Source organism: Varroa jacobsoni, unplaced genomic scaffold (genome assembly GCF_002532875.2).
Source record: "Varroa jacobsoni isolate VJ856 unplaced genomic scaffold, vjacob_1.0 scaffold_670, whole genome shotgun sequence".
In the NCBI taxonomy this organism is placed as follows: domain Eukaryota; kingdom Metazoa; phylum Arthropoda; class Arachnida; order Mesostigmata; family Varroidae; genus Varroa; species Varroa jacobsoni.
In genome coordinates, this window is record NW_019213572.1 from 292,530 (window position 1) to 364,618 (window position 72,089).

General features: G+C 38.5%; 3 protein-coding genes across 7 annotated transcripts in view; 1 reads left to right on the forward strand and 2 right to left on the reverse strand.

The window, feature by feature from the left end:
* The window catches only part of LOC111262508 (uncharacterized), a 34,738-nt gene extending 16,956 nt beyond the window's left edge, over positions 1-17,782 (reverse strand). The window contains exon 1 of the mRNA XM_022836813.2: positions 17,578-17,782. Coding sequence (XP_022692548.1) covers positions 17,578-17,616 — 39 coding nt within the window. The 5' untranslated portion in view covers positions 17,617-17,782. The remainder of the gene's footprint in view (positions 1-17,577) is intronic.
* A 15,752-nt stretch (positions 17,783-33,534) lies between these two features.
* Positions 33,535-58,804, reverse strand: LOC111262509 (ketosamine-3-kinase). Its single transcript, XM_022836814.2, has 9 exons — positions 58,454-58,804; positions 54,437-54,562; positions 54,028-54,076; positions 46,226-46,308; positions 43,822-43,951; positions 43,061-43,185; positions 38,078-38,224; positions 34,419-34,553; positions 33,535-33,874 (listed from the first exon to the last, which is right to left on the reverse strand). Exons 2-9 carry the CDS (start codon positions 54,545-54,547, stop codon positions 33,752-33,754), a joined length of 903 nt encoding a protein of 300 aa, XP_022692549.1. The 5' UTR covers positions 54,548-54,562; positions 58,454-58,804; the 3' UTR covers positions 33,535-33,751.
* A 12,725-nt stretch (positions 58,805-71,529) lies between these two features.
* LOC111262504 (transmembrane protein 121B) overlaps positions 71,530-72,089 on the forward strand; it is a 58,293-nt gene continuing 57,733 nt past the window's right edge. For 2 of the 5 annotated variants that reach the window (XM_086969170.1, XM_086969171.1), the window contains exon 1: positions 71,532-72,089. This exon is cut by the window's right edge and continues 944 nt beyond it. The gene's annotated coding sequence lies outside the window, so the exon portion shown is untranslated. The other 3 variants (XM_022836810.2, XM_022836809.2, XM_086969172.1) reach the window with 3 other exon arrangements.

The following is a 72,089-nucleotide window of genomic DNA, read 5'->3' on the forward strand; positions in this document are numbered from 1 at the left end:
TATAAATAATAGCGTAAAAATTCGCATTTAATATAACTTACAGTATATTAAATAATCATACAGAGACATTTCTATATTACGTAAGCGTTATTATCATGAAATTTATATTTTTATTTATTTAGATTTTTCGTTTTATTGCACAGCTTGCTTGTGCTGTTTATATATCCGCGATACAGTGAACGCCAGATTCTGTACTCATATACAAAACTGAATTGTTAAATAATCTATCACCTTGTTTCTTTTCAGTATAACATAGCCAACTACAGATGTGCAGATTGTGTAAGACAATTTCTTTGATACCCGAAGTCTCCTTTCCATGAGGTGGTCTCGACTTTAGCCTCGCGCATTTTTCTAATTTGCCTTTATCGTTGATGGTATCGTTTTATCTGAGAATACAGAGCAAAGTGTAATAACTCGCGCAAAACTTCAACTACGTTGCCAAGCATTATGTTAGAAAATCACGTTATGCTTTGAAACATTTTCGATAGCTGCGCCAGGCGTCCATTCTATGGTACGTTTTGGTACCGCTGAGGAGGACTTGTCAGGCTAGGGCGACACCTAGTGGCGAACGCCTAATGCCGATACCAAGCGTAGAAACACTAGATGGGAAAAATCTGGGGAACTGGAATAGTACCTATAGAATTTTCCGCTTTCGCTCTTACGAAGATTCGCTATTAGGCCAGGATTCAAAGTTCTGTTTTTTCAAAACCATTTCATTTATCCATTATATTTGTGTAGTTTTCGTACATGCAAAGTTTTGTCAACAATAATGCTGGCATCTCTTAAGATATTTGTTTTCTGATAGTTTACTTCATGGTAAACTACAATGTAGGTACTTATTAATTTTACGGCGTCGTTAAAATGAGGTATTCATTTCCTTGAACGCCTATGCCGTTGAGTTTCACCAAACCAGATAATAGTAGTATCCATAAACAATAAACTTAGTCATAATGCATCTATTTATCTGCTTCCCATTGCTGCCATTCAAAGCAAGTGTCGTGAAGAACGGCAGGTCCAGTTCTCTTCTTTTTGGTATTTGGCTGTCGGTAAATGTGTGACAAGCTAATGATATTTGTAACTTCTCCCACGGACAACGGTGAATCCGACAGCAAATGTCGGTTTCGTGTCGTCATAGGAAGTCAAAGACCGACCTTACGGTGTTTGACGCGCTTAAAGTTCCTTAGATCTTGGGTGGTAAGGCTTTTCCAAATGATTTAAATTCCATAAATAGCTGCATTTGCAATTTTCTAACTAGAGAGCGGTTTCCACTGATAGTTAAGAAGTTGCCACAGTTATCGTCTTTCTATGTTTTTTTTTTTTTTTTTTTAACGAAACTAATCTAACGAAAGACCTCCCCTCGCTGTTACAGTTAATCCGGGATACGCAAAAGGTCAACTATATTCAAACTCCTGGTGGTGCTTCTTGGCGTCCTAGCTTTGGTACAATACTTCTAGAATCGAGCTTAAACGTAGTTTATCTTCAAAATCGACAAGAACTGAATATAAAAAAAAAAATTTCCGAGCGTTTTTCTTCAGTATTTTCGATGAGAAAACTACCGGGGCAAAATCCATATTGCTCGGCTGGTAGCGCGTAACGATAGTCCAGGAAATTAAGCGTCTTACAAGTAAACTCGATAGGTGCTTGTACATGCAATTCCTATGCACGATTTCGCATCACTCACTTGCTTCCTGGAGTCACAATCATTACGCATTCGCTCCCGGGTTCTAGGATTTTCTTCTGGCACCGGGTACGCATCAGACGGGCTTGTTTGACAAACTGTAAACGCCATGGCTTCTTCGATATATGCGTGTTAAAAATCTTGCCGGGACCGCACACTTTCTGGTGCAAGGATGCTGTCTACTTCTTACACAGTAAATGTGGCTCACCAGGGCTACGCTGTTTTCGATATTTTTAGCCAGCAAACGCTAATGTAGGATATCGGCTGGATTGTTTTGCTCCAACACAGGACATTGTGAGTCTCCTCGGGTCGAGGAGATAGTAGGGATCGTAGGATTAGGAGGTCGTATATTTCTAGGGTTTTGAAGGAACATGATATTGAACCTATATTATTTTAGGTATACCTAAAATTAGTGGGCAAGCCATATGAACTAGGTAATTTCCCATGACGTTATATTGCTGATGAATTAACAAAAAAAACAGTTGACGGCTTCTGATTTTCATAATGTGTAGAAGATAGGCTGAGCATTTCAGCTACGTATAAAGAGTAGCTTGCCTTCACAAGTGCTGAAATCATAAAATACGTTTACTTATATGGGCACGAGCCCTAACGAAGTGGGTAGGTGAGGCGTAGGAAGCCGAAAAATATGTTTGTATTGATACAGATTCAGTATGTGTCCCATGACGAGCTACAATAAGCTACCCCTTGTTTAGGGTTGGAAGCGCTTTAGCCTTCCTAAAATAATCGGTTGGGCCGGATCAATGAATCGGACTCAATATGTCTATATACGAAAGACGTATATAGACATATTGAGTTTTATAACTATTCACTTTTTTACCAACAAATTTTTTATAAGATTATGAATGGTTATACATGAACAGGGTAATATAGTTTTTTTTAATTGCCCAGCCTGGCTCTTAGTGCGCAACACCCATTGGTGAGAAAGATTTGATTTTTGGTAATAGTGGTCTTAAACACGTTTCCGAAGCGACTTAAATACCTTTTCAAAAAACTTACGGCCAGTGCTTCTGCTTCGAGATCAGCCATGGTTATTGATCATGGGTGACCAGCGATTCACACTGCTGTCCTTGAGGGAGCCAGTGGCGTTGCGTTTTATGACCTCATACTCAGGGGTGTTATGTCCAGGAAGCGGCGAGCGGGGACTGAATCTATGCACAAATTGCTGCTTTGCGTCGTTCAATAGAGTGGCCGTTTTACTCGTTGCTATATTGGTTAATTGCGTGCCATCTTGTGCCGTACTATTTGTATATTGGGCGACTATTAGGTGTCGTTATGTTCGGTTCGTCTTCCTTGTCTGCGGATTGCGACCGCCTTCTACTCGCAAGGTGTGCTTGACCGACAGACAGGCCATACACCCTACTTAAGGAAGGGCATGTGGGGTCTGCCGTCAGGGTACACGCGCTTAGGAAAGTTGAACAACAGAATGACCGTGGTCCGTACTGCAATACTCGCTGGCAAGTGCTACCCTATCGCATACACCAAATTGCAGGATGCTTTTCATTGGAAAAATGGTTGTCGTTCTAGATGTGGGTGTCAAGACCAACCAACCTGGCTCTAAGTTACTCAAGCATATGGGCCCCTCGATAACGAGCGCGGCTCGATAGCAGAGGTTCGCCGACCAGAGGAACCAACGAATCTGTTCCTTTTCCGACACGGCCAGGTGTAAGCTTTAGCACCACTGCACCACATTAGAACAATTGCTAGATGTTGCTGGTACGGCGTGTTTGTGCCTTGGTATGCACTTCGGAGCTGCCTGAACGCTTTATTATGGGCCGCGTCGAGGTCGGCAAAATGTAACTCGAACGCACGGCAGAAACTTGTCAATATCAGCAAGGTGCCACTTAGTTTATCGCTACGTTTTGAAACACTAACGTGGGGGTAGTCGGTCTTCGCTGCTTGTTCTACTCGTTATTATTGGTAATATTCACCGTCCTGCAGCCACAGCGAGGCCTTAAGTCTACGCATGTACTTGGGAGCCTTCCTGAGGTAGGCCGCGCTGCGAGTAATTGCAGATTCTGTATTAACTCCACCTCGGAAGAAACTACTTTATCTGCTGCTTCGCCGGAGTGCAGTAGGACCACCGATGCGCTTACAAGCCAGGTAACTTCGAAGTTTTTTCACTCTTGCACGCGGCAAGCTATGGTTAACCGCCGGCTTATCTCAACGCTCGCGTTTGAGTAATTGGCCCAATGGAAGACGTCAGCCGTGTCACAGGGGCAATGCACAGGACTGGGGTTTTCATACAGTATTACAAGCTGACGCTTCACCCGGGCGCTGGTAGCTTCAGCTCCCCCTTGGTTGTGCTCTGAGGAACTCACATCAGGTTGCACGAGGCGCGGTTTAGATCGTATCAGGTCTAAAAACTACAGTTATAAGTACTTTTTAATTCACTGAATAGTTTCTATCTAATAATCAAATTAACACATAACATAAACAATAAGCTACCTAGCAACCAAGAAGAAGCCATATGAAGGGAAACCGCCGCTGTTATTGTGAACACAAAAAAACATGTCGTTCACCTCCAGAATAATGGTATCCGTAAACAACAAATCGTGTCACCACATGACAGCTGGTCTGATTAAGCGGTTTCTACTTGGCACTTCCCGTGGCGCTCGTTGTGCGCCTACTTTCTGATTTTTCATTGCCAAGATGAAATGAAGTTTGTGTATACTTCCGTTTGTTTGAAGTAATGCACGCGAACTGATACGTTCGAAAGGAGAGTATCCTGTTATAAAAGATCCTGTGAAGCTTTGTAACTTGTTTGAAGTAAATCGGTATATCACAATCTAGCATTCGTGACGCAAACGAACTCGCATTAAATAGTAGTTAACGGAATCGGATAGGGCTATCGTAACTAATTTTAGATTACAGTTTTTAAATAGGAAGTACGTATTCCAACGAATGCATTCGATGCTCCTATTATCAGGTCTCTTCTCGGTGAGCTCTATGGAAGTGGAAAGAAATATTATTATAGTTGTGACCATTTACATATTTGAATTCGGGATCGATTATGTAAAACTTGTGGTTTTTTACATAGCGGTCACCGTTCTAAATTTCTACTGTTATGTTTAGGTTTATATCCTAGCTGATTCCCTTGTTGCTGTAGGTTAATAAACATTCGTGCGTCAAGAGTTCGGCCTTGCATAGATCAGATAGATTAGACTGCATAGATAACAACGTCGTTGGCATATAGCCACGTTAAGTTCACGTTGTTTCTTATGTTAGATTTTTCATTATGAAACGTGACATAGTGAACTTAACTTTTGGAACTTTTGAAAGAAATATTTTTTCTATTAAACGGTAACCTATTCAATACTGTTAGAGAAGTATGGAGTAGCAGGGTCTACAGAGCCTTGAAAGGCAATTTGTACATCATAGTGATAGCCAAGTAATTTTTCAACTAAAAAATTTTTAACTAAAAAAGTTATCTAGGACCAATGACTAGCCAATGTGGCAGATGACAATGAGCCTTTAATTGTAGCTACCGTATGATCGCCGCTGTGATCTCTGGACGAGCATTGTCATGCAATAAAGGTAATTTATTCGCAAATCGTGATTACTTGATGCGGAGTTTTTTTCGCTATATCTTCCAATTGTTGACAGTGCACTTGAGCCATAATATAAACCTTAGTAGTTACGAAGTTACAGTGTATAAAACCTACATTAAATTAGCTAATGTACCAAAAATAAGCTTTTCCAATTGGACAGCTACTTGGAGGTGAGATCCTGCCGACTTAGTTGCGTCTGCTCACCGGCGTGACCGTGTGCAATTATCATAGATACGAAGGTCTTGTAATGGCAGAACCGAATGGTACCGAATACAAGGTTTGTGCACTAGGCGGTCTTCGCTACTGCTGTTCCAAGATGGTGCGTTTAAATTTTATTCTCTTTTTTGGCTCGCTACAGCCTACTTGCCAAAGGCCCGAGTCCAAGTCAACGATCTCATAACTTGAAAAGTGCAAGTGTATTTAGAATATAAAAAAGTTGATAACGAAATGTCATATTCTTAGAAAATAGCGTCATTTTGAGATGCTTGATCCGTTGCACAGTAAACTTGAATCTTGCAATTTATTCTCTTATGAGCTTAAGGCAATGTAGTTAAAAAATAATTTGGGATTCATTCAAAGCGCCGAGATCAAGGCTTTCAGATATAGTGTACTATCCTCCGATCGTTTACGTAACCCTCAATAGATCCGCTGCATACTTTCCAGCCGGAGGGTAGTAAAGATACAATTAAAACACATTGCTCATATAGAAAACTTCTTAAAGAAGTAAACGCGGAGCTTTAGTGACAAAATTTGTTGGGTTCCAAAGCAAGCGTCTAGACATATAGAACACACATACAAACTGCTGAAATAACTCTCCGGCCGATTCGATAATAGCGGGGCCAAAATTTGCCGTTGAGTAAAGCATTGTCAATTCCAACTAGTTAGGTCAACTGTAAAGCGATTTCGGTACTTTGCCATCTACATCCTTTCTTTATTTATTATACATTTATACACAGAAGTGCACCTAACGTTGGAAACAAGTGATATCTTTTGTCGCCATATTGAAAATCGCCATTTTAACTGTGTGCTTTGTAGAATAACAGCTATACGCTTCCAATGGCGATCTTTTATTGATTGCATTTATCAGATGAGATCCGAGTAGTAGGTAACTGCATCTCTCATAAACTCAATGGAAGTTTTATTGGCAATCGTTCGAACGTACTCGCATGATAGAAAACGAATAATTTCCGCACGAGATTTATATCGACAATTAAAAATGGGCATTTTATGTTGGTGGATTTCATGGGATCTCATGGAGTTACTATTCTACGCATAAGCTTCCTTAACGTAATGCTAACTGGCCAATGTGATTAAACGAAATCAAGAATTTGACAAAGAAGATCCCGGACAGATAGAAGATGAAGTGATTTTGTTGCGTGACAACAATAGCTTTCGTATGAATGGTAATGGGGAAAATGCTAACAGGCCACGATAGAGATTTACTTGCAATCGGCGTATTAGTCATTTAGATTCATATACAGATTCATATATATATATAGAGAACTAGGTACAAAAACTAGGTACGTAGTAAAAAAAACAGCTCTATCAATGGATCGCCCCCCATAGACACTTCTTTGACTCGGCAAGGAACCCATACTCTGTGTTAACAAGAGAGAAATGCCAGAAAATCTATAGAGAGAAAAAACCCATAGTGGATTAGTTTTTCAAACCTTAGTATCATTTAAAAGAAGCTAAAAAAACACAAGTATCTGACCGATAGGTTCATGTACGTAGACGAAGGTTATCTGACGTCGAGTGAACGCTGTCCGTCAGCTGATACAATAAATACAAAATACAGAGCGTCTTCTTTAAATAAGGAAATGAATAAGACTACCTGGTAGTATCTACTATAGGAAAACTAACTGCTATTAGGTGGGAAAAAAGTTCTTGCGCTTTTTCAAAAGCATCTGTCTTTCCCGCTCTCCATAACTTATTCTTTGCTTACTAGGAAGCGCGTAGCAACGTATTGTAACAATATTGTGCTTTAAGCACAAGTTCAATTGTAAAGAATTTTTCTAAGATTGATATCTCAGGTGAAAAAGGGTGTATTTTCGGCATCTTCTGTGCTATGCATTTCATTGAGGCCAAAACGCTACCGAAACAACTAGGACAACGTTATCGCACCGGGGCTGCTCATGGGTGGCTCGTCGCGTTTGGAAACGGTATCCAAAATTTAGAGGATGCCTCCTAGCTCTAACCGACCATCTTAGTTAAATAGCAACCATCTAAAAACCTTTTGAAAAAGATGTCCAACAAACAACGCAAGAACTAACTGAAAAAAACGGACTGCAGCCATACGTCACTGTTTACCGTGCTAAATTTACACGGATACTTCGGTACCTAACTAAGTTTTTTAGTCCAACAAAGATTTACAGCTTAACGCTGCATTTCAATATCTAGCCCGGAATTTAGCATCACTCGGCCATTCTATTCATATCTCTTTCTATGTTTTGTTCAGCACGAACATTCTTTTTCAACCTAACAGTATGACCTTTTAAGCTCGTTTTCTTCACATGAACACTTGAGTTCAAACTCAGTGTGCAGAATAGGGTAAAATAGGCCAGGCTCTGAGGAATATCACCGAAAGATTATAATGTTTTCCAGAAGTTATTATAAATAAAAGTGTAAGTGTTGTTCGCACTTGCGTTTCCTAATGGCCACTTCCACGCATCAAGGGCGTCACTGGCAGCACGTTAGGTTAAATCAAGATATACAGAATAAAGTTTATGCACAACATGACGCTATGGTTCATGCCTCCAAAGCAATAAATACAATATCTGTCTGACAAACGATAGAAAGACTCTTGGAATTTGCGCCTCTTCAGTCCCTTATTAAATTTATTATCTTTCCTGCATTAGCATTTATTTTTCACAGTACCACATGGCCCTGCCTAGAACTTAAAGTTGCATGAGCATTGTATATTATGCATGTGTCTGTGAAAGTGAGCTTATAATCCAAACAGTATTAAAGTGGATACTGCTGTAGGACTTGCTACAGTTAGAAAACGCGGGCTAAGGACCCATACTACAACGGCAATATGTAGATGTAAGAGCCACGTTCAAGCCCGTCGCACGGTAGGGGCTTTTCTGGATGCAAGTAGGGCTTTTCTAGATATTTCACTGCTTAAATTGCAAAGCCCACGTGGCACGACGGATAAATAGTGTTCTAAGGCATTTCGCGGAAAAAGGGTTTTTTGAAGCTAGATGCAATACGCACGGTTTGCAAAGCCGGATATTACACAAAACTTCCAAGTGGCTATCGGCATTTGTTTCGTTAAACTAAATGATAAATTTAAATGTATGCTTAGTTTAATCTGTCAAGGATTAAAGATAACAGTTCTAGATAACCTAGAAATAATGTCTAAGGCAGTATTTAGAGCAACAGATCCAAAAAGATTGGCATAAAACAAATAAGAGGTGTTAGTTTTCGGGAGGATCTGAAAACTGAATTTTTAGAGTCTACTGATCGAGCGCCTCTATTAACCCAATATACCAAATTTCGTGCGTATTACTTCAATGCGATTGGGAACACTCGTCTCATCAAAGGAACAGCTTTACTAAACGATGCGACTTTTTTCTCCTCTCATAAATTGTTTACAGGAGACTTGATCAAGGCCGCAGTATGTTTGGCAGCCCAATGCAAATTTTTTAGCTTAGATTACCGGTTCATTCAACGGTTGGACCAGTGGGGTACTGATTGCTATAGCAAGAGATTTGTCAGAACTTTGGGAAATATGTGCTATCCACATAAGTACCAATCCGAATAGGTTATCGAACAATTCAGAGATCGCGCTGCTCAAGTGGGCTGCGTCATCACCATTTCAAATTGCTCATAATGACAGATTTCAAGGGTCTACCCTTCAAATTGTGTACGAGCGAGTTTCCTTGGAACATGTGCTATGGCCCTTAGTTACCTTGGCCAAATAATGTTGCACCACTGTTTGATTGCAGACGAAGGAATTTCAGAGATAGGACGAAATATACAGAATGCTGTACTGGAGCCTCATGGCTGGAAATAGTCATCCAAGGTGTAGGTAAGGTCGTAAAGTGATTATGGTACGCTCTGATTGCTCCAACGGCTCCTTCGTCGATTCGTCGCAAGTGGTTATTGATGACAGTGGAACATATCGGTTTTCCTGGATTTATTTCTAGTGGTTTCTCGTTGTAAGAATTTTTTTTTGCCGAAGGAAGGGCCTCCTTAGCACGTGTCGGCCGCGGCACCGCGGTTTGTCTTCTTCAGGGTACCGTAACACCATTGCGTGCTCTTTAGTCTATACGTGGCCGCCTATATGCCGGTTCCTAACTGTCACTGAGACTCTCAGCGGCTGAGTTATGCTCGTGAAATCTTGTTAATTTTTAAAGATGACAAACATTAGTAGTATTAGTTACAGCTTTAGTCTCCTAAGAGCGCTTCTACAGTTAACTCGTCGAAGTCGCAAAAAATTTTCCCTTAAAATGCAATTACGAGAGATTTTACCGTCTGCTCGTGTCGGGAAAGACTCAATGGCTAATTTCAGCTATTCTTAATACTTGGGTGCTACGGTAAGTTTTTGCATTACTTTGTTTGCTACAAGAACCATATCTCTAAAACCATGCAGCTAGTAAGCTTATTCAGGCAGTTCCTGAAAAAATACTTAGGGCTCTCTATGATGAATCGTATGCTTGTGGCAATACCTATTCGCAATTACAACTCTGGTTCAGTATATCGTTCACGCGAATGTCGACATTCCATAAGAAATGATCAGTCGTGTTTGGAACACCTCTTGCGGAGATGCTTGCAGATGCCCTTAAGGACGCGTGTGAAATAATCTATGATTGAAGAACATCTTGTGGGTAAAAAAATAACGGTACCTCGAAGAGGCTATTATCTTGGAAGCTCAGGGAGTCAAAGATATCCTTATTATGAACCAAGGCGACGTTTTACACAATATTATTCCGTCACTACTTGGTATTAATAGATATTTATGTAACCTTTTCTGTCCCCATTATCAGCTTTTTTTTCCAGTTAATATAAAAACGTTAGAGAAAATAAACATCAGATCATAAACGTTTTAGTATAACACGGATTATTTAGACAACTTGCAAGCGATGCGGGAAGAGAGACACGATTAATTCTGTCCATTCTTGTAACAGCAACTGCCAGTGCTGTTTGATGAATAAAGCTATGTCTAAAAATTGAAATATTTACACATTTGTTTGATTTTAAAAAGCCATTCATTCGAGTCTGCCCATACACTATATTTTGCGGAAATTTATGTCAATAAAGCAATATTAGCAATCTAACTATTGCGTTGTGAAAATTGAAAACGGGCATGGATTCACCCTCTAGCAATCCACTTTGCATTAGATAAACCATATCCCTCGTGAATTTGCTTTGCACGTACCCAATATTGACTCTACGTAGCCTTTTCATTCGATTTCATGACTGGAAATGTGTGCAGGATTGATTGGGTTCGTATAAAAAGCTAATACCCTGGCGTCTTTAAAATGAAAGTACGAAAAAGTGCATTACAGACCAGCGCGTAGAAAAACATTTGTTGTTGAATATTATACCATAATTAAAATCAAGGTCTGAAATACAGATAATTCAGGACATCTAACTGCATGAGAATAAGCGTTGATTCGATGGAAAAGCTGTTGTAATCTTCGAGACAAAATGCCGCGCATTTTAGATCGGGTATAATCAGACATCATCTTGGTACTGCGTTTATCACCCTCTGCAAATTTTCGCATGTAGAAAAGCCATATAGTTTTGATTTGCCCATAGATTACTTATGACTAAGTATTACAAGAGTCAAATACGTTATGTATAAACTGTGTATACTAAATAAAATTGGCCCACAACAAATTGAGGTACACCTAATGAACAAGAGCCATATTTACTAAGGCTGCTGTTGGCCTGTATGTAAAATAAGTTCTCACATATCCAAGAAAAGAAAAAAAAAAGGAAAAAAGGAGTTAGTGGCAATTTGTGAACACTTGAAGTCGCACATAAATCTATTTTGTCAAAAGCCTCAAAAAGTTAAAGTTGATGTAATCAAACCTTTTTTATAGTTTGAACGAGTGATCTCATCTTGGGCTGAATTTAGTAACCGCACAGCTGTGGCAATTACTCTATCATATGTGCCGTTTTTCGGTTAAAAATGATCAAATAAGATCCGGGGTAAAGCTATGCACACAAGAAGCTTGAGAGATATATTCACTTTTTATACATATTTTGAGAGAAGTCATATACTGAAAGAGCATTGTACTTCGGTTGACGAGCGTTTATTAATTAACAGCGACGCTGCAAGACTGCCTTGAAAACTTTACCTTCCTTATGGTCATCAGTATTTAAAATTCCAGTATTGTTTTGTTTTCCTGACAATTCCGGAAATCTATTACTAGTTCTATTCGGTCTGAAGCTACTCTTTTGCAATTTTGACAAATTTCAAAGATTAGAAATTTTCCCCATTTTTTTAATCTGATCTTTAATGTCTTGTATGTGTTTCTCAAATGTGTGCTTTAAAATCCTCAAAAATGGGATTTAAAACCAATACTTTTAACAGATAAACTTGTTTAGCAAACTTACCGTCTATTGTATCTACAGGGCAAGAACGTGAAAAAGATGGCCAACAACCATATTTACCGAATTAATAACTCAAATATCGTATCCGCTTTGATTTTTACACGTATTATCTGTCTCAAATAACAGAACGAAAGTAGAGTGTAGAGAATTTACAAAACAACAATAAGTCTACGGTACAGGGTTTTGTAGCCGACAATGGGCCCTAATTTATAGTATTCGCTCACAAAGCCAAGTGAATGGTAACTAAATATACATGTAAACTTTGTAAGATATGCAATCTAATACACAGAGCACATTAAGAATTTTACAGTATTAATCCTGTCGGTAGGCTATTATTTAATTTCCATGATATGGAGGGCACGATGACCTCAGTTACCGTCCGTCACGCAAGGAAAACGTTATATATATAAACTATATAACGGTTTTCTCTAGCGACATTTTCCAAGCACTTATGATGATTCATTGGTTTCGTTATAGAAAAAAACTCGAAATTAGTATCAATCCTTTTCTGAGTTTCAGGCAGTGCGTGTTGCTTCAGGGGTTTTTCAATGGGCACCGACGTATCTGCAGACAAACAGATTATCGAATTTTCGTAAGGTCCGGAGCACTTATTACGAAGGCGGGCTTAATTCGATCGAAAGGCACAAGGAGCGCGGCAGATAATCGTTCTTCATATTACCTGGTTGCCCTAGAGTAACGTTTGTACTTCCTTGTTTTAGGAAGGGCTTTATACTATTTTTGGATGGAGGCCTTGTCGGTTGCTGATCGATGTAGGTATGCGGACGGTTTCTCCATCTTTTTCTCGATTTGTACTCTGAACGATTTCAAATATACGGTCGTTTAAGCAAAAGCTACCCTGCTTGAATTTCATTTTCTGTGTGATAGTTCTCTCGAATACTCGTGACATAATAGGCAAAATTCGCTAGCGTTTGTTGCAGATGATCCCGGTGGTCACCATTTAATAGAAGGTTGTCCGCCTGCAGAAGCACCGTTACTGACAGATGTTAGCTTTTCATCCGTGGCAGAACATTGGCAACTAGTAAAACGGATAACAATGGATAAAAAATGTTCTCTTCGGGAAATTCGTTTGTCCGGTTAATAGGCCAGTGTCCGGTTGCTCCGTCATCTAATATAACACTACCAAATAACAAAAAGCTTTGAGGAAATTAAGTAACTTAATAAGCACTCCATGATTAATCAACTTTTCAAACATCTGAATTTGCAACTCCAGCAGTCTACGAACACAGTATACGCAAATTGACTTTTTTTTTAGAAGTGGCTTTTTAATATCATCTAAAAATATTTAACAGGCTGGTAAGGCGTACGGCTTTATGGGGAATTCGTGATGCTCGTCCGGAAGTGCTTCCGATATGATCTAGCATTACTCACCAATAGCAGCCAATAGCTGCGTACCAAAAGCTTATATTATTTGGTTTTCCTAGCTGTTTTTCGCAGCCATGGCTTGCTTGATCGCCTTAGTCATTGCGTATAAGTTCAGCTCCAGCTGCGTTTGATAAGCACTACAATCCTCAAACCATGCGCTTAGGTACGGAAGGATCCTATAAAGATTACCAATATATGGTTTTGGGCGGATTTTTTGATGCTCAGGCTCTGCCTGGCCTGGCATGTTTACATTTGTGCCTATAGTAATTTTTTGAGTCGGAGCAGTAAGCATTCAATTCTAGTTTCTTTGCTTGGTACCATGCAGCTCGTATCTGCCGCTCGAGCATTTATAATTCTACTGTGGTTAACCTTCCCATATTTTAAGGTTCTCCTGTGCACTACTTAAGCCGCGTTGTAGGAAAGATTGATTTTAACATCGGGGTCTAGCTGATACGAGAGCATTGCAAAGGCCAATTGTTTTCTGTGAACCTGACTGACTTCCACTCCGATTGGAAGGAGATAGGTAGTGCTTCCCTTCGCAGCCTCCATGATTTTTGTATCTGTGCTACTTAACTGGCGAAAACATTGCGTTTAATTTACGCTATTTCTGACGACCTTGTTAGTAGTACGGGCAAACTGAAGTTCATTGTATTGATCATTGTTTGCACTATTATTGTAGCGTATAGAAAAATAATTAATAGGCGGTGGCCATTTCGAGCACGGTAATTCACAAAAGTGGCTTTGGTAGTTTGAAAAGGCTATTTTGTGTAACTTCCGGTTGTGGATAAGGGCATGACTTCTACCTTTTGGCTACAGTTGTATCGTGTGGCTTTAGTAAACGTTTTTCGACTGCAGCAAATAGAACGCATTTAATTCACACCACCGGTCCTGCGCCAATACTTATTTCTACGTTTTCTAGACTAATCTCATACCTACAATCTACACTAATCCCGAGTCTAAGGTAGAAGGAGTTTAAAAAGTACCAAAGCAGAAAGAAAAGGAAGTTGTGCTTTAAATGTAAAAAGGAATGCCGAATAATGGTCCGGAGCGCGGGGTGGGAGCACAATATAATCAACCCATCAGTGGGGGTTCGACTGAGCGGTATTTGGTATTTATATTGTTGCCTTTGGAGAACAATTTTGTCAATCCGCCGTACCTTAATGATGGACATAATGTTGATTCTCTTAGATTTTTTTTGCAATGCACATGGCGGCTTCCTGTTGTTGTTTACGTCATACCTGTCATCTACACTAATCTCATTCAGTGAATGCCTCTTAAGCTATTTCACGTTGCTGCCCTCGGCTACTAGCACAGGTTTGGGTGTTCTTGCACCCATAGGCTTAAATTGACTACGGTGCTGTTCTAGCCAGCTGGTGTTAAAACTTGATGCATCTACACTGATAGCCTTAGCCACTGATAGGTCTTGTAGCCTCACTTGTTTTTGCCCTGGTAATTTTTTCATCGTCTACTGTTTTCGGTTCATCACTGGCGGTCGTACTTAGGTAAGGTCTGGCCTTTGCTGTTTTTTAACAGAACTTTGACCGCAACTTTTTTCTGTGCTAATAGGTCAATTTGCTCCATATTCAGTGCACTCTCATTCTATTGAGGGTGTGAACATATAGTTTTATAGTTTGTTGCCAGATTATCAAAGGTTGAAAGACATCGACAGGTGAAGGTGTACGCAGGCGCAAACCAAAGTTAGGCAGAATGCGAACCTTACTTCTAAAAGTCTATTAAAGGGAAGACCCGAAATCGCCTTGCGTATCTTCCAGCCGATTCTTCCGGCTGTCCGAGGGATTACATCGTCGTTTCGAAACTCTTAGCAACAGAAGCCTTCAAGACTGACCTTAAAAACTCGGAGCGAAAATTCGCGGAGATCGATGGGAATTTCCTTGATTCGGGTGCAATAAGGAATAACGAGTAGAAGGGTGACTAACTGGCTAAATGTCACTTGCTTTGCCGTTCATGGGTTCTACCGTAGAGTCTGCAGGGGGTTTCCATAAGCCTAACGATACATGTAGGTGCTCGAAAAACAAATTATACTAGACATCATGTTGCTCATTACCCACTTAAACCATCTCTAGGATATCTAGCAAATTTCTTAAGCCAGTTTGCTTAACACAACAAGACTTGTATTACTCATATGATGCAGTGTTTTATATACTCATTTTGATATTGGTGTACTGTGTTATTAATTAACAGCAAAGGTGAACACGTTGTATTTAACTGATTTAATATCCTCTTTTTCTAGGAATCGTGTATCAATAAACACACTTGTTTTCGCATCTTTATGGTTTAGTACTTATGGCTGATGGAAGCGTTGTGAAGATCAAAACGTGTGACTCATCAATAAATATAATGAGTTACATAATAATTTCCAGCACATGTTCTGACAGAGAACATCTGTAAGTAGTAGCGAGTCGTACCACTATACGAGATATGCACAATGATTCTGCGCAACACAGCCTGACCAGCTGCGCAAAATGACATCATATCGTCTGCTAGAGCGTAGAGTTGCCAGTATAGGCGTTTAGGCAACTGAACAAACCAAAACTTAAGGCTTCCTTCACTTTAGGATATTTTACATGGGATATAATAAATGGCAGTTACTTCTGCAGTACACATCGCAAAATACCTTTTGGTTTCATGAAGGTGTTTTTGAATTCGATTGAATCACATTTACTTAACCTACCCACTAATGCCTCTGAAATCCCTTTAAGGGTCTAATGCTTATAGCCCATTGGGGATTAGCTTGCATATAATTCGATTATACATATGTTTTCGCTGATTACTTACCTGCTGCAACACACCTACTAATACTAACAGGTCAAATGATTCGAAAAAATCAGTAACTTTTAGCTGTGGATCGAACTTAAAGCGGCTTTGTTAACATAAATCACTTTATTATTCAGAAGCACAATTAATTCTCGACAAGGTTCAGTCATCTGCGGCACTACACTCATTGCCAACGTAAGCATATTAAACATATTTTTTACATGGTGTTCATATGTCGCATTGTTCCGGTATGTGCTTTTACACAATTTTAATATAATCAAAGCGTAGCAATAGCGCACCGATTATCTCTAAATATACACAGTTAATTTATTTTTTGCAAAACTGTACTCGTAGAGTAACAAAAGTACTAATCACAATAAAATACAGGGAGATATTTTGAATTAACACGGTAAGATCTATTCAGAAATATGAAAATATAACAACCACTCGACACCAACTCGACAACAACTCCCGTTCAAATGATAATCTTTTTGTAAACGTCTATCAAACTTTCAAAATGACTTTTACTAGCTTGTAGTCACGGAAGCCATTGGCATTTTTATATTGGCGTGAAATAAATAATGAAAGGGCTCTGTCAGAAGTATCTTTTTGTACCGGCCAGCATTTCGTATTTGGTCTCACAAATGAATACAAAACACATCGAAAACATATGCCTCCTGTGCGGGAACAAGCCAAAATGTTGCAATCTCAATGGATTAGCACGAAGCACTGGGCTTTTTTCTGACAGGATATATTACCTCGAAAAGAAAGGTAAAAGGAAACGAAGTAGCAGCAACAATTTCGAGGTCAAAATGCGCTTAGTTTACAGCTGAAAATTATTTTTTTAATGTAGCTTCAAAGATTACAAAAAACTGCTAAACCGATTGTAACTCGCTAGTATAATAGGAACAGTTAATCACAGTCTGCTAGAACCATTGAAAGCCTCTGTCGTAGGAAACATTAGAGCCACAGTATACATAAATGGCAAGTGAACGCACCTCTCTTTAGACCAATAACTTTTTCTGGGAGGAGATTATTTAAACTAATATTGGGGGATGGCTTGCGATGTGTTGCATTATAAAATTTTCAGCAGTACCAGGAACCGTCACTCATGAGTAAATTTACTCATGTTATGAAATTATGTGATGTAAGAGTTCTTTCCTTCGTGTGGAATACTACCGTGGTAACTTATCCTTACATTCATCACAGTATGCGGCAACACACGCAGACAGAGCATCACATTTTCTCTTCAGCCAAAAAGCTTAAAGCGCTCCTAGCTTTTAAGAAAAAGTTAATATTCAAGTTCGTTCACTTCGTGGGCTAAAGTACGTTTTATCTGAACACTGGCAAAACAAGTTTTAATTAGACATTTAACCTATTGAAAGCAACGTCTATTATTCAAAATATTATCAAGGTGAAGGTGGTTGAGTCAGTGTTTTCCATTCTAGGGATAGCATCTAAACGCTTACACTTAAATTATTAACTTAGTCATCCTAAAATAATGTCCAACTGGATAACCGCTAACGAGTAGTCGATCTAGCACTACATAAATATTCCAAGGGGAAAAATTGCACAACGCACATTCATTGGAGAATAACAACTTACTAAGAGAGTAAGTCCCAGGGCGAAGCTTTGAACTTGCATCTTGTTTGTTGATAACTTGGACAAGAAGGACCAGCAGATTGTTGGCACTGTCAGCAGGGAGCGCAAATGGAGTTTCCTGTCCTTGTTGTTCCTCTTAACACCAATCGTCTATCTGCTAGCGCTATTATCCAGGCCATCCATTGACACGATCGGGACTCGTTAATTGTACAAACAAACTCTTCTTATTTGATGTGCTTCCAAGGTCACCCACGCTCACCCAGTGATTAGTGTGAGTGCTCACGAGATGAAGAAGACAGAGGTGGACGGCAAACATGCTGCATGCATTCGATAGATTCTCTAGGGCGGATAGATATCTGGTGTCCGAGATCACAGGATCAGGAAAGAAAAAGGGAACGTTCGAGAGACCACAGTGGTGCTAGCGGGACCCGATACGTAGATTCACATACTATTACTATAGCAGTGTTTGACGGTAGCGCGCACGCATGTACCCGGATATATACATCTGTACCTATATGGACAGGTCTGAACAATTAGCACAGCTGTGTTACCGTTGAAAACCACGAATGCTGTACATTCGTTAATATAGTATTCAATCACGTCAGTACGATCATTGCACCATGGTGAAGTTGCCACATCTCTCACAGGCAGAAAGAATAGAAAGCCGTCGGAGAATTTAATAATCTCTATAATATATAGGATAATAATCTCTATAGAAAATTTCTATATTGACTACGGTGAGACACCTTGCGACTTAGTCCGTAGGCTGATCATAAACTCGCTCTATGAGCCCAACCCTCTGCACCCTTCTAATACGATAATAGCTTCGATTCGACTACAGGACTTACATAATGCTATATTATAAAATTTCATTTGCCTTTTTTACGAAATCAACTGACGCCCAGCGACATAAGCCTTTACGCCACTTAAAGGTTTAGTCTAATCTAGATAATTAAATAGTTTTACTTTACATAAACAATCAGAATTGAACGTCATTACACTTATTCGAAACCTTCCACAGTAAAAAGTGGTGTATCAAAGTTGGACTCCCGGAAGCCACCATAGACGTTTTAGCCAATAATAACGATAAAAACTAATAACAATTAATAACAACCGATCAATCTCTTTTTAACAATAGTTTTATATCATTCGGGTTGTATATAGAATCTTTTCGATAGCTTTTACAAGTCTTTACTTTACCAGAATAATTACAAGTTCATATTCTACCAAATAAAAAGTTCAGTGTCTTTCGAAGAATCACTGTAACGGCATTAACACCTTAGATGAGCTGGCTTTCAAGCTTCTTTCCTTCCCTCCTTAAAGGCGCTAGAAATACTCTATGGGACTCAAGACTCATAAAGATAATATGTAATATATGAATTCGACTTGACAGGCCGTACAAAAGTAGCTCATAAAGATGTTGTTAAAAAAATATTAAACACGAAAATATAGGATCTTATATCGCGCCTGGAAGGCCCCGGTGTCTACACACTTTCATCTACATTGTTAATCCACAGTATCTACCATACTTAAATACCATGACTGCTTTCAGTTGTGCCATGAATGCTAACAAATAAATGAAAAACATGACAAATGCTCTTTTATCGGTTATAGAAACGCTGTTATGCTTCCACGTACAAAGAGTTTCAACTATCTCGGGAGGTTAGCCAACATAATTGGGAACCTTCAAAATTTAGAATTACGTGATGTCAAATTAATATCAGGAGATATGAAATATTCACCATGGGAACCTCCTAGTATATCTATGCGTAAAATGGCCGATACGTTTTGACACTATGGCGCTTTATTTAAGATTTATTAAGATTTATTCTTGAAAAACGTCCACTTATCAAAGCTGCTAACGTGAATGTCATACAGGGTTAGAACCGAATTGTAAGAATATTTTAAGTTCTGGATTTGTTCATCCTTCTCGCTACTAAAACCTCGCATAAAAACAACGCTTATAAAGTCTTCTGTAAACCACTAAGATTTTGAGACATCTATGATGATTATGAAGAAGAAATTTGGCGATCCTAAACCTCTACATTTTGATCTAAGCTGTAAATTAATCCTCTGACAGATTGTTCTTGTATAAAGGGGTCCAGAACGCGGGATCCAGAACACGCGCGAGTTTTACGATAGTGTGAGCTTGGCAGATGAAAACGTTTCGTTCTCTACACAATGCCATTGACCACAAATCAAATATGATACGACTGTTTTTTCTGCACGACTCGCTCTAACTCATATTACATTTTATCCTTAATTATAACGGTTTTTTTTGTTTTTCAACGTGATTGTTAGTTTACATAAAATCTAATACCCTTTGATAGATCATTTAGTATCATTTAACATTCCGTGAAATGTATTAAATTTTACAAGTTAGGCCAACTAAACTTAAACCACCTATTTGTCTGCGAAACGCGAAGCGATATCAGTAAGATAAAAATAATAAGTCACAATTATTAAATAATTTACTGTGCTCGCAACGCAAGTATCCAATATGTTACCGCAATCCATAATAATGTACAGACTCTTCAGGCACCTCGTGCGGGAGGAAAATTCCTGTTTGGGTCAGCTCCTCCTAGCTAAATAAAAGTGAAGATTACTAATAACGTTGTCATTCCTCATTTCCCTTGTTTGGCTCAGTATACCCTTACATAATTCGAAGTTGAATTATTTTAAAAATCTGCGGGTAGCGATGAGTGAAGTTATTCAGATTAGTCTCAATTTCGAAAACGTTTAATATGTGTACCATCGATAGACGCAAATCCTATTCGGAACCAGTTTGGCCAGGCTTCAAATATCAACAAAGACACATTCACGCTTTCATTCACCGCTCGCACATCTAAAAAGGAAACCATTGAGCTTTACGAACAATAACATATCCGACACTCCTTTCGAAGCTGGCACTGGGCAGCTTCTTATCAACGGCCCCCTATTGACGATCGTAAACTTGCTGGATGTGCTAACCGGATTAAGCCAAAATGTAACGTTAGACCCTAAGCTGACTAAAGAAGCTCCCTGTTATAAGCGCACCAAGCCTCTCGACATGCGATATCATTTTATAAAATTGGTAGCAGGTTTGTCAAGTAAACCGCTGATCAAGTGTATCTTTCAGCACTTGCAATTTTTGCAGAGCCACATTTTAATTATTATTATTACGGATATACATTCCAGTCTCAACCATGCGCAGTTTTTTAATTTGGGAACGATTAATTGTTGAAATATATTATAATGATGGTTCGAGTCAACTAGGATAGACTACCCCTAATATCAAAGCCGATCTGCGAAGAATTATGGACACAACAGGGACTGGGTTCGCTTCTCTACAACTAGAAGGTTACAACAGCACCTGAGGCGAGCATCATGGTAAAATGGCTGCTGACCTATTCTATCTTTGGTCGGTACGCTACCATCTACGGTAGTTATATTTTACCATAATCCCGATGTTCTACAAATATGATGAATATACAATTCTCTAGGCACAACGAAAGAATTCTGGAGATTATTTCGAACATGAAAATACTTTATATGCACCAACAATGAGACGACCGCTTTAAGGTTCAGGCCAGCAAGCGGTTAAGATGTGAGACGTTGCTTTACCGTATTTCACAGTTGCCTACCGAGAAAGCTAGCTCATCCCGCATGCGAAGCATAGGTACGCATAAATTATTAATTGCCAATCAGAAGTGACGACATTTTGACATAACGGGCTAAGGTCCTTGGACGTGCAACACTACCCGACAGGGTGCTTTCTTTATGTGTACTACCTGTCTCTCAATTACTGGTCAATTAGTCAAAGCTAATTAAAGCTCAAGAAAATGCCACACCTCTCTGTATACATTTTTTTTATTAGAGAAGATCATGAGAGAAATTTGTATGCTCCACCTAGTTACCTATGCTAATGGTAGTATGTTTGTCTACGACGGTAAGGCTTCCATAAGAAGGAAAGTCTTAACGTAAACAGATCTCAGTTAACAGACCTTCAGGGCTAATGTTAAGCCTATCAAAACTTGTACTAATATCGCCAAAACTTGGATATAGGCTTCCCAATTCCAAAGAATATAATTTACGAAACCTTACTTGGTAACGACGAAAGTATCACTCAGCGAACGCAGGCTTCAAACTCCACAGTCCTTGTTAATGCTAAGTATTTCTTCAGATCATCATTCATCAGTATAAAAGAAGCCTTGAAGAAATAGGTCATAGTAACACAAAATCAAAAGTTAATCAATCTTGTACCATACACAGGACTCTGTGCACATACTTACTGCCTGAGAGCGGCACGTGCTCTCTTTCTAAATTTCTTATATATCATGTAGGTAATTACCTATGTGTAAACCGTAAGCCTTTCCAATTGTGAGGTGCAGACTCCACTGTGTATACGATTTTTCTATTTGGTATTTATACTGGTATATATATACTAGGCCAAAGTTGAAGCGATAATCTTTTTATAAATATTTTTTTCATTATCTAAATACTCACCTATATTGGTCGATGACATTCTGGCATTTTCTCGTAGCACCATCAGTCTAAAACTTCTGTGGTTTTTGGGAAAAATAATTATGAGCATCCTTTAATTCAAACTAAATCTACACCATTGATTAAATTCTATTTATTCACCTTTGCAATCAAAATTTCAAAAATACAGATCAACAATACAATATCCTAATATCAGAGATCGTATATAAAATCATTTAGGAACAGTCTGCGTTGTATCGGTAATATGAATCTGTTGAAGTTTTATAAAAAATATTTGAGAAATTTGCCAGATGTCCGAGAGAAAGTATCACAGAGTATTAAGCGGCATCGTATTTATCACAACTTCCAACGCATCTGAGGTACTTACCTGTATCGTCTAGGTAATCTATCTTCTGTAGGCTATCGTCTGTAAGAAAGCTAATTTCCTGCAGAATGTATGGTGGAACCCGTGCACGGCAAAGCGAGTGATGACATGCCTGTTTAGCCAGTTAGTTCCTTTCCATTCGTTATACCTTATTCTTATACCAATCTCCGCGAATTTTTGCTTCCAGTTTCTAACGTTCGTCTTGAAAGCTTTCGTTTCTGGGAGCTCAAAACGATGACGGTCCCCTGAGGGCGGTAGAGGGTCAGCTATTAGACACGCGATGCGATTTTGGGTCACCATATGTAATCTCAAGCCCTTTTGAAAAGGGAGGCTCTGACTGGATTTAATTGTTCAAAACTCCTCTTAAGTGACACGTATTCCATACGTTCCCAAAGGAATTACTTTAAAATTGAATAAATAGGCCCAAGCAGTGACGCTATTTGATTCCTTATACGGTACATTTTCCCTACATTTTTCGGTGATGTGCAGAGTGAAACTTCTGCTATTTGTAGATAATGACAGCCACAACTACGGAAATCGGTTTATATAGGCAAGAGGCAACCTGACAAAAGAAGTGTCTACGGCCACTATCTTGTCTCCCCTTCATCGCCTCTGTCTTGATCAAATTTACAGTCAGTTTCAAGTGTGTGATTGCTCTGTGAATCCGCCCTAAAGCTTGCTGCACTTGAAACCTGTCAAATCCGTATATTACTAAGTTAGCTGTACATAAGATGACTTCGACTAACCTCTGTGGCCCTTTTCTTTATGAAGGAGGCACTTCAACAAGATGAAGCATAAGGATAGGTTCAGATTGTTCACTCGAGTCAGGTTAGTTACCCGTATGAAAAGCGGGAGTTCGACTACTTTGTCACCGATAGTTATTCTATTCTTTTGAAGAATGGCAGCAAAAAGATTCATTCATAAGGACATCTCTCTCGCGCAGCATGAACATAGCCTTTTGCATAGGCGCCGAGTGCAAGGCTGCTTCGAAGTCGAGGAACGGATAGCGAATTATGCGGCGTGGCCAGTGGTCCGTTTACGCCTGGTATCACAATCCTATACGCCGTTTCAGTAAAGCGTTTTCTCCAAAACCCATGTTGCTTTGTTGCCATGACGTGTACGCCTTCTAAGTAGTTATTCAGTCTCTTAACCAGCAGGTCGGAGAGCAACTTATAGCAAACATTCTTCTTCACTGTTTCGCGCTATGATAATGGTGCAAAAGGGTCGCCCTTTCCTTTAGAGATCACTAATAACGTCTCTCTACTGAGCTGAGTGTGTACCACGATATAATCATTTATTAAATCAGTTAGTTCAGCACAGCATTAGAACGACGACATATTTGAGATGCTCGTTGCGGACCCTACCTGGACCGATGACTTCCTAATTGCATATACTTCCTAGGTTTTACGTTATTTCCTGCACTGCAAAGTGTTGGTAAAGGATATCAGGTTGTATTGGAATAGAAATGCTTCTTATAGACTGCATATTTCGACTAGACGTTGCGCACAGGTTTTTGCATTTACCAAGTTAGAGGCAAGAGAAAACTGTGTCGGTCTGTTTTAGAAGTGGGTTTACATTTAGACAGAGTCCGACGTTTGACGGCCTGCGCAGATACAACTTAGATAGGCTTACGTTTTAGACGTGCTTACGGCAATGGCAATAGACAACGAGGTCTATTGCCATTGCCGTAAGTACGAACGTTTGCGCTCTCTAACAGGAAATGATTTTCATTTTGAAACTTGATCGTAATCCCGGTTCCATCGTGTCAAATACAACAATGAGAATCGGTGAAGAGGTGGGATTGACTATTCAGCAACCAAAGCTGCAATCGTGTCTAGAAGAGTCGTAATGCGGCTCGAGTCGGACTGCTCGAGGCGAGTGTTAGCAATAACTAGAGGAGAAGCATTAGTACATATGTTACTTCCAAATCGGCCAGCCGAACATAAGCTGCTAAAAAGACTGTTGGCGGCCACATAAGGCAATGACGTCATTCTCCATTAGGCATGGCGCGAGGTCGCTTATCTTATGATTATAAAAAACGGAGATGCCTTCACTAGGGCGCTGTAATCTATTCCTTTTTATTATGGAAAAAAGCGGTAAATTAAAAGGTCCAAGTTTCGGTTAGTACAAGGATGGCTATATTATACAGGCTTCCCTGGAAGAGGCGAGCCAGAGTTCCTCACAATTCTACTGTGCACTACTTAGCGTCTCTCCATAATGCGTCCTCGCCGAAAACTTCGTGGTCGACCTCCGGAATGGCTGCGATGATTTATGCTGTTGCGTAAAAGGCCCGGTTCTCCATTTATCGATGATGCCAGAACCTGCTTTCAGGAGTCTTCGACCGCCGAGGAATTAGACCCTATGGCCGTAGCCCATTTCCCTACGGTGGTTCCTTAACAGTGACTTCGTCTGGCGGTGACTCGTTCTTTTAAGCTGACACGGCTGCTGATACATTCGGTTCTGCAGAAGTAGTTGAATCAGCTGGGTTTGCTGTTCAGGTCCACAATGTGTTGTTGTCGTTGACAGCCCTTGAGAGAATAATTTCTTGCTCCAACTCCTCCCGTTTTCAGGGTTCTTACGCTTAGAAAAGACCTTATCCTCCTGGCAATGTTAGAGGCAATATACTCGGCGACGTCACCTTTATAGCTGTGACATTCGTTCTTGGTGACCGAGCGTTGTGATAGCAAGAAAACCGAAAATCCTTATTTGCTTGACTCGTTTTTTTTTTCGCAATAATATTGTTTGCCACTCGACAATTTTGGCCGAAGAGAAAAACGGAGAGCATATGGCAGCCGATTTTGGACGCAAAGTGATTAACGTCTCCAAACAACTTTAACTTGTTAATAGACCTGTCTTCTTCAAATGCCATGTATTCCTGGTAGCCAGCCTGTAAAAACACACAATTTCGTCCATTGGTGGTACAAACATACTTTGTTTCACACACTACACTGCCTATATCTATTTGCGGCACGACGATTAAAGACTAATGTTTTCTTAAAAATAATTATCCTCAGTGGGACTACACAATGCTGTCCCCTCCCACTCGCGCTGTTTCTCGTGGCAAAGGAGGGATCGGATCATCGGAAGATCTCTCAGAAATGTCTCGCACCTCTCTGTTTCTGCTTCGACTCGTTTTCGACATGTTTCTGCCTCACTCTTAAGGCTAATATTTGCCGTTCTAGCTCTACTACTGAATAAAATATGAGGATCACGAGACCCATAAGTTCATTCCCCAGAGCACACAAGTCCAAGCATTCCAATAAGATGCTTCATTGGCCAGTCTGATGTAACCGTACCCTATAGCACCATTGACCTGCTGGGTCGATTGTCAGATTAGCCTTATCGTTAATCTTGTAAAATTAACGATATTATGGCGATATGTATATTATGTTACAGATATACAAAGATTTCCTCGCATACGCTCGTTGCTATCTCGCGCAAGCCTTCACATTGCTTAGTCGCAATTCTTTCGAGTGCGATTATTGCGGTAGCCGTTTTCAAGTATTGGTAGATACTATGGTAAACGTATATATTGCTTGTTGCTCAGTGAATAGAATATTTGCACTGCTGGTTTTGTTGATGTTGCGTTCGGGTTGACATGATCCCTGCCATTCCGTCATCTAAGGTGTACTCAGAATGGTCGCGTACCCGTGGGTTAATCGACGGGGCACAAGTCAGAACACTGCCGTCCACTCTTCTGGATCAAGAACGTACTCTCGCAGTGCTTATCAGCTCATTCTTAAAACAACGGGTCGTTTGATTCCGTGAAAATACCGAGTATTTTCGGTATCTCGGGGTGTACAAGATGAAGACTACACAATCGGTACCTAACACGCCTACGCAAGTCTCTCGATTTTCGCCGTGCTTTCATTATTTTTCTTCGTATTTAATCGATTACTACGGGGAATAGCTTTGACATCGAAGTTTCCAAAACGGCAAAAAACGACAAAATCATCTTTAAACCGTACCTTCCAATAAGATATTTTGATTATAAACCTCGATTTTTTCAGAATTTACGTTTTTATTGTAATAAAATTGTACAAAATAGCAAATTTTTACGGAAATCTTACTTATAGTCAAAGTGCTCTACCCCAAGTTTGAACAAAGGCATTCCAACGATTTTGGCATATCTGCTGCCACCAAACTTTAGATGTCAAAGAACACCAGCGCCAACCCGATGCGACTAATATTACTTGAGACACAAGATTTCGATCTAGCCAGAAAACAGTAAACATATATATATACATATATAGCTTTTCTTCTTTTTTCACCGTTTTTACAAGTATCATTTTAGTCAAGTGTCATTTTAGATAATCATAGATTAAATAATATCATATGATACAGCTGAAAAAAAAAAACGGTTAGAAACAGCTCGATGATTCCTGTACCAAGATTTCTACCGAGAATTATAAAGGATTCGCGTACTTTTCGGATTAAGGCAACAACATTGCACCAGTTGCGTTTAACACAGGGGCTAATGCTCGGTTTTATTATTTCTTCTATCTGTAGAGACAGTGGGAAAAAAGTGCCGAAAACACTTCCGGTTTTTTCATGGTAGAAATAAAAAAAATATATCCCTGATATTGTCGACTTCTTTAGTCGACTGGTTATAAAATTGCTGAACGCAGGTCGAACCAAGTGGGGTTAATGTTCTTCTAGTTAAGCCATAAAAAATTAAACGATTTGTTGATTTTCAGAAAATTACCTACATATAAAAAGCAGCTAAAATATATGCAATATACCGTTTACGACAATTGCCAAGATTGCTTGGCGAGTATTTTCAGGAAGTCCGATCATTCTGGTTCCGACAACGTGTCAAAACTGAGTCTCCCGATTACTTATACCCAAATTTAGTGGGTATATGGAAAATAGGTTCTAGATGCAATTTTAGCGAGCTTTGTCTTTGCCGTTCTTTAGAATTTCCTTGGAAAAGACTTATGTGATAGAAAAAAAAACAAGTGGCTTTGTCTTAGCCCGCAAATAACAGAACTGCAACTGATGCCTTGCAGATTGGCGCCGGCGTTGAGAGATAAACTGAGTTGTGGGCGCTTTAATGGAAAGAGAACGCTCGGATTTGCCAGAAGAAAACCGAAAGAATAGATCGAGAATCATCAGATAATTCAAGAACAATGGCCTGAGGACCAAACCGACATATAACAACGAATATATATATAGTATCGGCTTCTACTGAGCTTCTATTCTAGTATAGCTTTTAATCATTTCTACGGTTCATTAAACACGAACGGGTATATTTTGTTGGAGTGGATCTTATTTTAGCCACGGAATCGCAGTACGAAGATAAGTGGCATCCACTTATGGAGGTTCGCAACGGTTTCTAACTTTAACATAGGCATTTATGAAGTGCCATTGATCCCACATGGTCGAACGGCTTAGCATAACTCAAGATCAATTCTTTTAGCTGAGTTATCTGGCGACATCACAGGTGGTCGAAAACCGGCGCCCATAATAAGCTTTATACAGGCTAAAATAGAACAACGCATGTTTTTGAAAATGTCGGTACTCCCAACCTAACCCTTTCGACTATTTCTGTGAAGAAAATACACGTAACAGTTCTTAGTAATAAAATAGAAAGAAGATCCGCTTTTCGCTTTCATTCATTCTCATCAAGTTTCACAATTGCATTCGATGGCTATAACATGTGTACGCATAATTAAAACTAACTGTCACTCGAACTCGAAAAAACTCGAAAAATTTCTTTTGCAGAACTCGTTTCGGCTTTAGAATCAAAGACTCTAATTCTTAGTGAGACTTTTGGAACTTGTTCACATATATTTTCTATTTCTTTGTTTTGCCATTTTTTGATGTAGGGGTGAGCATTTTTTAAATCCTTTTGTAGTCTCTTAAGATCAAATGATAGTGCTTTTTAAGATAGAAATCTGATAATTATATAAAGTAAAACTTTCGAAATCTTTACAGAAGGAACACACATTTGACTACAACAACTAACATCTATGATACATTGGGATCGGGTACATATGGGTAGCAGTGTGCTGACGCCTTCATATATTTGTAATGATAGACAATAACAGGAAATGTGTGCTGGTGGCTAGCTACTTGCGCTATAGCTGTTAGGACATGATGTAATAAGCTAGTTTATTTAGTGCTTAGAGTCAGGTCAAGGGGGTAGCTTTGTGTCATGGTGTCAAGAAGAAGATGTAACCCATGTCATGCCAATGGTCGCCACTAGAGTATCTCCTTATTTATTGAGAGCAAGTATATCAAGAGGTACCGTAGGCGCGCAGAGATTACCTTACTAGTCTGACGATACTAACGAAATCAAATAAATCGACGCCTATATCAATAGTAGCATTTTAACAAGTGAAAAGATACGAAGTCAACTACCTCTCGGAACATTTTAGTAGCGCGAGGCAGTACTGAACCGCTCAACGGGGTTATTACTTGTAAGTTACTATTATGAAGTAGAAACACGCAGAGGAACGGGGAATCAGCTGGGATATGAGGAAAAAAGTTTGTGCCAACGTAAGACTAAAAACAATCGTAGATTCGTGACAAAATGAGCCAGTAGCAACCTTTGAGGGAAAAGAGTGTGTTCACAGAACTGCCGGTGTTATCACTTTGTCGCAAACGATCGTCATTCAAAATGACTTATGAAAAAATTCTGAGAATCCGTGAACGTGAAAATCCATAAAGAGTGGTTTCAGCTCTTACGAAAATTTACGTAGAACAACGCAAAATCTCAACGACTGAAAAATTTACTACGGATGTGGTAATAGGGAAACAACAAAAAATTGTCCACATTGACCCCACGCTCAATCAGTACTCAATGGCGAGAAATATCCAGCGTCTTTTTTGTAAATCAGAGGATCTGGATATTAATTCACTACGCGCTTCTAAAACTGCGCAATGTTTGAGATGTCCGCAAGTCAAAGCGACTAGGTCATTTTGTCTCCGTTGTCATTAAAAATTCAAACGATCTCATAGTTTTAGACAAAACATAGAAGGTGTCGTCTATTCCCCTCGTTACTCCTATTTTCATCATATCCTCTTCTTAAAGCCTAAAAAAGTTTCAAGAAATCAAATCAGCTAACTATAGAGCAAATTTACCATAACGAAAAATAAAAATTAGAAGACTTTTAGAAACATCCTATTTAACCGTACGTTTTATGTGCGTGGTATTGGAAATCCTTACGAGCAACCTACTCGTAATAACCCGAAAAGAACGAACAATGGTAATAGCCTGAATAAATTATCATTGGGAGACTAACGATACAGTGCATAACAACGATAGATCTAGATAGTTCAGGGTAAAAAAATCGGGATTGTCGCCGAAAAAGTCGGAATGTCCACCATGTTTTTCTACCATGTACTGATGAACCTCGAATAGGCAAATATGATGTAAAGCTTCATCTACATCTCAGATTCTCGCCTAGGAAGCGCATATATCTGCTTACTGATGAAGAACATAGACCCACGGCGCACTTAAAAGAACAAGGGTTTTTTCAGCTGTGTCTGTGTTTCCAAAATTTTGTAATTCAAGATTCGTTAACAAGCAATCGAGGCTATCTTTATTTTAAGGTTAGCGCCGTGCAAGTATCGACGGCGTACGTATTCCCATACCTGCAACCATCGGTCGTCGCGCTCTGTTTGATATGCGTCGTATGAAAATTCGGCCATTCGAGGGCTAGATCATCGCCAAGTACTTGAAGTTATTCAGATGTATCAAGCCCATTGTGTCTCTACGGAGCATATCGTAAGCTGCACGCCAGCCTCCGTGACTGATCCCCATGACCTCTCGTCTCGTTTGTATCGCTCAACAACCAATGTCATAGAACTTGCCAGATGTGAAGCCAACTTCTTCTAAAGATCGTAGAATCGTTGATGTACCAGTACCGTAATGTTGTGAACGTCTTACCTGTTTCGCTGGATTTTGAACACGAGGTGACAGGTCATTCAGTAGTAGATATGGGTAGCAAAGGGCTCGTGCCATTACTCTGTGTAACGCCGGTTGGTTGGAGCTAGACCATTCCATTATCTATGCTCTCCGAGCGTTCCTGCAGTATCGCCTCGACTACATGCAACATCTTTAATAGAACTCTGCATTTTTCAAGCTTAGTCTTGTATATGGGAGCTATATCAAACACCAACATAAAATCCACGAACACAGCCAGCCAAAAGTAACTGTTTTATGCTTTTGAGGGTGTATGTGACATGCTCAGAGATAGCGTCTGTGCGTCCTGTGCGAAATCCATGTTTTTCAGTCAAAATACAAGGCACTGCTGACCGGCAGGTTCAATTATTTGCCAATAAGAGCATTTAGAACGGCCTTAACGCTGGATCACTTTCGGTATCTGACGCGGCGGAGCCGTTAGTTTACAATTTGTATTAATCCATGAGTATTAGCGGCGTTGGTTCCGGTAAATTACGGCCTTAGTTTCAATACGTTTGTATTGTATCGAGAGAAGATATCCGGATCTCGTGATTCCCTTTTGCCTCAGCTTAATCGGATCCAGCATCCGCCCGTGCTGGAGGAGTCGCTTTACTCCAACCAGCACGTGCCGTTCTAGAGTACTCCACTTGCCTAGAGAATTGTTTCTTCCAATGTATTGAGCTCTTCCAGTACTCTGCTTGGATAGGAATATGTTGATTATCAGCCTTCCCACATAGCCCTCAAAGCTTAGAGACTTGCTATGTGAGTAGGAGACACCCGAAATCACTAAGCAGATCCGATAGTACCGGTATCCGATAATCATCTAGCTTGTCAATGCTTGTGTTCTGACCACCAGTAAATACAAACCAGTCAGCCGGTGAATCCCTGCATAGCGCGAATAATGTCGCTATGATACTACAGCTACTACTACCGCTAAGCATTAATACTTTATCCTCTGTAGGCGTCATGCCGATTTCTCCAAGTGCTAGACTCTCTCTCCACTAACGCAGATGGTGGTAACAGCGATAAAGCACGAGTTACCTTACATTTCACTCTACAACTGTCTCGGCTTCTGCCTCTATTCTGTGCTGGGCTCTAAGGCCGGCTGCGACTTTTCTCTGAAGCGCGATTCGTTGCAACAAGAAACTTGCCAAGCGTTTAGAGAAAGACTGTTTCGAGAGCGTCAGAGGCGTTTTGTGTAAATGGTGTTGTTTGTTTTTTTCGTCTTTTTCGGGGTGAGGGCTGGCGACGGTAAGATAGTAGTTGTCACTTTGGGGCTTAATTAACACGTATCCGAAGATCTCATGGAACGTTTCTATCGGTTAAATGTCGCACACTCCATATCGCTCGGCTTTAGTTGATACATCCGTTTTATTATCGGCGCGGTACACAACTTAGATATATACAAATCACCGTGGACATTGGACGACACATCGGAAGCATTAGGCTCGTATGGTCGAGTACCTTCGAAACGAAGCCTTTACGCTAGGAACGAGCACTTAAGACTACCAGCTAAGGCTCGTTCATATAAATACCGCGAAACTTCTGTATTGTTTTTTACTTTGTGTTTGTAAACAAGCAGCAGCGAGCAGAAAAAAGAAAAAAACTTTTCCAATTTGCAATGACATAGCGGTTCAATTTGAAGCATTTTTTGTACAAACTCATATGAAATAAACATCGCTACCGTGGAGAAGACCATATATGCCGATTCAACGACGTGCACAACAGCTCGATCTATCGGCAAGCACATTGCGACGCGTCTTGTACTAAGAATTACATCTTTCTGTGGACCAACATAAGGGTATTATGCGAACCATCTCTTGTTTCAACAACATAAGGTAATTTGCCAGGTAATATCGAATGGCCACCCCGTATTGTGATTTGTTTTCTTTTGACTTGTAGGGTCTACGGAAAGAATAAGGTCCATTAAACAACGCCGGAAACAGTCATGGCCTAAAACACCATACCCTTAAAGTTCTTGGTGAAATTGATGCACAATTATACAGGACCATGGCTAGAACTATGCAAAACAGATCGAATCATACTGGCAGTCCCTGCAAAGACATTTGCTTTTCCACATGTAGTAAAATTAAACTCCCTATACAGGAAAAAAACACGCCCATAAACTAGTTTTTCCATTCCGGGGCGTTTAAATGTACTACTTACTTTCCGACCTTATATCTATCAACTAAGCATAATAATCCAAAATTATATTTAACTGAAAAGGTGAGATTAATATTACTCACTTTTATATCGAGGTACTATGCAAAATTATAGTATGTACAGGTATGCTCATTTTCAGCCTATTATTGTAAAATTTGTTGTTGTAAAAAGTTGTAAAAAAAATTGTAAAAAGATGGCCCCGCATATTCAATATAAACATGGTGACGTTAGCTAACTGAAGGTGAATATTATAACCCTGATTGGGTACAATTTTGCCAGAACCGCCTTACCCAAATGGCAATTTTGTTCTCGTTCGTAGCTTGAGTAAAAAAACGATAAAATTCATCATTCTTTAAATATAATTATTTACATGAAGTACTGGAAGACCGAGAAATTGAATGGGAAAATAATAATGGTAACAATGAGTTTAGTGAGAAATTGACACTGTGGCAAAGGAAAACGTAAAGCGGGAGATAATAAAAAATAAACGAAATAATTTATATGCGCCGAACCTTATGTGCGAACCCACAAAGTACCTCCTTGCGCGAAGTACCGACATGACAGTAAAATCAGAAGTCAAATCTGTTTCGAGATATTTAGAATTTCGAAAATTTACAGCCGTGTTTGTAAGGTACAAGAATACGTCGATGTATGTTGGGTTAAGTTCTTTTACGGGTTGCAGCACGTTTTCAGTGACTTTTTCGAGGGAGTTCGGGGAAGACTAGCTACGCTGTCTGCGCTTTCTTTGAGGCATATAGCCAATCTAAATCACATTTTAAAATCTGAAGATAGGCCAAGGCCATAACTTAGTTCTGTTTTTCTCAGTTCTGGTTGTAATGAAAATCACAGAAATCTATACTTCTATTTGAAATATTGTAGTTAATCCTCTAGAGCTTCCAACCTTTCGTAAAATGATGCAATAAGATATTTTTGCAAATGATTCGTGCTTAGTGTGGCAGTACCAGATAAGTTCTAGTGATCATATAGACGGAGGGAGAGCCATGAGGTTTCGGTGCAGGTACCACGGAAACAACGCAATGAGTACTACAGACGCGCTTTATCATTCTGCCTCATTATATATATATTTATATATATATATATATTTATTCAAACAAGTTGGTGGTGATCTGTGAGAGTAGGGGCGTCTTTTTGTATACTTTATTATAGATGCATTTATTGTTCCTTCTGTATTTATTCTTCCTAGAATATTGCTTTTTTTTTCTCTGACCTCACAGCATTGAATGGTACATTATGATAGATCACTCAGCAAGTAATCGTTTCAGCAGGCCAATCGTAGAGCCCTTGTATCCAGATCCAAAATGATTCCAATGATTTAACTGATGAAAAAGCTCATACAAGTTGCAGCGTCTCTCGAAGCCGTTCTGTAACATTATTAACAAAAACAGCAATTGTGATCCTTGAACAGGACAATTGTTTAACTGAATAAAACTATGTAGATATAGTGAACAATTGATAAGTTGGACATGGAGTCCGTTTTCATAAAGAAACTGTGCTTTGAACTTCCTCGGTGTTACCTTAATAGGCTTCTCTAGCATATCAAATATTAGGTTTTGCCACTGTCTCTTTAGCTTCGAGATAACGAAAATAATAAATTGATTACTAATAGAGATACATCAATTATTTTCAGACACTTCAGTTCAAAGGCAGTATTGAATAACGCAATAAAGCCAATATTAGGCGCTTTCTTTTGTTCACGTCAAACTCTTAATACAGGAGTACGGGGTGTATGTAATTGTAGTGCATTATACTTTCCAATGAATTTGCCAAAACTTGAAATAAAATATATTCCTAATCGGTTTAATACAAGGATCTGGATAGCCTATGTTACGACCAAAATACCACTGTAGAAACTAGGCGATTCTATATATATATATATATATAACTTGTAGGGAAAACCAATAATACCTCTTTAGGTCGTACGCTGTAATAACCCTCGTAAAATTCTCGGCTAAAGCCTCCGAACATTTGCATGATTCCAAATTCGAACTCTGCATGACCAAAGAAACTTCCAGGATCGAAGATAACGGATTCATTCGCCAACTGTAATTGTTAAACAAGCAAAAACAACATTATTTTCGACAATATTGTAATACGGTATTGTACTGTGATTACATTTTTACCACTAACAGCTACAGGTTTCTCGTTGAAGCGTTTTGTACCTTAAATATATTGAACTGCTAGAAGCGAATCTGCCAACTCCGAAAGGATTAGGCGGGTCAAATTAGGATGATGGCTTTTTGTCTTGTGCTGGTCTCCTTTACTTTTTACACGTTTGTCTAAGCTTCTAACCAGCACCTGCCGTTCGCGTCGCATATGTAATTTCTCTATCTATGGCGCTCGACAAAAATCAATAGTAAGGTATGCTTAACGTCACAAAGACGCAGAATGGTAAGCACTTCAGGCATTAAACGAAGTCCTTTGGGTGCATCACTTTCCGTGGCTTGACTTGAAAAAATTGAGGATAGGTGATTGTTATGATAGTGAAATACAAGGACGTTTTGCAAAAGGACTGTCGGCGATCGCATAGCCTGAGCTACGATGCGGAACCATTCTGAAATCATTCCACTGAATGAAAAGCAGGGAGTAAAAGCAGGTTACCTGTAGAGGATTACAATCGTCGGCTTAAGCAGGCCACATATTAACTGGAGTTAGAGAATATTAAAGGGCTACGATATCTCGAGAAAAACGGTTTAAGGGAAGATGTTACAGTCTGACGTAAACGCCCTTTAAAGACACGACAAGCTATATTGCCAAGTAGTAGAGCTGTTTAGATAGGGTTGCTTTTATGATATAGCGTTCCTTGTTGCATGACAAGCGTGGGGTTCTTACTGCATGCATACAGTGCGCCGTAACGAAAAACATTACTACTATGAGAGTAATCAACAGATTTTCTGTAATGCCATTGACTCATGGTGCCCTTAGCAGAATATCGAAATTTGTTCAGAAATAAAGCATTAGCTCTGGGAGGTAGTTTAATACAAAGAGAAGAACTTCGTGTTAGTTATTGGGTTATTAACAAGTAGCCATTTGAAGACCCTTTTGCTTTGCAAAACATAGTTCGTAAAGACCATATGTGCTTCTTTACCACAAAATGAACCGATACGTGTCAACCATCCCACAGCGTACGAGTCTTTTCGATGTTTTCGAACTTGCAGATAGTAACAATGAATTGTTGAAGAGCAGCTAAAACTCTTAGTAGAAATGGCCCATTATTGTGTCCGTATAGAGATACTATCCTCCGGTTCAGTTTGCATAGATATTCTCGCAATTCGTCGCCATGTAGCGTACTCGCTTACGTGGTAAAGCTTCGACCGAGTTTCCGACATGCCGCACTAAAAGGTTTCTAAAAAACTGTAATGTATATTTAGCTTTATGAAGCTTTTTCCCTTTAACTTGCAAAGAAGACTAGAGGTGTGATCTTAGTTTAAGTTTACCGCTTAACTACAAAAAAAAACAAGAAACAAACATTCTGCTAAGCAATAGAGCAAATACGACTTCCTACTAAATAATAACGTGGCTAGTCCTTACGCTTGTCCGATAAATGTTCATTTTTCGGAGCAAATATTTCGAGCAGTATGCTAAAAACATGGTAATGCAATATACTTAGAACCCCAGGCCTGCTCTATTTGATCTGGCTGTATTATGGCTATGGAATTGTTGCGGGTGATGCTCGTCACGCGGTTCACCGTTTCTATGACAATACAGGAGAGCTAAGCGTATTTGAATTACGCGGGATTTGCATTTAGGCAGATACATGAAGAAGCGCTAGGTAAAATATATGTGAAATATATTGCGCTTAATATAGATGAGTCTTCAACTTCTTCACAGTTCACAACGATGTGCCTTGAAGTATATTTATTTACAGAAAGCTGTTAATAGGGGTGGCACGGACAAAAGGTGTTATACAGGCATGACAGGTACTGTAGATCATGCTACCGAAAAACATCCCCTCGGGAGCAATTTCAGAACCCCACTTGTCCATATCTAGTAAAATTGCTATTTTCCTTTTTATTGAGTGTATTAAGCCGATGTGAAAATGGCTCTGTAAGCTAACACTATTAAGTAGCTTAACGCACACTTCAGGCTCGTTCTTTTTTCGTTTCCAAAAAATATTTTAATTCAGTTAAAACGTCGCTATGCGAAGTATCGATAGTTATTGCTCAAGAAATAAATTGAAAGTGACTTGTACTGGCCGATATGGGCCTTGTCGGGGTGGCGTTTTAATTTAGCTGGGTTACAAATTTATGCAGGCCTATCGCTAGTTAAAGAAAAGAAAGTATCTTAAATTTGTTTTTTATCTAAGAACAAAAAACATTCTATTGGTCGTCTTTGTGTCCTTAAGCAAATCCTTATGTTTCTCAAGGCTGCACTTAAGAACAACATATGCGAATGGGCGCACCCGTCGAAACTCAAAAAGCTGCAAACCAGTTTGGATGGATCAGTGTTTCAAAACCGTTTTAAGGATTACAATGGACTTATCCGCTGTTTCCTGGACAAACCATGCGTGTTAACCATAAATAACCACGAGACTCACACAGCCTTCAGTGTAGTTAAATTGGCGCCCAGATCATCGTATGTTCTCTACACTGTCCAAACAAGCTACAATCTTTAGACCTGGCAGGGGCTCGCCTTTTTGGACTAATCATGCATGCCTCGGTTTTATTCAATCTTTAACGTATCCGAATCGCAAGAAAGGCGCACAAAGCATAATTTGCGATAGCAAGTAATGCTAAATAGAAGATTACGCAGAGTTTTTCTGCTAAACGAAGACATTTTCACGAAAGATAACCTTTTTCCAGTAACACAGGCTAATAGTCCGCGAAGGCCGTCCACCCATTATGAACTGTCATTTCAGTACAACAGCGCTATATTTTCGCAAATAGAGGTTCTATTGTGGGCGGCTTCGTTCCAATCTATTGTAAGCCGAAATCGGCAAGCATTGCACTTCTTCCGCTATTCTCAAAAAAACATTAGTATTTCATGATGAGGCATGATTTTTGACAATGAAAGCTCATTCGCCCGAGCATCCGGCCGGACGAAGTTTATATAATATCACCAGGTGGAACTAAATTAACCATCATATAGGCGTCTTAAATTGATTACTCATGAAGAAAAATGCGCGCCCTTGTTCAAATGTCTGCTTTACAATAATATTCGGTTCATTGTATCATTCTAGGTAAATAAGATGCCTAGGAAGCTCCCCTCGTGTGCCATGTGTTTTTTTTTTTTAACAGGTAAAACATATGTGCCAGCCAAAAAAACACTATTCCTTCGAGTTGAGGAATAATGCCAGGTAGTACATGCCGATAAATGTATCTACTGCCCAACACATGTACAATTATTTTAGCGCCTTCCTTCGTTTTATAGCCTAATCGTTTTAAAGTCATTCGCTACTCAGTATATTAAATTTTCGCGTCGTAAGCCTTTTCTGCATTACTGACGCTTTTAAATTGCTACTGCTTTGAAATTTTACTGTAGAAAAGAGTATACCTAAAACACCTATCGTCCTTTTGTATTTTTTTATATGGTTTTATCATAAAAAGCGCAAACGTCAATCTTATCACCTCAGCCTTATTGCCGAACCATAGGTCACCATGAAGTAAAGCAGGTACAATCTGGATCCCTTGAAAGAACTTCGGAACTTTTTTTTCCAACTGGGTCCAAAGCTCACGAACCTGACGATCTCCATATTTTGTTTCCACCATCTTAACCTGAAATTAAGTTTTCAGATGTTGAGCACGGGTTACTTTTACTCGTCGATTAGCGCATGCTTTGTTCGGTACTTAAAGAAGGCTCTTTTTCTTCAGATCGCTAAACATGAAAGGGCTAAATTAGAAATCTTATTCTCAAAAACCTATAGGCAGGTGTTATGATATTTCAGCCCTGTCTTACTCTAAAAGTGCAAAAATACAACTGAATCTTGAACATTTCGGCTTTTTTCCGCTTGATATCCAATACATACTATACGCTTTTATCTACTATTACATATAGCAATGCATGTCTACAATGCATTTATTGGCACAACAATTAATGAAGCGTTGTTTCCTGTGCAAATTATATGAAGGTGCAATGCTACTTTATGAATTAGTGCTACCACGTACAAACGAAGATGTAGCTTGTTTATACAGATGCAATTTCGAAGTGTGGTGATAAGTTATATGACTACGGGCTAGCAAATTCTCGCAATAAATTGACATAATTTTTTACAAAAGCAAACTATCCCTTTACTTTGTCAAGAAGCGGATACTTTGATCAAATATTTTGTTTATCTAGTCCATGCAAAAAAAAGAAACGATTTCAACGATAAATCGTGTAACCTAGAAGCGCAGAGTCTATTCCAATATAGCCGGAAAGGAAAACAAAAATGAAATTTTTATTTTAACGTTAGTCCAGCCCAGCGGGCTTAATCTACACTTTACGTGGAAAACAGTGTACAGCAAGTGTCCTCCCAAGAACTGCTTACATAGCTCAATGTATTTTGCTAACTCAATTTTGAATTACGCCTCTGCAAAAAAAAACGATCTCAACATTACTTCCGCTCACGCAGTGATCAAGTTTATTTATTGCGGTCGATGTTATTCCATAGACCCTTTCCTTCATATAACCCCAGAGAAAAAAACAGGAGTAGTTAAATCACAAGGACCGAAAGGCCGCTCGATGTCACCGCCATATATTGAGACTAGCCGGCCTAGACACGAAATTTGAAGCTCCTTGGTTTCCGCGTCGTTTAAAAAATAGACCAATCTTGTTGAACCCATGGGTTGTTTGCATCTAATGCTTCTTCTCACTATTTGGAAAGGCACCTACACTGTTTGCTCATCCGAATCGTGGTTTTCCAGATGTCCTTTATTTGTGAGTGAGCCAGTCTCTTTGAATTTGTTGCTTCGGTGTTTTTTAACCACAAGAATTGCTGTCCGTACTGTATTCTATCTACTTGCGGACTGCCACCTTAATAGATTCCTCATTTTGATATAAAACACAAGCACTGCCCCAGGCTGTACCGCTGCGTTCTTTACTCGATAATTTGCTAGCCCTCGGTTATTGATGAACCTATGTTCATCCCTCTTTGGAGAGGGAAAAACCGGCCTTGACCTTTAGCTTACCTTATATAACTTACAAAGGCTTAGGCAATAATTTTCAAACACGGACCTGCCGTTATATATATTATGCTTCTCACACCCTTTGTTTAGTGTTGGAGCAGTCCTTACTCTCCTGGGACATTTGTGGCAATAGTCGTTCTTTTTCTTATAAGTCGTACATAGCGGCCTTAATATATAAATATCCTATCATTGCTACCCAAATGTTTAACTCATGCACGCTAAGCGTATACTCATACACTTTTTGAGCACCTTCATATAGAAGTTTCATATTATACCTTGCCATAATTATAGATTTTTGCGTTCGGTTATAGAAAGGACGCCTTTCGGTATGTTTTATTCCGACCCAACGGAAGGGCATTCAGCCTTCATATTAATACAATGAATTCAAATGTATTCTCAACTCACGTCACCAAATGCCCACAATGTAATTTGGTTGTATACAATGTAACACCCGAGAGTGCCGCGCTGTGCATATGCCGACGCTCTTGTTCTAAATTGCTCAACGTATTGGACAATTCCAAGCAGTCAACTGCAGATACTTACAAACAGTATTACAATATTTAATATATTCAGATAACAAAGAAGAAGCGCTTTCAGCACCTTTGGTAGCTTATATCAATCCGGGAGGGTGCCTTCAAGAAGGTGTGTTAACAAACGCAACCAGCACATTTTACTAGCTTTTACTCTACGTCGTAAGTAGTGAGATGCCAGATGGCGTTGTACCTTAACGACAATATAGGATTCATTAAGTGGCACCGTTCTTAATGGAGGCCCTCATCCAATATAAGGACACGGCTAGGACAGTAATAGAATGTTTCTCGATCCAAAGAGTCAAATGGCATACACTTGTCGCGCATCCCAGGCTCTATTTCCGCCGCTTATTTGCGGTAACAATCTATTACTACTGTACTACTGATTGCAAAGCAGGAGTTCAAAGTATACCGTTAAACTCGGAAGTTGTTACAATACGAGTTTAACTGAATCACAGCAGCAGGATCGCAAACGGCAATGCGGATGCGCTATTTCCCGTATCCGGCACGCCTCCTTGACTATTCTCTAGATATCGACAACAGCATGTCTGAAAACAAAATATTTCGCTAGAAAAGGAGACAAGGTGGGCTAATTCGACCCGAAGAGCAGCACCCTTTACCATGCCAAACCGAAAGTATTGATGCTTCCACAACCACCCGAAGTCGCAGTGTTGAGCATCTGTTGCTAGAAGCGTCAGGTGAAAACTGCCCGCAGATAAAAGAAAAAAGGATTTTTAGCTTGGTCTTGGGACTTTGTGCACAAGTGCCATGTCTGCCAACAAACAAATACGGTTGGTTATCTCCGACTATGCGCGCTAGTTACATTTAAAGTAATGGTTTTTCTAATCGGGGATCCCTGTATGTTCTAGTGTACCTGCACTTGCTGTCTGCTTACTCCCAGTTCACTGCATGAAGACTTTCCTTTGGTTAGGAGTGCCTTACAGTTCCCGGCTCTTGAGATCCTTGAAATAAACGGGGCTACTGAAACCATGAAGCTCACGCTCAGCTTCGTAGCCACACATTCCCTTACATGTGTCCTTCTGGTTAGCAGTTGGTAGCTAGGAAATTTTCTCTTTTTCGTCAGGTCTCTAAAGATTTGATAAGGCCTTATGTCGTGGCAGTCGTTTTTGTGCGTTAGTTCATATGCTCTGTATCATTCGCAGCTGCATCTTTCGTGAGCTTCAGATTACTTTTTCACTTTGACGGTTTTCGTCTTTTTTTTTTTTTTTGTTTACTTTAAAGGCTACCCAATGCCAAGCGCCTATAGAGGAAAAATTCGATTCTATATAGCCCGGTTTTTCGATTCCAGCCGGAAGAATTGTACTTCGACAGGGCATTCAATATTTATATCTCCGAAGCCTAGTCGAGAGTGCGTTACAGCCACTCTGCAAGAGATGAGTAGGAATTTGAGGCGAAATAAACGCGTATCGCCTGGCGAATAAATTCAAGACGATGAAAAATGCTAGCTTGAAAACGACGTTTTCCACTTATTTTCCTCTGATAGATGTTTCATAAGCTGCATTGTATATATGGAAACTCACCGCGTGGCAAATATTACACTTATGAAGTTAGCAATTAACCTATTATGAGTCCGGACTTCTAATTCGAGGTTCTTACCTTAAAGTGTATTTACTGTAAAACCTTTACTATGGCTGTATTCAATAACTTGTTAATGTTAAGGTTTTGTGCCAAAGCGATAGCAATACACCGAACAATAACAATACCGAACTGCTTACTTGTTCTATCTAATATTTGAGAAATATTTATTTCCAATTCAATTGATGGCCGTTATCCATGCATCAAATAACCATTATTTCCTAAATTTTCTTGCCAAAATGAAATGAGGAAAAATGCCATTCCGACATTCGTCGAATTATCAATCAATTTGAAAACATTCGATTCTTGAGATGTAGTGAAAAATTACCGCCAATATTACAAATCATTATAATGTATTTATTTAGAGCGAGAATGATGGATGGAAATTAAAGTTCAGAAAATATTTTTTACCCAAAACAATAACTTGAAATAAAAAAAAACGGATAGAAAAACATTGGCATGTGCGCTTTCTACTTAAGTATGGTATAATTTAATTAATAGTACGGGATAATTAAAATTAATAACAAAACCCCACGCTATATGCGTTTAGAATTAATTATCTTTAGAGATTAACTTAAAACAGTTTCTATAAGAATTTGCTGAAGATTATGAGATTTGGAATGGGATTTAAGTTATCTTAGCCCAAAGGAAAAGACGCGTCGACATATTTTCCTACTCACTTCTTTTTCTCATTTCTATCTCAAATATTTATTGTTATACTAGAAAAAGTGATCCTGTAAAATAACGAAAACATATATATGCATGTCTTGACCATTTTTTGAATCGTCCCAGACTTAAGCCTAAAATTCGAGTTTTCATACCGGAGAATGGCTTCCGTTGTTAGCTACTTTAAGGCACCGAAAACGCATTTTATTATATTTGACCATTTAACCACTTTCTTTACCAAGTGACAAAGAAAAAAGCTCATAGCAGCTCATGAGCACTATACGTAGGGAGTTTTCAGCAAGACTGATTAGCGCGCATCAGCATAAAATTGAAAAAAAAACTGTATTTTGGGACAAAACAAAAAACAGTCTCCAAGTTTGAATATTCTTATTAAATAATACCCATTATGTTGCTTGTTAAAAATCTTACGGCAATTTGCTATTGATAGAGCTTTTTAAACGAAGAAAAAGCGCTCTCATCTACTAGCACAGTTTCCACAGAAGTTCGAAAAATAATTAAGTGTAAATACCTTTTTTACACATGTACAGATCTACAGAACACTCCGCACGTAGCTATATATACTATAGATCCAAGTAAAGAAATACCATATATCACAATTATATTAAGAGCTGATTTGCATAAACTAACAGCATACCTGAAGCTCAATGCGGTTTTGCGTATAAAATGATATCCAGTCGTCTTTCCAAGAGTTGTCCAGCGGTATGGCTCCACAAAAGGTAGTAATAGCAAAACCAAATCGACGTTGGGCTCTAGCGTCTCCTATAAAACATAAAAAAATATAGAAATTATTCTAATTATAGACATAAGAGAACTTCTTTAAGAGAAAAGCTACATGATTTGATCGTATCTCTGCCATGAGTAATGAATGCGTGAATAATATAGATATGTAGAATATTTAATCTAATGCTTCTGAAAATCCATATACTTTAAACTATGAAAAATCGCCTACTGTGATGAAATGTATTTGACGCCAATTCCTATTTCAAGGAAGGTAACTAAATAAATGTAAAATGGGGACGCGTATAGGGACGCGTTGGGCGTAAAACAGATGTAGGATAGATAGAGCGGTTTGTTAGCGCTTCCGAAAGTCTAGGTTAATCTTCAGCTAAGACTAGTTTCTCTGAATCTTTCCGTCCACGCTATTCATTCACGCCATTCGAGAGAACATTTCTGTACACAAAAACATATCACGCACGACAATTAAAGAAGCAGAAATTGAGGAAAATATATGCTGCATATTTTTACGTTAATATGACAATTCTCTTATGACTATGATAATAACATTTTGTATAACATATGTACACCTACACACTTTATCCTATTGACACGTCTAACTCTGAATCAAAAAGTGTTGAAAATTAACCTAACGAAAATTAAGCCATTGCTGAATCTTACCGCTTTCTATAAGAATCCGATTGTGATCATGCATTCTAGCCAGCTTTATGCCGAGCTCTTTTGCATGACATTGTTTACCACCTGTCATTTCAAGAGCCTCCATGACCAGCGCGGCTCCTTGTTTGCCGGTCTGAGCAAAAAGTTGAACACATTATGAAATCATTGCTATAAAAGGCATTAACTAGTATTTTGCTAGAATGCGTCTCTCCTACGTTTCGAAGCTGGATATGCGTTGAGGACACCAGCAGACTCATGAGTTGTTATAAAATTAGTTTGTTCTTGTGTTCTGCGCACAATGTCTCCAAAGGTAATTCTGATCTACGATATCTGAACGCGAATAAAACAAACTTGTCAGTCGACAAATTCGTTTGTTTTTACTCCATGTTAGTTCCAGGCGGCTCTTCAGTACTTTGTTGTTAAATATATATGAGATGAAAGAACGACCGTATTTTAAAAATCTGAACTTGAAAATTAAATACACACACCTCGGGAAAACAACCTAGGTTTATTTGCCTGACAAGAAAGTGCCTCATTCATGAAGCAACTACGCCAAATCATATTCCTGAGCACTTCTTGAAGCAGGTTATCGTAAAACATTGTTTTACTATGTGGCGATATTATGAGTACATATATTAGATGGAATACATACCTAAAAGTATTAAAAAAAAAACCGGAAAATGGATTGGCCAAAAAGACTGAACTGCAAGGATATGGCTATTGGCAGGCATTTTGGGTCTTAACATTCACTCCAGTACCTTATGAGCTTCGTGAAGAGCTTAGGAAAACGCGGCCTCCGACGATCTCCTTATATTGAGCAACGTGCAGCTATAATAATGGGTTTCTACACTTCATGGTTACAGCAAATGAAAAATGGTTGTTTCACATAGATATAAAGCACAAAAGAAATGGGTAATTCGAAGAAATACGTTTGAGCCCAGAGTTGGGCTAGATTTCTGTCTAAAAAAAACTTTACGTTTAGTGGGGCTGGGAGAACATTATACGCTGGAGAACGCTTAAGAATTACAGTACAGTTAACAAGGCTCTACACATGTCTTAGTTGCTTCGAGTAAGTGAGGTTGTGCAACATAAAAACCCGATCGACAAAATAAAATTACTCTTCTTTACGGAAATGATAGACCACACATAGTAAAGGTCGTTAAGCTTACAGGATCATTAGTAAATAAGATTCGTGGGCATACATTTGTCTCTTCTTATTTATATACGGGATATTGATAGAATCATTATTTTCAATTTATCTCGGAAGCAATGGCCCGAAGCGATAAATCTGTTAACATTAGGCAAAAAATATTTTCATTTTAGAGAATTTATGTACTGACTGAGTTCTTTAGTACTTTTCGGGCGTATTTGACCATAATAAAAGTATATTAGTATATTAACCGCAAAAGTTCAATTATGTAACTCCTCGCATGCTGCACAAAAACGTAAGAGCTGCGCAGATTTAAATGTTTAACATGTTTTAGTTATCAATGTTTCTTGTTAATACTAATCTCAAACAGTAATTCTAAACTATAGCGTGGGATCTATAGTTTTTTTTTTAATTTTAAACAAAAAGGTAGTCTTTAAGATCTATCCAGAATTCCACTAGAATAGTAGAATTCTACTACCAGAAATTTACTAAAAAAGGCTATAGCGTGATGGCTTACAACTTAGAACGCAAACATGATATGTATAGCGTCTGAGAAATTGGGACAAAATGAATTTGACAAAACTCATTATTGGCGTATTAAAAATCAGGTACTTCGTATTTCATATTAAATTAAACTGTTTTGACGCCACACGAGCATCATTTCCTGGTCAACTTTTCTAGTGATAAATTTCAGCGGTAAATTGTTACACTGTAAGCGATACAAGTGTTTTGCAATACGTACTACACATTTCCCAGTTTAGACTCCTTGGAGCCGAAGCCCATCGTACAATTTTCACAACATGTGATGCCTATACACTAGTTTGTTACTTATCTTCATGACTACTACGTAAGAAACACAGACGATCGATTAAGCTTTTTCCAGTGCTTCCAAACTAAAATTGACGGAAAAGGTTGTACCCGTTCCTTCCTAATGCTATGTAAAAATGCAAACTTCTTCCTAACGCTACACAAAAAAACTAAGCTGTTTTTAACACAGTTTACTTAGCCTTAATCTGAAGAATTTCAGAGGAATTTTTGCAAGTGTATACATTCTCGGAAGATTATAGTCAAGTGTTTATGGAAATTCGTGGCTTCTCGGCCACTGGAATTTGAAATGTTCAAATTCAAGTATCTTTGCAGTCCATTTCGCTTATAAACTATTAGCCCAGAACACAGAAAACCACTTTTTGTACATGTATCCATACGTGCAGCTTGACCTACAAAGTGAAATCAATGTAACGAGGATGTCATACGAACTTCCTCCAGAGAAATCACGTGTAGTGGTAGCGGGGTTCGAACGGTATGTGTCGATCGAATTGCCTCCAGTGATGCCATCTCACCTAAAAATAATTCGCAAGAAATATAATTTTTGCTGCTCGTACAATATGACAAAATACTTGCTGAAAAATACAGTAGGAAATCAAATGATTTCTGTTTAATTGGGGGTGTTATTGTTCTTCTTTGACGTTTCAATCGCCACTTGATTCGAATGAATTGAGCCGAATACGTTTAAAATAACCTGGTGCCTTTGGTATAAGGCAAGATGGCAGAACCCGTCACAGTGTTTCGCTTTGTGCCAACAGCCGCAGGCCAAATGTGCTTTAGAATGTAAGGATTATAAATAATAGCTCCATCCTACGATTGTTCTACCGTTTAAGGCCCTTAGCGTTTACTTCTCTCATCCTGAAAGAGTACTATGTGTTACTGTTTGTATAATATTTTTATTATTGTTATTTGCTTCACTGGCTGCCCAGTGTGTATTAAAGTCGAGCCTTCCCAAATATGTCTTCTTTTACATTTCAACGCAAAGCCTCTCTCGTACTACATTGAACCTCACGTCGAGCTTGAATAGACTTATCTACAATGGTAATATTTTAGTCAATGTTTTCTAATTGCAGTAGCACTCCATAAATTCATACCTTTCTCTATTTTTAGTCCTACATCGGAATCTGTTTTAACTATTCGACCTACATTTTTTTGCATTGGAATCTTTTTATCTATATAGTGTTTAACACGGGCTCTATGTGACTCAACCCGCATGATATACACGATCTGTTTGTCATTATTTTTTTCTATTGGCACTCCGTTTGAAATTATTTATAAGAGAGGCTGCTACATTAATTTTGGTAGTGTAATTTTAGAGGTTACAAATTGATAGACAGAACAAACTGGTCTGAGTGCAAGCATAACTAAACAGAAGTAACTGGATGCACACGAAGAAAACCAGAACGATTGCAATGGCATAACCTGCAGAGAAAAAAAAAAGTGAATGAGGGGCAAAGTGTTTTCGTATAAGGGAGTATTGGGATACCTGTAAGGGGAATTCTCATTCATATGACAGAATACAGACCGTCGCGTCAGCAACAGGAGTAACAGCATTCATTAGCCGTTAGATGAATTGCCCGTCATACATTTTAATTCATTGTTATAGAGACACCTTTTATTTAGCGAACAGATGATATTAGCAGAGAAAATTGTGTACTGTGATCGATGCTTCGATCAATGAAGTCCATGGTTAGGGCAATATGTATACTGTATGGCGTGCTAGCCAGTTCACTAATGTATCCTATTTCTACTTGTATTATTGAGTAGCTACGTTCACATCAGAATAGTGCAGTGTTGTTGCTATGAGATAACTGTAGTAGAGATTGCGATTGTGGATGGAACAGTTCACAGCTAAGCAAATCAAGCGGGCAGTTTCATAGGCAGATGCTTATGGATATTCGATAGGTTCGTCATTGACACCATATAGCTTAGGAATTTGGTGAACTTGCTACTTGGCTATAGCGCCCAGTATACTTGTTAGAAGAAAAGAGCACTCATAGAGTCCTCATATTCATACAACGAAATCATCAGTCTCTCCGCAAAGAAGACCGTTGCCTCTGACGATAAAAAAATATCTTGAAAAACGCAAGCTTTTTTTCAGCTACTTTTAATCGGAGCGTAGAATTCGTTTAACGTATCTCTGAAACGTTTCGCCACAGCGAAGAACTTTACAGTACTCTGACATAATTTGATGTTTTTTCGACTGACCCGCACTCACCCAAGGAAAGTACGCATTCTGCCGTTTACTGTAGTCATACGTTTACTTCCTCTGGGACCGAGCCTCGATTAAAAGTAAGTTGTTATTGCCAATTAATACCGTGTTCCTTGTTGTACATTCGCCATCGGACACATCGGTTCTTTTGAAAGACGCGAGAGAACATTTAATAGTAGTACTGAAAAACTGGTTATGGTGTTTCACAGTCACTAGGTTCCAGTTCTACAAAGGATCCATGGTAATCAAATGTCTGTCTGAGCTTCAACGGTACTTGCTCCCAGCCTGTAGCAGAACGCACTTCAATCATGCTCGGTTATGTAATCTTATATTCTTGAACAGAGCCGCGCGATCCGACGCTACCTTTTTTGCATTGTCTAACATCTCCCCGTTCAGCTTGTTGAACTAACGTTTCCATTTTGTTCACTTGCCATAGCATTAATAAAATGCAGCTGAAAGCGACATCCTGCTTTTCTAATGGACCGTACGCAAGTCTCTGCGATAGCCTAGGGAACTTGACTTCTAACAGACGACAAATCTAATTCGCCCTCGACCGTTTACACTACCTGGCCTCGATCAGGTTTTACAGAACGCTGAGGTTGACTTGTAACTCAGAACTTTCGTTGCCTCAGTAAGGCTCGACTTACTCAACAGCTTTGAGCATAACCAGTACTTCTTTTACCAAAGTCGAGTAGTTCTTTTCTGCTTTCGTGAAGTAATAATAATGGTATCTGATCGCTCTTTACGTCCTGTGTTTGCACAAAGATAGTCTAAAAGACGATTCAAGGGATCGACAACTAGGATCAACGGTATCCTGAAATATTTGAAACGATAATCTGAATCGAACACGATCTTACCTATTCGCTTTTGGGAAGCTAACGCTTTAGACAAATGAAGAGCTCATTGCGGTTAGTGGAATCCACGGATTAAGCGGTGCTAAAAGCCTCTGAATTGCTTCATATGAATGGATCCCTTCAAGTTTCTCAAACTTTAGGTAGTCTCCTTTGGTATGATGTCCATTGCTATTAACCGTCCAACCCAATAACACGATTTAAACCTAAAGCTAAAGGATAAGGTTAGCGTTATTCAGGATCCAATCTTGAGCTTATGCGGGATTAGGTTTTTCAATGAAACTTTTTCAGTGTTACTAGTCTTTATATTCTGATTTCCAAGACTATAAAACAATCAACTTGTCAAATAAAAAATCTTCCAATGCAGCTTATAAGCGGTAACTCACTTCCAAGGGTATAGAATCAGAAGTCATCACATCGTCAAAAAGCATATACATTCAAAAACCGTATGTGAGAGTTTATTAGAAGCAAGTCATGCAGAGCGCTGGAGTCTGCCGAATATAGTTTATTAGAAAAGGTTTATTGCCAATGCTACATTGTTACTTTGAGAAAGCAAACGTTCCTTTTGGCCTTGTCTTTCCGGCTCTAACTCCATTTCGTTTTTTGACACGATAAGACTTGATCGCGGGGACGAAAATAGGCAACCCTTTTGCAGTTCTTCTATACACACAACGTGCCCTTCTTTGAATTAGATGACTTGTAATTCTGCAGTAGGTACGCCTTCTGCTAGCTTTTAGTCCTCTTTAGCCTTTGTGGCTCCGATTGATCTCTCTATAGTGCACCTATTTACGTCTTCAAGACTAATACAGTTTTCATCTCTTTTGTCCAATAAGTTCGACTTGAAATAGTCAGCCCACAGCTTAAATCGCACTGTATACCTGATTGTCAAGAAAGCCGACAATTTATAGGAGGCCTGTGAAACTTCTTTTACCTTTACGGCATTTACATATCTGCATACAACGTCGCGTAATTTCTAAACTCCGATAGTCACGGTTCTCTTCACGGTTCAAAACTGGACGTGTAACTAGCAAAGCCGGCAAATATGTAATCGGTGAACCGTATCGCGCCACGGGGCTTTTTCAACCGAACTCACCCCGCCATATATCTTAACAACATACTATGCCGGACTGCTCTTAGGAATGCGAAGGTAAACTGAAATTTTCTTTCGGCTGAGATGTTTCCGTTACCTTCCGATTTTTTCTCGATTACAGCCGAGCGAAAAATCAAGACTTGATTAGTAAGTTTTTTCAGCTGGGCCTACCGAAAGAATCGTGACTTTTCCCAGATCCGGCAATCCCAAAGCTGTCCGCTCCAAATACAAAGGAGCTGGCCTTATTTTTATGGAGTGTTTATCGGGCACTAGATTGTGATGTTTCTTACCTACATCTAGTGACCGCCTCCATTGTTAGGCTCTTTTTCTGATCCTTGAAACTGTCGACCATGATCTAACATTCATTCTTAAGCACGATTTCATTTGCTTTAATTAGTTATTGCGGTCGATGCCACTAGCTTGATTTGACTTTAATAAAGCCACCATAGACCCTTCATTATCTTTCAACTCGTCTGTAATGGAACGGGTTGTGAATTTTTGTATATCACTGCCCGCTGCGTAGTAAAGACAGGACCGTCCATGCTAAGCTCGACTGTTTACCGAAATGCCATAGGTAAACAACCACCTTTATTTTAGACAACTGCAGTATATGTTTAGGGTTAATGTTCTAATGATTAATTCACTATGCCATTAGTTTTTTTAGCGGTTATTCAGTGCTGTAGATACACATAGCCTCCCTTTTGTGTTGCTGAGGGTGCTCGTTTGCAGTTAACAAGTTTCCCCTGTAAGAGTACTTCATTTGTTTATTACAATTATCCGGGTATAGTTTCCAAGAAGTTCCTGTACAGCTGATCAATTTTCTCAGTTCTAAACAAGCAGAGAAAACAATCTGATATGACCAAAAACAATTAGCTAAAATAGGTGATAGGAGCCACAGCGACTTCATGGTATTTTCGAATCTCAAACAATTCGAACCTTGTATAGAATTAACTTTGGTAAGTTAATATACTTGCATATTATTTCGAGCTAAGCCTCAGCAATACCCTCATCTAAAAGCGCCTTAAGCACCTTTTGGTAGGAAGCCCGCCAAGGAAGGCCTCGCTTGAGTCTTGTGAATTTCTTCGACGTGGTAAGTTACCATTTAACTTACCATGGTAGGTCTGTCAGAAAAAATTCACAAGGCTCAAGCGAGGCCTTCCTTGGCAAGCTCTTCTTGTTGTTCTGTATTTGTTGCACTTGTCTATTTGTATATTTTCATCTTCATAAGATATTTTTCATTAACAGACAACGCTAAAATTTGAAGCAGCAGTAGTCTTCACGCTCGTTGCTTAAGAGAACCACACTAATACAATCGAAGAAATACGTGTTAGCCGCTCAGACCAGGGCATCCCATTAACATACTAGGGAAAGCTTCTGCTACAGCGACACCCAACTGTCATCTGTTAACTGATTTGATCTGAAGCACTGTTCAGAGCAGTACCGGACGTAAGCCTGTATCACTTAGCTCAGGGTATTTTTTTCTCACTTCGTGGCGGTGATGTTGGTTCCGAGCGATATGGGTCATCCTATATTCTGATGTTCTTTGTACCTTTTGGGAAGATGCTTTCTCTAACTGCCCAAACACGCCTCAGTAACATGTATACAATCAAGCCACGACTAAACGTGAACAGGTTTTTACACGCAGTACTGCTATAGTTAGATATAATCAGATTATTAAATTAAAAATACTACTACGTAAGATACATATGACAACTGATATTATGTAATGCCATTTATTACGTATTCTTTTTAACTACATAAGAAGAAAAAATCGAAATTACATTAGGTTAAAACACTGCGAAAATCGAATCCGTCTATTGCATTTCTTTAACATAATGAATACATACAAACGAAGTATACCTTGGCAACTGGCGCGTTTACCTTCACGATTTGGTAACTAAATTATGACAAATCCCTACCAAATATTTTGTTAGTAATATCAAATCCATTCTGCCAGAGTTGTTAATAGTTATGTTACTGCTGGGCCACATTGAAATGTTTCTGATACAATACTCAAACTAAAGAAATCTCTCAACAATAATGTATAAAATAAGACTAAAAAGCTGACTCGCGATTCGTTTGATTTAACAATCATTGAGGTGAACACACATAGGTTTACACACATAAATCGGCACATACTTGGTTATATTACACGGCTTTCAATTCACTTTCGACGTAGCAGTTAGCTAAACCCTGTCTACCAGACTGTAGCTTATTAAGCACTTTTACTTTAAGCAGTCATGGCCTTGTCGTTGTTTAAAGTATTCGGCGACCGCTAAATCAATTAAAAGCAATTCAAAACCAGGCTGTTTTTCTAGACCAACAGTCAGGTCAATTCAGTATCAGTCTAGATGATATCCAGTAAGGTAGAAATTAATGTTTTTTTTTTTTTATAAACACTGCCGAACGGATTTCTGCAAAAAACAATCACAACGCATTTCCGGATATTATGTCCTAATAAAAAAGTAACTGATCTATTTATAAAACGTAGTTGAAATCCCCTAGGTCTGTTTTACGGCGCATACACAGATAAAGCTTCGTGTCGATTGAGAAAGAATAGTTTGCCGGAGGACTCACGAAAATAAAGCGTGGTAAACTTCGTCTGCGCTGATGGTGGCGAGAATACAAATGGGATCAACCTTATCTTGCCTGAAGTTGTTTACTTAAGGAAACGAAAAAAGATTTTCAACCTGTAGGTCACTCTAAGCTTCTACTCCCTGTTAAATCGCCCCGTATATAAACCATAAAGTCCTACTAAGGAAGTCATTCAGGAAAGGCCCACAGCGTAACGAGGACAATCTCAGCTTGCGAAAACTTACAACATCAGAACTATAAATGCATTAACTGCAAAAATCTAGTTGTATATTTACTCAGTTCTCTCCATGCACATAAACCAAAAGCTAGCGGAAGTTTCTGTGAATTCATAGAGCGAGTAGATATAAACTCCATTTGTCCTCGCATTGAGGTTCGCAGATGCAATTTGAATCAGAATAGATGTTTTGTTCTAGTTTTCATATACATTAATTAACTTAGTAAGGCTCTTAAAGAAATATGAAACTTGCGAGACAAATTTTATTGCAAAGTATTGAACTTGTTGAAGTACTACATAGACTGGATAAGGGCATGCTACAGTTTGTGCAGCGCTTGTTTGCAACCGAAGCATAATTACTACATAGTTCTCATAATAACGTTTTTTCTTGTCCAATGGCTGTCGATATTTCATACTAGAGACGCTGCTCGGACGGGACGATCTTATACTTTTAAAAACTAAAGCAAAAGTTGTTACTCGTGTTCCGTTTAGAACATATGTCCTTTTTAGAATGCTTCTAACGACTCACACCGATAATGGGAAACAAAATGTTTTAGGACACTAAACATATATGAAAAAAGTCTCAAATGTAACAAATCAAGCAAATGTAATGCATCTGAAAATGCGCTTCTTTTACTGCCGGTATCTTACAGATCACTCCCTTCACAGATGTGAAGTATTTTTAAAAGTTAATTTTGCAACTTTTTTTTTCTAGGCTAAATATTTGTTAAAGTTATAGGTCTTAACAGTGTATCATGCTTCATCTGACTTTTAGTTTAATTCAATGCGGCTTGCCTATGACACGGGAGTATGGGAAAATAATTTTATACAGTTTCACTGGTTGGTTCGCAAAAAGTGGGAAAATGCTTATTGTTTTTTCATATACTGTTTTAACGGCATAGTCGTAGGGGGCCTTACGGGCGCTAAAAACATTATTACATATAACGTGGCATGCAAACCCTGTTTTAAAGAACAGTTATCGTTATCCATATACGCGCAAAACATCTATATGTAGATGAATAGACCTAACGGATACTTTTAGGAACAGGGTGCACCTTCAGTCCGTGGCTTTATAATATTTTAAATAGATGTTATGTTATTTTTATAGGTCTGGCAAGACTCAGCTTGAATCTACGGTTATTTCTATTTCAGTATTTGTAGATAGAATATATCATGTTAAGATGAGAACAAACTGCAATAAGGTAAGAATACATATAGTTAAGAACAACATATATATAATTTTAAATATATATAACACAATGTTCGGGATACCTTCAAACATAGCGCGAGCGTTCGGTGAATAGTTCGTCTTAACGAACACCTAGAAAAAAACGAAAATCTGAATTAGTTGAATGTAAAAGAATGAATGTAATAAAAGAGTAGCTAACGCATTTCTTACTGGTATGCTATATATTATATATAGTATACTATATAAAGTAATATATATTAGTTATTGTCTTTGTAGTTCAAATTTATTTATCTATTCTTAAATTATCAGTGCCTTTTTACTCGGCAAAGGATGAGTTCTAAATCGTGAACCCTACCATCCCTGGAATTTGCGTCCAGTGAGCTTTAATCATTTATTATAATGGTAAAAGGTAAAGCCGTAGTTGTATGACAACACATTCAAAGCCGGCAAATATTGTATTCACTATGCTTTATCGTTGCTGTAGGTACACACCTTTCCGTTGTCTGTTTGGTACACTTCGCCCTGACAAATACATCCACCTCCATATTGTCCAGTCGGTTTCAATACCTTGGTTCCCAATACTGCCTTAATTCGCGCTTCCATAATATGACTCAATATCTGAAAAACATCGATAAAATTATTGTGCTCTTATGGTTTGATGCCAGTGATAATGTGCACTTTTGTATATTATTTTCTTCAGTAGATACTATAGGCATATCGAAATGAATTATTGATATATAATTATTACCAAATACTAAATGGGTGCCAAGGTCACTAATTCGGAACAAAATCGCATATTACAATGGGGAATGGTCAACGGAAAGTTTTTTGGCCCTTAGATTTTTTGCAACTTTCGAATTTCAAGTTCCTTTGGAGGCTACTACGCGAGTGAAAAACGCGCGACAGGCCGCAAGGCCGTACAATCGTAGCGCATCTTTGCAGAGACGGAGGTTGAAATAGTCATTTTTGTTGCTAGCTCACATCCTTCATACCATCGGCGTCCGCACCAGATTTCTCCTTATTTTGCAACGCAAGTTTTTTTCACGGCTCACTTCAGAGGTAACCACATCAAAAGACTTACACTTAAATTTTTTGCGGTAAAAGTACTTTCAAACGTTATCAAACATTTTTTTTTAAATATACTGGTTTAAACACAATTTATGTAAAATAAGCTTGTTCTCTGGCCCGGGACAGCATTATAAGTATGTTCTATTTACTTCATGACAAGTATGAAGTATTTTCTGAGAAAAAGTGCGCCATGGTTTTCTTGGCACATATTGGAATTCTGGCGTTTGGAGTATCTATCGATTAAAGACTATCCACCGCGATCCACATCTTCAGCGCTATAAAATCGCATGCATATGAGATATTCGACTAAAATTGAGTCCATTTATCCGTACTGTATGGCTCGAAGCTTCGGAGTAATTGTAAGGAAGAGAATACACAAACGAATGTACATTAGCATATTTAGTTACTGTAGATGATGCATCATGTATAGCAAAAAAAAACGTAGAAAAAAAAGTTTAGTATAAACAAAAATTAGCTTACGTGGAAACGGAAGGTCGTCAACCACTCACAATTACCAGCCTGACATATTTATATGTAAGATAAAAATTATTATTATCTTATTGGGTGGAGTGGAGCTCAAAAATGCGGTATTTTCTGTTGTTTCATTTTTTAGCGGACACTATATATATATATATATATATATATTAGGCGATACTACGACTCGATATATATAGCCATAGTACCGTTTTTTTTACCATCTCAGGTCCTCAGCTTGGAGCTTAGATGTCTCAACTTTTTGAACCCAACAAAAAATTTCGGCTTAACGCTGCATTTTGACATCGCGCTCGATGATGAGAAATGGTGATGGATGAACAAGAGATCGGAATCGGTGGCTTCTAGAAAGAATCCAAGGCTGAGAGTTTAACCAAATCTTCAACCAAAAAAAGCATTCCCGTGGTAGGACTACAAAACCTTAACTAAGAATTGCTTTATCAACCAAACAGTTAACTTGATACTTTTATTTAGCCTAGTTGCATTCAATCAATGAAGCTTTTCAAGCGAAAAAGGTCAGGACACTTTGCTATATGATAACGCGAGACCACACAAGGCACACAGAAGCTGCCTTCTGGGCTTCGAGTGGGAGGTATTACGGCATTTGTTTAAATCTGGATTGATTTTTACCTTTGCAGTGCACCGGTAAATGAAATCACAAACTGCACATTTGACAGTGAAAGGGATCTTAAAACTTGGCCGGATAAGTCTTTCAACACGAAACTTAAAAATTCGTAATGGCAAAAAATAGATGAATATGTTGAGAGATGATACAAAGTCATAAAAATGACTGTAAATGCTAACTTATTGTCACAGTAGTAAATCAATGTGGCAGCTCTCTTTTCAACCTAATACATTACTGCGGTGGATGAAGCTAAATGTAATCTATGTATATACCCCAATGCTCTATCTATATGTGATCATTCCTAATGCAGACTTGCATAAGATCAGTATGCTATATATGGGTAGCGCATTTCTTCTACGTCAATCGGCCAATCTGGTATTAACCTTTTTCAATAATCATTGCTACAGAGAGTAATAAGTAGCCCTTGGCTCTGACAAAAACACTAGATGTTTTGATGACATGTACGTTTTATAAGGTATTCGAAGTTATTGTAGTTAAAAATTATATAATAATATATTCATAAATAATATGAAACAACATTTTGATATATTTAACTATATAGAATCACTATCATAACTACACGGCAGCGAGATTAACAATTAAACATCAGTTGATCAGTAGAGAAGTCATTTTCACGTCTTAAAGGTGTTTTTGTAGTAACGAGTAATTGCTGCTAACTAAGCAGCGCATGATAAATCATCAATCCATATAATAAGAATTTCCACGTAATTTTTGTACGTAATGCAAACGATTTTATCTTGTTGGCCTTATTGTTAATTATTATCACAAAATTCACATATAGGCTACTATATTCATTCATAATACTCGTCAGTGATTTCACTATACTACAATTAATGTCATCAATATATTTCTGCCTTTGTTACGCGCATTTCGCCTGATGACTTTCAGAGCCAACATCTGCATAGCAAACTAAATTAAACTATATTAGTGTATCTACGCCAGAAACCCTTATATCCGTCAAAGAGCATCGTTCATCGCAACAACGTCTCCAATTCAACCTAATCAGGCCCTCCAAATTCGAACACAAATCCCAAAAGCAAAACACGAACGAATATACTTAGACGTCAATCGTCGAAACTCTACAGTAATATAGCTCACTCACTTTTTCGCCATCTAAATCTATTAAAAACTGGTTGGCCGGATATCACTTCGGTAAGCATGCATTCCTGTAATAAATATTACCTCGAAAAAAGTGAAGGCATGTGAGCACAGAGGCTTCAAGTTTTTCTTTTATTAAAATTATTTATTAGTATTACGTTAAACAATGATGAGTGCTAATTTATTATGTTTGAATTTTGAGATTTAAAATTCTATTGCCTAAAATGTTTTATTACGATTGAACGAGTATCCGCGTAAAGCTATAACTCTGGTCTTTCATCCAGCTAGTAAAACGCTTCCATTTTAAGGGATATTAATGTAATGTTTTAGTATATAATCGAGTACCAAATTGGCAGTCAGTACTTTAGTGAGGTCATTTGTTGATACCACAAGAAGTGTCGAAAATAGCAACGCTACAAGGCTAACTGGTTCAGAAAACTTTGATGTTTCTGTGAATATCGAATTAAGCACTCGATTACTCTAGCGTGACACGCCGCTTAAATACTGACAAACCTTTCGCAAAAATGTTTGTTTTTTTTCGGAAAGGTTCTGGTCCACAAAACTTATTTTGATGCTTCCGAACTTAAGTTGGTGAGAAACTTATGTAATCATAATTATTTCTAGAATTTCGCAAAGTTACTTTCGCAAAGAATGCGTCGAATCAATCCACTAACAAGCTTTAATTGAAGAACACCCGTCACAGGAGAATTGTTTCGTTATTTCTCAAGCCCAGCTGGCCTTTGATGGCACTACAAAAAAAGCAATCCTAGCTTTACACATACTCTTAGGACTACTACCATAAATCGAATCAGAAAAATTAGGTTCTTTTTTTTTTTTTTACTTACAATCACAAGTTAAAAGAGGGCAGGCTCCATCAAAATTTGACCTTAAATTTCGAAACACCCTATATATACATTTAAGTGTTCATATTCAAGTTAGTTGAGAAGTATGGTCTTATTAATTGTAGTAAAATATTTGCTACTATAAAAACAAAAGCGAAACAAGTAGCATTCGAACAATTTTTGTCGATTCAAATCCAGTCTCCGCGCACATATATAAGTAATAGTTAAAAAGGAAGAAATTCACAAAAATAATTTAAGTACCGAATAACCCAGCTGCATTATCTGTAGTAAAATCGTTGTCAAATAATTTTCGAATTAGAACATTTTTAGACTGTTTCAATACCAAATAAAAATCTAACTTACCAGTTAAGTAATGACTTGAAAGCTGAGATAAAGTTTTCAAGTTAAGAAACGATTTTGTTGGCAGGAGAATCTCTTTACAATATAAAGAAATTCCGCCCTAGCAATGGACGTGAAGGATTTGCTTAATATATATACACGAAAACATTAACTAATGCACAAGCACCTCTATATTTTTAATGGTTCACGACGGAAGATCGTGACTCGCAAAATGCAACCTTTTCTTCGTTCTCTTGAACGCGTACATATGTATCTGTCTCAACTAGATATTTTGCTAAACGCTGCTTTTGCATTTAAAACCTCGATACAATCGTTATGCAAATTATCAATAAACATACTGTTTTGATCCCACCAAAAAAGCGTCTGCCAGTTATTTATCGACCCTCACTCTTTCGCTGTACTGCTCTCGCCCAATATAATGCTTTAGTGCCCTTTCCTTTTAGACCTCTCCCAAAAGAGCTCCTTTTTTATAATATTTGTCATGTTCATCACATAGTTTACGTAGTTTTCATATAATGTACGTATTTTACATAAAAGTCAAAATAAGAGTAAGGTAAACACAAAAACTGCATATTTACATCTTCAGAAGGTATATTTCATTATACAATCAGGGTATTTTACGATTTGCAATAAATAATTCGAGCCATAAGTCCAGCACCGCGGTTTAGCATTTCACCAAACGGCTGGTTTCCAGCACAAAACGAAATATGTTCACGCCTGAATTCGACCTACACAACCACACGTTTTTAAGTTTACCATACTAACATGTTACTCATGCAAGAGTACAGTTCAAAGTATGACTATATTAATTTCGTAATTTTTTTTATATCCTTTTGCTCATGATATTATGTCCTCTACGTCAAACTTATATCAAACTTTATTGATTTTAAGCTGTACTAAGTAGTCTTTCTCTTATCCGACAGAAGCAACACTAGATAAATTAAATTTGCCATATGGGAAGAACTATTCTTTGGCCCCTGTCAAGCTCAGTTTTGATTTTAATATTATTAAATTTAAATGTTTCGAGATTTTCAGCCGTAACTGCGCGAGTATTGTATCAAACGAATATAATATGAGTATACTCAGCTTAAGTTTTGCTCTTAGTATAATAATAATTTCTTTATTGCATTACCAGATTTACAGAGAATTCGGGAGTAGCCATGCTAAACATCTTTACGTGATATGTGTAGTGAGGTCTACAGATTTAAATATCTATCATAAGAGCAAGTAGAGCGGCTTGTTTTATTACGGAGCCAAACGGTAGATCCAGAGAAATAACAGCGTTTTAGGTATCTTAAATCTAACTAGAAAATATACTATATGGTCGGGAAAAAATATTCCGGCAATCTTATTAATAAGGAGTGAAGTAGTCGCTGGTTTCCAGTTCCCTCATGATTGCTTTACTCCACTCTTTGAGTAGATTCGGTACTTTCTCCCTATGTTCGAAAACGGCGCTTTAAGCCAAATGATGCTTTGCAGTTTGATGCAACGATGCTTTCGATAAATTGCTACAGAAACATTTCTGTCACCATGTTACATTACAGTATGTTTATTCGCATAAATTAATTATCAGACTATAACGGCATCTTTATCAGCTGCTACAATCAAATTACGATGAGGTAAGAAACAAAAAATCTATTCACCAGCGACTAATTAGTTAGCATACTTGCGACAAGGATGAAAAAAATGTTTTTTTTTCCTTATTGGTACTGTATTAGTAGGTTTGTTTTTATTCTTTTAACTTTTTTAAAAATAAAAGGTGACGTTTATGAAAACTTTATTTTTAATTAAGTACTTTGACGATAATTAGCCGGAACATCAAATATTTTGAACATTTGCTGAGGTTATGTTGTATCATCCCAGTGTAACGATTAAAAATAAAAATAGATTGTTTGCATCCGGTTTTGTTTCATCCATTTCAGACACATCCACTTTTTCAGTGTGCTTTTTAAGATATCACACCTTACGGCAGTAACTAGGTTTAACATCTGTTCCGTAATAGTTTAAGAGAGGCCATGAATTTTCATGCTACAACAACATGAAAGAAACTCATGACCAGAGTGCCAGATAGGATTTTTCAAGCCATATGCCGATAAAAATTCAATACCGGCATTATTATAACCTCGAAATATCAAAATGGGGTCACTGCTAGAAAGAATTCTATGTAGGTCTCTAAAACAGTGCAAAAAAAACTATCCCAAATATCTGAACAGCCGCTTATACGGGTCCAATGGCATATCGTTTTTTTATGGGAAAAAAGCTCTTCATTTATTTATGAGGACTTTGTGTATGGGAACTTTCATTCATTTTGCATGGCATTTTTATGTAGATCGTTTTGCATAGATTATTGCAGACTTTTTAACGAATCGCATATAAAAATTTTGCAAGCTAAAGGCTTTAAGTTAATACTGCGTTTCAAAGAAGTTTTGTATTTTTTCGATGCTTGTGATCAAATCTCATATCCTCAACCGACTCTACAGAACCAATTTTAAACACATGCGTTAAGTCGACTTAATCTAGTGAATGTCTTTATGGCTCAGTTCGGTCTGTCGAATCGATTGTATAAGTAACAAAAGCATAGAAACCGACTTTAGCGTTCAATTTCTATCTAAAAAGTTACATTACAATATTTATTCTCTGCTCTGCAAAAATGAACCTCAGATTTTTTCGAAGGGTTGGTAGTAGTTTCAGTGGTTTTCATCTTTAAGAGCTCTTTTCGATGTCGTTAATAAGCTATATTTAAATGAAAATAGATGTTTAGACAAAATATTAAGCATATGGCTGGATATTGAATTAGTTACTGTGATATCCGTTTACAGTCCCCGATCATGGCACCAATTAAGGGCTCATATTAAACTTTTTTTTTATTTCTATACTTTCTTATATGAGGGTGGGTGTTGATCACTTTTACTCTACCATATTCCATACAAAATAACATCATGGATTCAAAGCGACTGCACGATCACATGGTAAGCCTACTTCCGTGCAGCAGCTACACTGTCTTCATTTTATTACGGTTTGCAACAAACGCAGAAAAACCTTTTTGTAGTTACGCTTTTGGTCTTCCATTTAATTCCAAAGGTCTTCCATTTAATTAACTGAAATGCATACATCAATATACACACATAGTGGTAAGCCTAAATAAATATCATCCTGGATCTTTATTCAATAACTAGCGGCTGTTTTAAAAAAGGAAGTAGTTCGTTTTGCAATTCGTCCTTTTATATTTTTTGGACCTGTTGACCATTTTGAAGTTTTGTTTTCCATCTTCTAGCCAGTTATCACCCCATAATTTAATTTTGCTGAATTCTCTATGTGCCACTTGACGATCCCACATTTATCAATATCGCTCGATGTTTGCCTATAATTCGTACGTTATTTGTTTAAGTTCCAAAATGGAGATGTAATGACGGTAGACGGTACAATTTTCGGTACAATTCAAAAACAACTTACAAAAAACATTCCAGTTTAAACTCAGCACTCTGTATATACATACATATTATAATGGACTAAGTAGGTTTGTCGCTTCTGGGCCAAATAAGTTGATAATTCGTACACTCTATTTTTGAGTTTTTATAAATACGTTTTTTCAATAATTATTCTATTCTCCATTTTCTCGTACTGAAACGAGCACATATGACAAGGTATGTAACAAGGGTAAAGCTTAGAGCAAATATTCATCGAGATATCGGCTACGAACATAATTTTAGGTTATTGGATAGCATTAATGGCTCTTTATCTATGTTGGAGAGTGTTCAAAGCTCGTGCACACTCGGCTCTAACAAAAATAGCGCAGACTGACTCTAGGACGAGAAAGCGTAAAGTAGGACAGCGCTTCTAAGCCTTAAGGCTCTCCAAACACTGCTGCGAAAACCCTTTATATTTATTTTAACGACTATTATTCCATTTTCTGCCGTCTCGTTAATGTGTGCTTGTATATGTATGTATATATATATATATATATATATATATATATATATATATTGGGTGAATCCGGACAGTGATAATAACGTGTGGTGCCTATGCCTGGTAAGTTGGCGTCCAAGAACATCGATAAGTATATGTAGATGTCATTTATACAGCATGGCGCATCGAAACGAAGAATTTCCTTTATGCAATATTTCTACGCCTTAAAAAAATATATACATACATGTATAAAATGTTGAAACATCTGGGTAAAAACAGATATTTCAACTTTTTTTCATACGTTAAAAATGTGATTTCTGACAGCTGTTTAGCTAATAAAGCCGCCATTGACCACGATTATAACATTAGTTCGGGACCTAAACTAGTAGCTAATCATTTTCGAAATATTCCTACGTTAATTAAGAAGCCTTGATAGTAACCGTGTTTTAACAGATGTATAAACTCTAATGAAAAAGTGTCGTTCAAATAAGCTAGATGAAAATAATTGTAACAGAACTAACTTTTGGGCTCGCAGTAGGTCGAATACTCAAGGGCTCAGAAGGCGTAATGAATGACCGTTAATTTTCGTATCTCCCGCTACTTTAACAGACGGTAAAGAAAAGGCTCTCCAAAAACTTTGCCAAGCGACATTTTTCAAATTTTCTAGAGACACACATACTAACAAATAGATCTTTTTTCGGTTGGTATTCTGGAGTTCCGCGAATGCGCTCATCTTGACTTGGTACTGTTGGATACAAGTCCTTTTCCAGGAATGCTGGAAACAAACTTACAGCCATGGCGAAAAACAGTGCTTCGACATTGGAGTTCAAGCGAAAACCAACTATTATTTAATCTTCTCAAGCGAGACGAACCGACATTGAGGTTATAACGTTTTTGAATTACTCCATTTGACCGTGGTTGGTATTGCTAATGAGCATGCGGTTGCAGAAGAAGCAGAAGCAGGTTCTAGCAGAGCTTTGTGGAAGATCCACGACAGACAAAGACAAGTGTACAATTTGGAATTCTCCAATATCGTTCAGAAAAGCATTTCGGATGATCGTTCTGCTTTGATCAGGACGTTTGTAAAGAAACTGTACGTGAGACTACTATGTCACCAAAACCGGCACGTATCATATATAGTGAGAGTCAGATTGACATGCTCTCTGCGAAAAGTAAAAGATTATTATGTCGTTTTGCTTCTCAGTTTTCTGAGTAAAGAACCTATGCGAAATTAACTGTATGTGGTTGGCGGTATGAGAGTATACAAGCCCGAAGAGTTGAACGGAGAGAGGAAACTACATATGCAGCGTCTGGCAAACTCCGTCGTGATTTGCTCACTCTCGTTTTTAACAAAGCGCTTGCATATTTGCACTATTATTTGAAACGATTCTGTGATCGGTCTGAGTCCCGAATCACTGTGGGTGGTCATCAATAACGACACCCGTACATATAATTTTTACGAAACATTTGATTTTGTTTAGATACAGCCGTAGAAACAAACTATGATGAAAGTCTTTTAAGTGAATTTAGGTGGTCGAAAAAGTATTTACGGTTCTCCGGGCAAACTTAAAGCAAATATTTCTTATTTTGTAAAACATATAACTGTGTACGCATCGGTTTAACCGATAACCTTATGCCTTTTTTTTCTGGAAAAACTATGCTTTTTCAAACTATCAACAAGTAATTTTTTGCATCTTCCCACTAAATTAATAGCATTAACGCAGTTCTGCAGAGACCAAAATAGATGAAGTCTGACCGTAAGATCAGTGCGGATGCACGAGGATTGCCCGTCTAAGTTAGCTCAATTTCTGCCAGAGCTAGATGTATGCGGTCTAGAATTGTCATAATTAAACGAATTAAATTAAATAAAAATGACGCCACTTCTGTTCCCATCGATTTTTTCAATTGCGTGTTGTTATTTTATTACTCATTGATGGCACAAAGGCAAATCAATCAGATTATCAAACAGAAGCAACTCATACTGTACGATTGTTTTCTACTAGCACCAGACCTACCGAATCACCTTTTCTGACGTCAGTGCATGCAATTTATCCGTGATCAATAGCTTTAAATAGTTTGGTTTCATCGGGTCTAAGTGGGGTCTTGCTAATGGAGCTATGATCAAGTAAATTCTTTTACCAAAACATCAAGTTTCCTTTTTAGGCAGGCCAGCTGTTTTAGATAGGCCCTTTGTAGTTGAACGTCTGGGACTTTTAGAGATGCCGTGGCTGTCAGTTTCCTCAACAATTTTATAAGCTTTTTTTTTTGTACTTAGGTGACCACTATGGGAAGCTACAGAACTATCTTTGTGGCCTTCAGATAGCACGTCTTGACCATAACTAGTATATATCTTGGCCTGGGTGGAATTCGTCTGTTTGTCAACAATAATTATTATTACAATTTTAATTATTATTGATAAAAAGTAATAACAATAATTTTCGCAGAAATTTCATTCATCTTCAAAGCGCTGTATTTCAACTCTAAATAAAGGCATTCCAACAGGTCGATATACCTGCTGCCTTAAAATCGTGGTTTTCAGGAACGTTAATCCGACGCGACAGACATTATCTACTTTACAAAATATGTGACTTTAACTCGTTTAGCCGTCAATACTTCTTGATCACTCTATATATACATATACATATATGTCTGTGTAATGCGCTTCGTCCAAATCTGCATGCGTCTTTCTAGAACACAACAAAATCTACTTTCTAAACTAATGAAAGCCTAGGGCATCAGGTTCTCCGACCCAAATCGACTCCCTACAGTGGACGTATTAGGTTAATTGTTTGATGTTAATGGTGGTTCTGTTCTGCCCCAACTCGTATCCAACACGATACGTCTTTATTTATTGTTTATCTCTGTACGAGTGAACTCTTTTTCTTTCATCTACACTATTCGATATCAGCGGAAAATGACGAGGCTGATCAGTGTCGCATGTCAACGTGAGAGAGGCACAACGTTTCCAAGCCTGCCTTTGTGATAGGTTGGCACTTCCTAGACAACTTTGTCCTTAGCAAACCGGTTCGCTAAATTTGTGGCGCCCTTAGGGCCCTGAGAGCCTCTTTTACTTATGTTATTTATCCTGCTATGTTTGCATTGTCAGTTCGATACTGGCCAAAAGCCTTCGCCCTTAGGGAATCAAATGCGAAGAAAGGACAGAGAACCGCAAACAAAATATCGAAAGCTAGTGATATGGGGCCCGTACACTTCGTGAGAGAAGAGACTGACCCATTAGTAGAGCCCAGTAGCAACTATCTACCACAATCCAAGCGATATGTGAGTTCCATCGATTCTGAAATCGAACATGAGCCTGATACTCACCAGCAGCCATATCGAAATTCTCAGGCAATTCCAACCGAGTCACGTGCAAGTTGTTATCGACTGCGAGTCTTGGAAGAATCCTTCATGAATTAAATCTACATACTTTTATCAAGCGTCGGCACGAAAGTTTTTAGCCACTATAAAGTCCTATTTTTCTAAGGTGACGCGGCTAAATTCTGCTGCTTGCTAAGATACTAAGTGATATACAACCGCCTGCTAAGATTGACGTTTTGAACTCAAGCGACACATCTAGTACAAAGGCGCCTCTATTGGACAATAGAATATCTTTTCAAATAATTTTTTGGAAGATGGCATCTTCCGTACGATCCGTCGTTAATTTTATAAAGTGCTCTTTTAAAAAAAGCTCTTTGTTACCAAACATTACGAAAAATGCAAATTTCTTCAAGCTTAATTTCCATTGGCAGCCAAATGGCATTGAGTACCGCTAGTTGCGATTTCCGCGTCATCATTAAAACCCTCAAGGGTATACATTAGCTTGATAATCTATCATAATAGTAGAGTAATCTATGATCCTAACAGCAGCTAAAGAGGGCATTGAGAACTTACGTGGTGTTCATATCACTATTGATCCGTACCGACACCCCTAAGTAAGCACGGACGTACATATAATTCAAAATTACCGAGCCTCGAACATAATATCCCGTCACACCGTTCTCCGTTATTAAACCATGACCAACCTGTGATCGATACGCGTACGAGTAGACTGCAGATCATTTCGATTAATTACTTATACAGAACTCACTCGACTATGACGACTACCTGGCATCTGTTGATAAGCGGAGTATCCTCACTTCTGCATCCAAGAGCGATCCGAAACAGAACGGAACTCTATCGCAATGATAAATGTTTGAACGTTTAAAAATACTTCATTTGTTATTATTATTATAATACTCATATGCAGTAAATTTCGAGTCGAACGAATAGTCGAGGGACAACAGCCTGAGAATCGGCCGGATGTGATTGTGGGTTCTAGTTAAAGTTTATTTTTCCGACATCATTCGGCTGTGTCAACACCTACCTCGTAACCGAAGAATGCAAAAAAAAAAAAAAGCAAAGGTTTCCGCATGTCCACATTCCCTTACGTATCCACAAACGAACAAAAAGACAAACAAGAAAAAACTACAAAGCTACGACAAATTCTTGTAGGCTTTAATCGCGGATCCTGTGCGCCCTCCAGAACTTCATAGGTTAGTACTGAAACACGGCCTACATGAGATGATTAAATATCCATACTTGAAAGACCTATTGCTTGAAGGCGTTCCTTAAGCCTTACGTCGCGAGCATATTGTACTTCAGCAACATATATATAAGCGTCCTTCTTCTGAGATGGGCAGACTTGTTGACTACAAAACGTGTCCACAGCTTGCTAATCATGCTATGACATCTCAATGGGATATTCTGTACTATGGCAAGCTTCTCAAAATATTTGACTATCACGTGAAATGTGCTCATCTGCAAATTCATCCCTACTTATTCTACTTAAAGCTTGAGCAGCAACTGCTATTCCATGCAGGAATATACAATATGGCACTGGGAACTGCGGGAAGTCCAGAAAAACGAGCGACATCCATGGCTCTCTACGAAAATGACTTAGCTAAAATACTGCTTTACATTGAGATCCCCAAGTTCTACGCCTAACAACTGAACGGTACGGGTGAGGACTGTGCAAGTTCGTCACTTCCTAACGAACTATTTGTCGACTACTCTTAGTCAAATTTGTGCTAACTAACCTCCATTGCTGTGAAATTTGTTAATTGCTACTCCTATTGGAACATGTCCAAGGAGCAACATTATGCTGAAACCAATCGATGGCGCCCATCTTGTTACGTTCAAATAGGCCTGCATCCAACATTTCCTGCATTTCGTTCGACGAGGAATATTGATAGTAAACGGTGGAAGGCGCCGCCGGAACACATGTACAATAAGGAATTCGAGATCTATTTCTAATTGTGTTGGTGACGAACTAGCCGGCCACAAGACATCTTAATCCATACACGGGAAGACAATGGTTGAAGATTACCTACTGAATGTACGCGTGTCGACGAACAGCATGATTTCACACAAAATTAAATTTCACATGACTTCAATCTGCCTTATCCAAAGCACCACCTGAAAGAACTCCAATATGATATAACTAGACAGCATAAGGTTATATGTAGCCACGAACAATTATTAAATGAACAACAGACATAGTCTACAATAATTCACGCAGTTGCCTAGACTTAGGTTAACACAAATTAATCTTGGTCGGCGCGCCAAAAGAAACGATAAAAACTTTCTCGATAAACCTCATCTTCACAAAAGTATGCGCGGTCCATTCACATGGTATACACCTTTGAGGAAAACTCGTGATCTCCGACAGTTTTTTCATTTATTGTATTAGATTATCGTCCCATGATTAAACCCGAAGCCTTGAAGGCTATCGATCGATTTTTTCGTAGCATATGCGGTGCGGGCGAGTCTTTCAGTGAAAGCTTCACGCTATGCTTTGGAGACTTCCACAACCGGTTATTAGGAGAGGTATCGATGCCGATGTTGAAGACCCGTGCATCAGTAAAAACTAGTTGACCGCCAACATGCGCCTTACCCCGGCTGACGCCGGCTATTCTCAGTGTTTATTGGACAGAAGTGAGAACATGTATTTAAAACCTGTCAATAATACTATCATTCTGCCTGACAACATTCTAATGCAGTAATAATATATTGCAGAATATATCAATGTAATTCATGCGCAAAATTTAGAGTTCGATACTCCGATAGGCGTTTTTTTCCATAACATGCATCTCAGTTTGCAGAAAAAGGACGCTCCAAGATATAAACGATTTTTTCGCAAATAAATTCCTTGGAAAAACCGAATCTATCATGGGTACATCCAAGAAACCGATGCGACTTATTTCACTGCTCTGACAGACTCGAGGTATTTGGATTTTTCACACATACTCTGCAACTTAAAGAGGATCTCCGATAATCCTGATGAGGAAAGTTGACTTGCAAACTGCAACGACACCTGGATCGTCATGCACGATTTGTACAATCGCCTCTTTACCACTAAGACTTGCACGAGCGACTCAAAAACGTGATCGTCTTGCTCCCACGAATTACTTTCACCCTTTTCCAGCAAACTGACCTAGTCGGTGCCAGTTCTATATGGCTTTCGGTGAGCATTTAAAAGTCGCGAAGGACAATGTTTTCAAAGACAAAAGTCTTGAATCACAGTCAACTCGATGTTGCTCTTTGACGCATTCGCGGTTCCACAGATATCAGTGTTCTTCAAAGACAACACAGATTACGAGACATATTGTCATTGCAGCATTATGCAATGAGACGCTCTAAGTCCACCCTTGCCGGGCGTTACTTGTTTCATTTATAACAACACACGTCGACTCACTCTCTTCAGTGTTTATGCTGATGCTAGTATAACTAAAACATCTAGATTCGACAGTTCGTCCTAAAGTAGCTACCTACTTGTATACCATTAATGTTATATGCTATAAACCCGTCGGGCTATCTGATCTGTCGCATATTTAAGTCTTAATCCGTGGGTTTATCCCACCTTTTAGTGGAGGCGTAAAAACTGATTTTTACAGAGCGCTGCACTTTTATTCTAAATAGAGCTGCGGCCGAAACGGGGGGTTTCCTACTTATACTTTGTTTCTTGCATGGGAGAGACCTTTCCATGTCTACTGTGTTATGCTATGTCACTGTATATTGAACCGACCCGTTCGAGATAACGAGGTTGACTAACGCACTCAGTACTGAGAGCTAAACGGTGTGCATGTAAGTCCAAATTGTGTTACATAAATATTATTTTGTGGTAGCTAAACAGCTCGGACGGATTTCAGATAATAAAGACGGCGTGTTCAGCCTATGCTGCGCTCCGTGCTTAATATATACGGTAGAACAATCCCTCAAGTATAATGCCTATAAATCTGGTTCCTGTGCCGCAATGGTCGTGGTCAAAAATAGCAACTTCAGGCGCACTTCCACGAATGCGTAGAACTGTAGCAGGCGCCATTTATGCGCGGATAGGTAAAGCCCACAACGGCGCCCCATAAGCAAGTTCGAAATCCTTCCAGCAAATGTAGTCATGGAGGGGAAGGAAACCTTCTCCATTATTGTAAAGCCTGCGCCAATGTAAACTACACCTATTTAACGATAAAGCGACAAGCTTTCTTTAATTTAGTGAAAGGGATTGTAAAATTCATCTGATCGCTGAATAAAACGCTTTCACAAACAATACACCTGTCACAAGAGCCACCAAGGAAATATAAGTCTACACAACAATTTGACCTCTGTCGGTACCATTTGCGAAGTATACTTCTCTTAAAAATAGGTATAGTTCCTATTACCTATACAGGATGCTCTTTATCGCCATACAACTACAACGAATGCCATTTTTTTCAAATCCAGAAGTATCGTTCGGAAAGAGAGGTGAGAGGGTGCATTATAAGTGGATTCGTATAGGTCGTGAACGGTTATCTGTGTTCAACTCATTGGTATGGGGTAAATTGTGCTTAGGCTACATTCAAGCTTATTCCACAAAACCATTAGGGTTTGGTGCTCATTTTTGGTGAATAAATTATTGTTATAATGGAGATCGTGACGAGCTTTTTGCACGCAAAATGAAGCACCACACAAAACAACTAATCACCGTACGCTGCAGGCGAAGGGCGTCACCTTAACACTGAAAGCCCTACGCAACGTATAATAAACTAATTCATTTCAGCAGATGTTAGTAGAAAGGACCAGATTCACCACCGTCGTAAAGCACTCCTCTTCAAAAACCAAACGGCAAATTTGCTGCATGCGGAAAACATACAATTAAATGGCATAATTTTTTGCAGGAGTACCACACCAGCAACCAAGAATTTTCGAAAAAATATTATCCAATATCGTCGTCAATAGAATTGCCTGCATCATATGATTTCTCTTGGTGTGAGTGGGAAGTAAGGGCCTCTGAGAGAAACTGCAATCCACTATAAGTCATCACAGTTGACCATTGCGTTGGAGCACTTAACAATGCCAATTTCTTTAAATTTACACGGAACAACATTGAACGCCGCCTACAAATTTTGACTTTTCCAGAGTTTTGCGCAATCCTCAAAGAAACAATTTTTACATTTGGCGCTTAACAACAGTCAAATAATGTATTAGATTAATACGGCATATGTACCATTCTTGCTCCTGGTCGATTATTACCAGTAAAGTATGGAAAACATTGACGCAAAGTCAAATGCCTTACTAAATGTACTACCCACTGGATTAACAGTGCAACTTGGGTCATACACGCCGTATATTATACGCGGGTCGTTTCCCCACACTTAGTAAACATACGTTACACACTAAGGAGTCACATATTTATCAATCATTACTAGTGGTTGATAAATGACATATGATGTAATGTAGAACATGTAAAGGTTGTCAACTGCTGATTTCTTTTAGGTACTGAGAAGTGTGTATGCAGGCTACTATTATGAGTTTGATGAACAATTACATTTAAGTATATGAGCCCTTGATTTATCTTAACTTCTCAGCATATTTTAGCTTTTAGTTAATATATAAAAGTAATATTGAGAAATTTGATTGGAGAATCGCGTTTAACGTAATCGTCCGAGACCGAAAAGTCCACTTCCATATACTCGTCGTCCTTCTGTGTTTTAAATCTATCTGCTAACAGGTATTTTAGTGAACACCGTTTAAATCATTGTGAGATATCTAAGTAAATTCGCATCACACCTTAGTATCGTATATACACATACTGTCGGTACCCGGCCACACTGCATTTGCTTACAGAAGGATATTGTTTATTAATGTCTCTACATTAGTAAGTATCCTTTCAAATCTATTGCAATGTCGAGATTTAAGGTAGCGCCAAGTTATCGAGACCAAGCAGGTGAAGTCTAGATGCAACGTGAACGACCACTTGACGGTCATCTACGCAGCTAAAGTTTCTGTAAATTCCGGCAACTTCAGTAACATTCAGTACACTCTCCTTTTCCGGTAAAGAAGTCAAATTTTAACCCGTCTGACAGATTCATACGGATAGAATGCCTCATATAGTCTTTGTTGCTAACAGTATCAGAACTGACTCAGTCATTCTAGATCGAAAAGGAAGGAACGTCACAACAGCGCCGATGTCCGATCGACGTCACTGTGTAGGACACTTGGACGGGAGAATTATTCTGCGGCTAACGTTGGACCACGGATTTTGTCATATTAAGGAAACAAAAGCCGCTTCCAGGCCCTGGTAATTGACTACTAAGAGACTTGTCGTTTATTATGTGATGTGACAATGTTCTCCCGTAGTAGAGAAAGCGCGAAAATAGATCTGGTGTTGAGCGTGAGTGGGAAAACGGGAAAGAAGAGGCGTGTGCCGAAGCAGACAGCT

Excerpts from the sequence above, each read along its gene's own strand:
- LOC111262509 (XM_022836814.2), bottom strand. The coding sequence starts at position 54,547 with ATGGAAGCGCGAATTAAGGCAGTATTGGGAACCAAGGTATTGAAACCG. Across the intron at positions 38,225-43,060 it reads AAAACCGCATTGAGCTTCAG|GTTAAGATGGTGGAAACAAA; the intron begins GTATGCTGTTAG and ends ACTTAATTTCAG. Across the intron at positions 33,875-34,418 it reads ACAGCGTACGACCTAAAGAG|AACGGCTTCGAGAGACGCTG; the intron begins GTATTATTGGTT and ends ATAATGTTACAG.